The sequence below is a fragment of the Pelmatolapia mariae genome, linkage group LG6 (assembly GCF_036321145.2).
Source record: "Pelmatolapia mariae isolate MD_Pm_ZW linkage group LG6, Pm_UMD_F_2, whole genome shotgun sequence".
Lineage (NCBI taxonomy): Eukaryota > Metazoa > Chordata > Actinopteri > Cichliformes > Cichlidae > Pelmatolapia > Pelmatolapia mariae.
Genome location: NC_086232.1, coordinates 14703029 through 14775117, shown reverse-complemented (window position 1 = coordinate 14775117; position 72089 = coordinate 14703029). Strand labels below are relative to the sequence as shown.

The window sequence follows — 72089 nt, the reverse complement described above, 5'->3', positions numbered from 1 at the left end:
TTCTGAACTCCTCTGCGTGAGGGTTTCAACGACGAAGTGAGGGCCGTGAGGCACAGCTCCCCGTCCCCCGGTGACCCTGCTAGGTCCACCTTCTTAGGGAAACCCTCTGCAGAGGAGCCGAGAGAGCCAGGAACTTATCAGTTGTGTTTGTCCACTCAGGCATTACTCATACTTGCTCTGTAGGCAGTTCCTGTCAGAAGGAAGAGGCACAGCAGGTGCGCCGGGGGGCGGAAGACGGTGCCTCAGTGCCTCTCTCCTTCTGACATTGTTAAAAAAACCCATCAAATTTATAATTATTTATATTTTTCTATGCAGGTAAAGCTCTCAAGTTCTTAATAACCCCTTTTTCCTCTCTCTCTGTTTGTGTGTATTGTCTCTTTCAAACAGGTGCCGGTCCTCACCTCTGCAGTGCTGCCGTCTCCTGTAACGCTGCATCGTTCTAAGCTACGTTTCTTTCTTTTTCTTTTGTTCTTGTAGTTTTTGTCCTCAGGTGAAGTTTGAAGTGTCTGTGTTGTGCAGCTGGTCTGGTCTGTCTCTAGACAGTCCAGACTGCACCCATCAGTAAATGGTGGAGGCTCACAAGGACAACACACAAGTTTCTGAACTCCTCTGCGTGAGGGTTTCAACGACGAAGTGAGGGCCGTGAGGCACAGCTCCCCGTCCCCCGGTGACCCTGCTAGGTCCACCTTCTTAGGGAAACCCTCTGCAGAGGAGCCGAGAGAGCCAGGAACTTATCAGTTGTGTTTGTCCACTCAGGCATTACTCATACTTGCTCTGTAGGCAGCTCCTGTGAGAAGGAAGAGGCACAGCAGGTGCGCCGGGGGGCGGAAGACGGTGCCTCAGTGCCTCTCTCCTTCTGACATTGTTAAAAAAAACCAGCAAATTTATAATTATTTATATTTTTCTATGCAGGTAATGTTCTCAAGTTCTTAATAACCCCTTTTTCCTCTCTCTCTGTTTGTGTGTATTGTCTCTTTCAAACAGGTGCCGGTCCTCACCTGTGCAGTGCTGCCGTCTCCTGTAACGCTGCATCGTTCTAAGCTACTTTTTCTTTCTTTTTCTTTTGTTCTTGTAGGTTTTGTCCTCAGGTGAGGTTTGAAGTGTCTGTGTTGTGCAGCTGGTCTGGTCTGTCTCTAGACAGTCCAGACTGCACCCATCAGTAAATGGTGGAGGCTCACAAGGACAGCACACAAGTTTCTGAACTCCTCTGCGTGAGGGTTTCAACGACGAAGTGAGGGCCGTGAGGCACAGCTCCCCGTCCCCCGGTGACCCTGCTAGGTCCACCTTCTTAGGGAAACCCTCTGCAGAGGAGCCGAGAGAGCCAGGAACTTATCAGTTGTGTTTGTCCACTCAGGCTTCATTCATACTTGCTCTGTAGGCAGTTCCTGTCAGAAGGAAGAGGCACAGCAGGTGCGCCCGGGGGCGGAAGACGGTGCCTCAGTGCCTCTCTCCTTCTGACATTGTTAAAAAAAAACAGCAAATTTATAATTATTTATATTTTTCTATGCAGGTAATGTTCTCAAGTTCTTAATAACCCCTTTTTCCTCTCTCTCTGTTTGTGTGTATTGTCTCTTTCAAACAGGTGCGGGTCCTCACCTGTGCAGTGCTGCCGTCTCCTGTAACGCTGCATCGTTCTAAGCTACTTTTTCTTTCTTTTTCTTTTGTTCTTGTAGGTTTTGTCCTCAGGTGAAGTTTGAAGTGTCTGTGTTGTGCAGCTGGTCTGGTCTGTCTCTAGACAGTCCAGACTGCACCCATCAGTAAATGGTGGAGGCTCACAAGGACAACACACAAGTTTCTGAACTCCTCTGCGTGAGGGTTTCAACGACGAAGTGAGGGCCGTGAGGCACAGCTCCCCGTCCCCCGGTGACCCTGCTAGGTCCACCTTCTTAGGGAAACCCTCTGCAGAGGAGCCGAGAGAGCCAGGAACTTATCAGTTGTGTTTGTCCACTCAGGCATTACTCATACTTGCTCTGTAGGCAGTTCCTGTCAGAAGGAAGAGGCACAGCAGGTGCGCCGGGGGGCGGAAGACGGTGCCTCAGTGCCTCTGTCCTTCTGACATTGTTAAAAAACCCCAGCAAATGTATAATTATTTATATTTTTCTATGCAGGTAATGGTCTCAAGTTCTTAATAACCCCTTTTTCCTCTCTCTCTGTTTGTGTGTATTGTCTCTTTCAAACAGGTGCCGGTCCTCACCTGTGCAGTGCTGCCGTCTCCTGTAACGCTGCATCGTTCTAAGCTACGTTTCTTTCTTGTTTCTGTTGTTCTTGTAGGTTTTGTCCTCAGGTGAAGTTTGAAGTGTCTGTGTTGTGCAGCTGGTCTGGTCTGTCTCTAGACAGTCCAGACTGCACCCATCAGTAAATGGTGGAGGCTCACAAGGACAGCACACAAGTTTCTGAACTCCTCTGCGTGAGGGTTTCAACGACGAAGTGAGGGCCGTGAGGCACAGCTCCCCGTCCCCCGGTGACCCTGCTAGGTCCACCTTCTTAGGGAAACCCTCTGCAGAGGAGCCGAGAGAGCCAGGAACTTATCAGTTGTGTTTGTCCACTCAGGCTTCATTCATACTTGCTCTGTAGGCAGCTCCTGTCAGAAGGAAGAGGCACAGCAGGTGCGCCGGGGGGCGGAAGACGGTGCCTCAGTGCCTCTCTCCTTCTGACATTGTTAAAAAAAAACAAACAGCAAATTTATAACTATTTATATTTTTCTATGCAGGTAATGGTCTCAAGTTCTTAATAACCACTCTTTCTCTCTCTTAGGGAAATCCTTTGCAGATGAGTTGTGAGAGCTATGAACCTTTTAGTATTTTGGCCTCAACATCAAATTTATATAAAACTAAATTTTCAGTGAAGATTTGAACCCCATTCGGTCGCGACGGATGGCCACCCCTTTCTGAGCCTGGTTCTGTCGGAGGTTTCTTCCTGTTAAAAGGGAGTTTTTCCTCCCCACTGTCGCCAAGTGCTTGCTCATAGGGCATTTGGGGGCTTTGTTAAAACAAGCGCTGATAAGTTCAGTGGCAACAGCTTTAGCACCCAGCAAATATGTAAATGGATGATTCGTCATCAAGTGACGAAACAGCCATTTAAAACATATTCACGAGTTGTATTTAGTTGTGTATAAATATGATTTCTGGGACACTAAGGCCAAACACAGATTAATTTGTACAATTAGGGGAAAAAATAAATAAAAAATTTCAAAGAAATAGATTTGTCATTGTTTCATGTAGATTTCAAATAGCACACCATTTGATGTCAACATTTGTTTGTCACATTTGCAGTGCTGGTGTCATATTCTTATGATTCTGTTCATTTGATGAGTATATCTTTCTGCCTTGCTTCACATATTTGCTGCTTCTTGGCTAGCTTTAGTCATCCTATCATCAACACAGGTAGAAACAGATACACATCAGAGAATCACCATGCATCGGCCTATCTAAATGCAAATGCAGCATGTCTTTATCCTGTTTTAAGTCTCTCACCCCAACCGGTCTCAGCAGATGGCCGCCCCTCCCTGAGCCTGGTTCTGCTGGAGGTTTCTTGAGGCGACTGCTGTTGTGATTTGGCGCTATATAAATAAAATTGAATTGAAATGGAAAACGACAAAAATCAAAATATAAATAACTTTCAGATTACTAAAGCTATCAATGAATCCACAGTTCCCATAGTGAAATCACATATTATGTTCGAGTCAGTTGTCATCCAATTTTAAAACTATAAAATAGAATAAAGACTATTTTTAGTTTATTTGTTAATTGTACGGTTTTTACTAAGCTAACTACCTTTAATTTAGTAAACTCCCACCGTAAGGGTGTGTTTTAACTAATGAAGCTGTGTCGTACTCAGGCTCGGACATCTGATTACTGCCTTTTATAAGCTTTATTGCACAACGTAAGCTAACACCAGTGCAGTAACTGTGCCTTTACAGAAGCCAGGTAATCAACTGAAAGAGACAAAATAAACAACCATACAACATTAACAAAGCAACCCTATTAATGACAGTACAGTTTAGTAATAGTCATACTTATGGCTTTAACATATTATTTAATCAACACAGAAACTCACCAGCTCGGCTTCATCAGTCATAACAACAATATCAATGAAAAGAAGATCCGGCAGGTAGGATCTATGAGCGGATGTTAACACATACTATCACAGACTAACGTAAATCACTCCGTCTTAAATAAATTTGTCATTTAAAACAAATTAATAAATCATAATAATAAATCACAACAAATAAATTGACACGTTAGAAATATGGGAAAAAACCACACATTAATAAAGAAATTTTTTAGAATTTTCAGAAAAACTAACGTTACACATAGCAAAATAAGTAAGTACAAAGTAATAAAATTTTTATTATTATTATTTTTTATTTGTATAACACTTTTCAAGATAAAATTCACAGAGTACTTCAGAGAGAAACTAAAACATAAATTAACCACAAGCAAGTTTTAACAGATGAATTTTTAGCTGTTTTTTTAAAAGAGATCATTGAGTCCCTAGATCCCAAGCTCAGAGGGGGAGAGTTCCAGACTCTGGGGGCCACAGTTTCAAAAACTCTGTCACCTTTTGTTTTTCAGCCTCGTATGATGGACAACCAGCAAGCCCTGATCACGTGATCTTAGGGACCTGCTGGGAATGTATGGATATTAAAGATCTCCGATATATGTCAGTGCCTGTTCATGCAGAGCCCCTAATGTCAAAGTCATTCTTAAAGCGACTCTGAATTTAATGGGGAGCCACTGCAGCTGGATCAGCAGGGGTGTGACATGAGAGTACTTGGAAGACAAGGTCAGAAGCCTTGCAGCAGCATTCTGAACACCCTGCAGACGTTCCAAGGAGGCATTACATAAACAAGTGAACAAAGAATTACAATATTCCAAACGAGATGAAAGAAATGCATGTATGACAATTTCGAGTTCTGAGCATGACACAATGGACTTAGCACTGTTTCTTAAATGATAATAACAGGAGCAAACCAGAGATTTAGCATGAGCATCCAAAGTCAGAGCTGACTCAAAGTTTACTCCAAGATCCCTAGTAGAGGATTTGCCAAATGTAGCAAGAGGACCTAAATTTTCCATAATCTTGGGCACAAATTTATCGGGAGCACAAACAAGGACTTTGGTACTTGGACTTTGAGCTGCACTTTGGAAACATCTTGGGGCTTAAAGGAGATGTACAACTGAATATCATCTGTACGACACAGCTAAGCGTTTTGCAATTTGGCACAATTTAAAAAGTTTTAATTTCTTCTGTAGAAATTAAGCTTTCTTGTGGAGGTCATTTTTTGAAAAACAAAACAAAAAAACAACAGCCAACAGCACTGTACACAACAGTAGACTGGTGCATAATAACCAAGCAAATCATGCACAAAACAGAGATTTGAATGGAAAACTGTTCATGAAGTACACAGAGAGAGAGAGAGAGTTGTGCAGGAAGTGCAATTTTTATTGTGGTGGAAGCAAAACAGCAAAAGTAAGAGGGAATTAATAAAGCTATTTATTACATTTGTAGCATAGTTTTGATCTTCTTTTGCTGCTTGTTCATTCAGTTTTGGTTGAAGAGTGACAAAACCTGCAGCTTCAGAATCTGTGAGATGTTGGCTTTCAGCCCCGGCGGCGTGTCGGGTGGGGAGCCGACAACTCACAGATTTTGAAGTGTTGGGCCGCACTTTGTGTGGAATCAGTTTACCTGCTTTCATTTGCTGTTTTAGCTGTTTGGTGGTTGTTGAAATAGCTTTAACTTGAGATTCTGGCGATTCTTACAAAATACACATTTATTCAAAATTGATTCAGCGTTTAATGAATCAATATCGCATCTTTCAAACTATAATCAATTTGAATCAGAAAATCTTTTTTTTTTTTTTTTAAACCCACTCCTATGAAATATTCACACCAGGCCATGTGACAACAACAGCAATGCCACATTCCTTCATCATTCTTCCTTAGGCTTGGTTTGGTTTCAGCAGGCTGTCTTGAGGATGTTTACATGTCTAAGTGCTTTGAGTTGCTGCTAATGTAAAAGGATGATTAGATTTGTGTATTACTGCAATGAATAGTGGAACAGATGTACCTAATAAAGTGGTTGCTAATTACATGTAGCATGACTTCGCTGGACTATACATCATGCTTTGTTCTCAGATTGCCTGATTGTATGAAGTTTTCAAAAAAATCTAATCTACATTAGGCCTATGTAACCAAGGTAACATCTGACCCCACTTCCGGAAATCCCTTAATTGTGGTGGGAATTACCTCTGTATAAGTTCCGGGTCAATCTGCTGCATCTCCCCTGCTGTCATCCCAGAATGCATTGTGTGCACTGTGTCACTTAACCACTGCCTAGGCGTGCTGTAAAATGATTCAAATTAATAAATTATTCTTAGTTTTATGTAAGTGGGTGTTGTAACACTTCTAAAATATGTTACAACCCACCCCACCTCTGTCATCAATTGTTTAGCTAACTGTATTAGCATAGTTAGCCCGAGGTGGTGCATCACAGTTTATCTAAGAAATCAGAATTTAATCTCCTGTAAGCCATATCATTTTATCTTCAAACAAAGTTTTGCGTTGTTACATCAAAATCCCTTTTTCTCAATAAAATCTGCATGCCCTATTTCTAGCCCTTAAGTCAGGGATAGAAGTGGGTAAACACTGAAATGATCACATGACTCCTATCTTATTGTTGATTGATGGTGTTGCAACTGTCCCCATTTTGCAACCATAGTCCCGCTATATACCCTGTCCAGGTCTCTCTTGGAAATTAGATTTTTAATCTCAATCTCAACAGAGACAAAGTCCATCAAGATTTTTCCCCCAAATTAGGATTTTTATATTATATTTTTTTCTTACATGTAATTTGCATTTTTATTTTGAAAGGCGTTTTTTTCTGGAAAATTGGGTCATTTGCGACAAAACGTTATTAGAAAATGCAGGTGATTTCAGGTATTTGTCAAAAAAAATGTTTGGTATTCAAACTGCTATAAACCGGTTTTTAGCCTATAATCTGTCAAACAAATGTCACACAAATCCCTCAGGGATTATATCAAATCATCCTAAACCAGAAGGAACATTGGTAGAAGCTGCGATCAGTTTCCACGTTAAAAAAAGAAAAACACAAAAAAAACGTCATTGAGAAGTGAGGCTAAGGGGCCAAGAGGGGAGCAGAAATTGCCACAAATGTAAAATCACAATTCTATAGACATATTTTAAATATTCATTAGGATACGTACAATAACGCAAAGTCAAAATGGTGCAAATCCAGTTGGATAGTCTATTCATCAATATTGGTAAATGTATTACAAATAGAAAAAAAAAAACATTGAAAAGTTGGATTTAGATCAGGTTTCGGCACAAAAGACCCCAACGGCCGCGTTTATGCCGATACAACGAAATTATGATGAACTGAGTTCTAATAGTAAAGTAGAAAAAGCGGGATTTGTTTCTTGCCAAAGCCATGGTTTATCACAATATAATGCTTGTTTTTCTGCGCTTAAAAACAGCCTTAACTGCAGCCACAGGATAGACCCTGGTCAGCTGTTTATTGAGCGAGTCACAAGCACACCGCAGGAAAAATAAAGATTTACAGTTTTTCGATTGTTTGCATTCACTGCTTCTATCTTTGATCATTAACTCGGGGTAGGCGGGCCTGCCCTCCCACCAGGGGGCATTCCGAATTTCACCATTTAAATGCGGTTCTGGATGACTCTAACTGTAACGGATTCTGTGAGGCTGATATCAGCGTGGTTGATCTGCAGCAGAATGAACAGCTCAGGTAGGAACTGAAGCACAGGACACCCCAGCAGGCTTAGGAACCATCACGACACCGACCACAGAACCCCTGCTGGCTATTCAAAGGCGCAGACGCAGGGTTCGGCTTCTGATAGTCGGCTCTGAAACGCTGTTACTTCTATTAATAAACATTCAGTGCGAAGATTAAGAAGTCAGAATCATGTTAAACTTCAGCATTCACTAAACTGCATTCATTTGCTGCTTCAGTCTGTTTTAGTTTTTAAAAGAGGAGCTCCAAACATGATCCACTTGTTTTCCTTTTTGACAGTCGATGAAACTCATCAAGCCACCTGAAACTTGTTTCCTGAAAAGTTTGATGCAGATGTTTGCCTTTGTAGTGGAAAAAAGAAAGAAAGAAAGAAAAGCAGAAAGAAAGTGGATTTTTAACGGGATCTTTCTGTTTTGTACTTAGTGCAGTTTATTTTCTGTAATTTTAAACATTTATTTCTTACAATTACAATTCCAAAGAGTCATACTGACATATTTCTATAATTAACATCAGCAATGTTTCTTTATCATGTAGAAAAACTAAGAGATACTATAAGAATTGCATGCTTTTTTTTCTAGATTAATGCATCTCAGCTAAATGTGTAGTTAAACTTATTTCTATTGCTGGAAGGACCAGTGGTCCGCCGCTTAAATTTAAAATGGGGTAAGTGTGGCCCATGTTTTAAAATTAGTTTGCCATCCCTGCTTTAGACTTAACAAATAAGGACACATATGGATTGCTAAATTCTGAAAGAGAAAACAAGGTCAGATTTTCAGTAACTGATTTAAAAATAAGTTTAATCAACTCAGGAGAAGAAAGGGAGTGCAGACCTAATATAATGTGCTAATATAAGGCATAATGAAAGTCAGGAAATAATCAGCGATGTAAATAATAATAATACACGATAGCAAAGTCCAAATAGTATTTTGAGATTAAAGCTGAAATGTAGAGATTAAACTTGTTGTTTCGAGTCAAACAACTGGTACGGCTTTGAAATCGTACTGAAGAAAAGGAAAATATTTCTGTTTAAGCACATAAACACTAGTAACAAGTATAAGGCGTTGAAGAGATGGTACATAAAACAGCATCTGGTCAGAAAGAAAAAGAACGCTAACCTAGAATAGTTCACAGTCCATATTTATACCAAATTAAATAGCTGTAAATGGACAGATGCAAGGATATGGATGTTAACACTGTCATGTTGAGAGAGCTAATCAAGTTGTTTTACTAGTTTCAGTTTTTGGAGTCTTTTGTTTTTTAGATACTGACCCTGTGCCTTCATCTGTAATCCCTCATGTGTCAGGTTAACGTAATCATTGATTCTTGAGTTGCTGGAACGGGTGATGGAGTCCTTCAGAGTTAGTGAAAAATACTAAAGTCTGTCTGGGGCTTTAGGGGCTGTCTGCACACAACCATTATTACCCTTTTCAGAAATCAATGCAGTTTCTTGTCATATCAGTGTTTGTTTATCAGAAATATTTGTTAAAATTAAGAGATAAGAGAGAAAATGGTAAAAGAAACCTAAACTAAAAATGTTTACTCTAACACTGAAAATGGGGGTAGTATGACACTATATTAGGGCCCGATTGAGAAAAAAATTGGAGATTAAAGTTGAAATGTTTAGATTAAAGTTGTTTCAAGCCAAACAACTGCCACGGCTCTTATACCCTCTACAAGATGCCTTGTGTAGATGAGTGAAGCAAATTGATTAGTTGTCTTATTGTGTCTTGTCATACAACAAACATCTTTGAAACTCTTTATTGCATGAGGGGGTAGCAATGGATATCCTTGCATCTGTCCATTGACAGCCATTTTAATTTTGTACAAATCTGGACAACTCTTTAAATTTGTGGGGTTTATTTCTTCTGACCAGATGCAGCTTTCTGCACCATCATAGTTATCACATTTTACTTTTACATTTTACATTTCACTTTTACTTATCACATATCACAGAAGATGAATAATTTCCTTCTAACTAAAACTGATTCTGAAGAACGATTTCACTAACTTCTCTACACAAGTCGTTTTGTAGAGGTTATCGCAGCCATGGCAGTTTGTCCTGAAACAAGAACTGTTCAACAGAGTATACCCTTCTGTGTATTTAGAATAGAATAGAATAATCCTTTAATTGTCCCACAAGGGGAAATTTGGTTGTGACAGCAGCCAGAAAGACACATATACAAACAAACAGTACACAGGACACAGAACACACACACACAATTTTTTAACTTTTTAATTTTTTAACACAATTTAAGTCCTCTGCCTCTCTTTCTTCATTGTCGGGTTGTCTGTATATCTCATGTCATGTCACTGCAAGTCTCAGGATTGTTTTCATGCTACAGGTTCGTGTTCATGTTTCTGGTCACAGTTTTCGCATGCGCTGAGTTCCATGTCATAGTTTTCATATTGAGTTTAGGTTATTCCAGTTTAGGTTTTACTTTCATTTTTCCCCCAACTCGCCTTGCCTTGTTTTCTGTTTTGGAAATCAGCCTCAATAAAAGGCCCGGCTTTTGTTATACCTCATTCCCTCTCCCGTGTCTGCTTTTGGGTTCACACCGCAAATACACCAGCCCGCCTGGCCGTGGCAAACCATAGTGTGGGCATAATCATTTTTCATTGCACCAAACATTCTTCTGTGCAGGAACAGTCTTATTCAGCTCCAGCCATTGCGACATATTATTCAATTCAGTTTTATAGCACTAAATCACAACAACAGTTGTCTCAAGGCAATTTTTATTTGAAGTTAAAAATCCTACAATAATGCAGACAAAACAGGAAAAAACAACAACCAGGGAACCTCCTATGAGCATGCACTTTGGCTACAGTGGTAAAGAAAAACTCCTTTTTAAATGGAAGGAACCTCTGGCTTAACCAGGCCCACGGAGGGGCAGCCATCTGCCATGACTGTTTGGGGTGAGAGGAGGAAGAAAAGACAAAGACACACTGTGGAAGAGAGCAACAGATTAATAATAACTGATGATTAAATGCAAAGTAGTGTATAAAGTATATAGTGAGTGGGGAAAAAAACGTGAGTAAATAAGAAACACTCAGTGCATCATGGGAATCCCCCAGCAGCCTAGATCTTTTGCAGCATAACTAAGGGAGGATTCAGGGTCACCTGATCCGTTTGGTTGAATTTTTTGTTTCTTGTTTTTCATTCCAGCTATGTACCCACATGTCATGGCATCCCAAGCCAACACGTTTGTCAATGTCCCCGGCTATGAAGGCACTGTGCCAGGAGGAGGTAAGAAAAGCCCGGTTCACATAATTCCTCACATTAATGCTGTTGATGTTACTTGAAAATTTGTCATTGAAGCAGCAGGTTTCCTGCCTCCTCCCATGCCCATGGAGCCAGTAGCCCCACCCCAACCCGGCCCTGAAAATCCCGAATGGAGGTACGATATATTACCTGTGTTTCTGAGCTGCTCACCAACCAGTAGACTATTCTGGTTTAACACAGAGTTTATGTGTTTTGTAGCATCCCCTCTCTTTCTGAGGATGAGGCTCGGGAGGCATTCAAGAAATTTGTGTCATCTCATATCTGCTACAGTGAAGATCCAGTCACTCAGGGAGTCATCACCTCCATGGAGCCATTCAACACATTTAGGGTGATTAAATGTTCCACCATCACCACCATCAGTGATGCTGCGGACTGAGTTACCTCCATATCTGCCTTTACTATCTTGATCAGTCTGTTACAGAGCTCTGGTTTGAGATGCTTTTATCCATAGTTTTCCAAACATTTGACCAAAGGACATAACTGAACAATAATGAACTGTTGAAACATGCATAATGAATTTTTTGGTAGCACTTTCTATTACAGCTAGGTAATACAGTGGTAGTAGTAGGGTAACAAGGGGGAAAAAAGAGTGTAATAATAAGTTTTTACTATGCAAATACCAAAGTAATAACCACTTAATATCTAAGTAATATCATGGTAGCAACAGTGGTTACAGTTGAGTAATATTGCCCAGAAATGTATGTAATAGGATAATGAGAACCCAAAAACTGCATATAATAATATGGAAATACAGCTCCACAATAAAGTGGCGTCACAAGGAAGAAACAAGAATGCAATAATGCAGTAATTTGCGTTAAGTTATTACCCCATAATTACCTGTGGTAGTTTCTGTGTAAAAAGCAGGAAACAGAGCTGCAAAATGCAAAACCACCTGTTTAAATGTAATAACATATTAAGAACCTATTAAAGCAAAAAAAAAAAAAGTGTGTTATTATTATCTGAAAACAACTGTGGCAGTTTGCCTAATAAAACAGGAAATACAGCTGCAAAATGCAAAACACACATTTAAAACACATACCTTGTAGGTTACCTTGTTAACCTACTATTACCCCTTTATTACTGAGCTGTAATAGAAAGTGCTACCATTTTCTTCTCAAAAACTTCAGAGCTTTTAGTAAGTGTCCAGAGCTGCTGAAGTAATAGTTTGCCAGAACTTTTCATCACATCCTCAAGACTCTTGCAAGTAGCTCAAAGAATATGGAATACCGGTTCCAAGTACTGGTTTTACCACAAAATTTGTTATGCAGTAATATGATGCCCAGTTATATGGCAACAAACCGGAAATACTTTGTATGGTATAATGTGCGATACTGATTGGGTTTAACAAATTTTGTGTAGGATTTAATGGGAGAGACATTTCTTGCACATGATGCATAGAAACTTATGTTTCACTTTCACTCTGATGTGAAATATAGAGAAATTAGCACAGTAATGTTATCAGCAAATCCAGTTTCTATTAGTAAAGTCTGTTTTTTGTTCCTTAGTACCGTCTGGAGACATTCACTGAGTCCAGGTCAACTGACTGGGCCCACAAACCACATGAAGGTAAACGCACATTTTCATTTTGTTAAATCCAAACCTGATTTGGAGCCATTAAAATGGCCATTTTCATTTGTTTCCTTGAGCCACCATGTTCTGTTATTATATAGCAAGGCTGGATGCTTTTTAATCTGATGGTAGAGTTTGTGTTATTTCCTGTTACCAAACCACATTTTTCACTTTGTTCTTGACCACACTTAAAGTTTATGGTCTTGTGAGGGATTGAAAACAATAGTGTGATACTCAGAGCCTATTACGAATCAAACTCCAGAACAACTGATTAATAAATAATGTTTTACCTGAAAGAGTTCAAGCTGGAAACATTTACTTTGGTATTCATAACAAATGTCTCTTTTATTGATCCTTGCATAAATCTACTGACAATGCAGTAACTTACTATACTAGTAGTTTTTTGACCGTCATTTTCTGTGATCTCGTGTATTTAAAAGGTGAGCTTGCTGACTTTTACACCCAGCCCGCTCCACGACCATGGGAGGTCCAGGCCACACACCCCAAACTTTTCAGTGACCATACAGAGAAGTTCCGGGTGCCCTACACATCCTCCGTCAAGGTGGCTGAATAACAAAAGCTGTCTATCAAAGTGCTGGGTTACCTGCAGTGTAGTTCTGAGCTTTAAGCTTAAAGATATATATACTTAAAGAATTTTCATGGAACTTTAGTTGTCCATGAGATGGTTCTACAGCTCATCTTTTCCTGAGTTCATTGAGGCTTTAAAACCATGAACACATGAATTTTTTTTTACCTTTTGCTCATTTTTAACTTTTTTTTGTGTGTTTTTGTTTAGGAATGCCACACATGCCATTCAGCAGGTACTGAGCAATGCAGGGAGTGCAGTGGAAGTGGAAAAGTAAGGAAACTCTCAATCGTAAATAATAAGACATGAAAAGTCTGATCAAGGTACAATTAAAGCATTTGCTTATTTGTGTCGTTGTAGAAAGCTTGCCTGGTGTGTAATGGTGGGGTAAAGTCCGATCCAGCCTGCACTCACTGTAATGGCACAGGCAAAGACAGGTACTGAATGGTCACACAAACTGAAAATAAAACAGAAAAAATACCAGTTTTATGACTGTCCATATGTTGGGGATATACGATTAATTACAGTAACTAATTAGAAAAGGAAGGATGCAAAATGCCCTAAAAATGTCTAAGCAAAGAAATGCTGCAATAAGTAAAAGTTCAGTAATTTTTTAAAATAATAATATAAGTAAAAATAAACAAATACCATATTTAAAAAAAAATAAAGCAAAATCTGTAATGTCTGTAAGTAACCAAAAATAATGAGTCATGTGTCTGTGTGTGTTTAGGTGTACAAAGTGTGATGGTAGGGGGAAAAAGCAATGTGAAACCTGTAAAGGAAAACGTCAACTGCTGACTTACATTGAGCTAAAAGTGGAGTGGTGAGTACAAGTACAACAGCAGTTTCAGTGTTCCTATATTTCAGTGGCTTTATCAGAGTCCTTGAAGATTGGGTTCTTCAAGTGTCTTTTAGGTGTCATTTGGAAAACTCAAATGGTCCTGGAGGAGGTTTCAGAAGTATATAAAGAGTTTTTATACATTTGAATTCATTTAACCTGACTGAAGGGAGGGGGCGGGCGGTTAAATTTGTTGAATGAGCCGTTGAAGCTCATTCAGTGCCACAGGTTTGGGATACTTGCAGAGTTCATTAAGGATACTCAAAGTCTTATTTGAGGTCTGTTTGTTTTTGGCAGATATCCATGAATTTTTTCAGGCGTTAAAATGGTCCATGGAGAAGTTTTAGAAGGCTTTGAAAAGTCAACGGAAATTAGCAAGGTCCTGAGTTCGACTCCACCATCTGGTCAGGGCCTTTCTGTGTGGAGTGTGAGTGTTCTCTGTGGGTACTCGGTAGGGCTGGGCCATATCATACCGTTCACGGTAGTACCGGTATAATGTTGGGCAACGATAAGAAAATGAAATATCGTGATAGAATATGGGTAAAACGTGCATGCGCAGTGCCTTTGTTTTCATACGCACATGGCAGAAAAAGCATGGTGGCGACGGAGAATTAGAAGGGCGAAAGCGGATCGTTGAATGAAACAGATGAACCAGAATTGGTTTGTAAAAATGCTGCAACTTCAGTGGTGTGGAACTGGGTTAGCTTTCGTCCATCAGATACACAACAAAGCACTATTTTTGGTAGAGCATGCTAGCGGGCCGTCGTTATTACCGTGTTGTTTTGAAAATACGGCACACTTAAAATCAATCCTTTGATTTTTCTGAAAATCGACAGTGCCCCTTATAATCCCGTGTGCCTTATGTATGAATTCTGGTTGTGCTTACTGACCTCTAAACGATTTTATGTGGTACACGGCGCTCGAAAATCTGTCAAATGTTTCAGTACAACTTTGCTAAGCTATGAACCCGCACCGCTTGATGGACTGTCGGAGCATTATGGCTATCGTAGGCAGGCGCCTCGCGGAGTGATACATACTGTGCTTCAACATAATATTACCGTGTTGTGTGTGTATAACCTCTTTTTAAATTTTGTGGATATTATACATGGTTATGCTGAGGATATGTCGGCCAATTTCCACTGGAAATGCCTTTTGGTTAAACTGTCAGCAAGGAATTTGCATTTGCACTGTTACATTTTTATATAACTTTAATGCACATAAAAAACAGCTGCTTGTTTAAGTGAAAATACATTGATGTTTTTTTGTTTTTTTTTTTGCACTAATAAAGTTGTGGAGTTGTAAAGTGTTTTTTTCTAGTGTCAATTATATCATCAGTTATATCGTTATCGCAAATTTTCAAATGTATATCATGATAAATATTTTTGGTCATATCGCCCTGCTCTAGTACTCGGGCCTCCTCCCACAGTCCAAGGACTGGGGTTAGGTTAACTGGTGATTATAGATTGCATTTAGGTGTGAACGGTTGTCTCTCTGTGTTAACCCTGTGACAGACTAGCAGTCTGTCCAAGGTGTACCCCGCCTCTTCACCTATGGTAGCTTGAATAGGCTCCAGCCCGATGCAACCCTGATAAGAACAAGCGGAAGAGATATGACTGTGAAGGTTCTTAGTTATGTATGTCATCATAGTCTAAAGAAAAGACGTTTCACCTCTCATCTGAGATACAAGCGGAAGAGAATTAATGGTGGTTTGACAGATGCTTTGGTGCCCTCTAGTCAATAAAGATTAAATTACATGCTGCAAGTTTAAATTGAAAACAGTAGAAACTGTTGATTGTTTAAAGCTTAAAATTTATTAATTCATGTAACGTTGTATTCATCAGAATCTAGAGTGTGTGTTACATCAGTATTATATTTTATATTTGATGGATACAGCATGAATATAGTTCATATCTGTATATTTGTATTTAGGAAAAACCATGTGGAAGATCATCTGGTGGAGCAGAGCTGTGGTCTGAAGAGTGATAAGCTGCGCTCAGTAAAAGGGAAGGAGCTGTTCAAGAGCAGCCAGAACCTGGTAAACACACACACAATGTAGCTTCACTTTGAATCTTAATACCAAAATTTCATACAAAAAAGCTACATCTCAGTAATTTCACACAGTCGTTTGGAATGTTGTATCCTATGTTTGAAATGTTAAAATGTTGAAATAATCTTCATAAATTAAGCATAAAGCCACTGCAGGAACTCACCTCAGACAGGTGTAGTTGGGATAAATGTAAAGGAAAAGTTGGGGAGAAGGAAAACACATTGCTGGGGTTAGCTGTGTGAATATTGTGAATTACACTCTTGCTTCTCTCAGGTCTACCCACTGCTTAGGTTTCCAAACCCAGCAGTCTCTCAGGCCTCTGAGCGTCTGATCAAAGAACATCAAACTAAGTATGGCCAAACTTCCAGGATTCTGCAGCAGGTAGGCCGACAGACAGCTCAACAGAAAAATTATGAACCATCTTCTCCAGAGTCTGGAAGGAAAGAAAACTGTTATCCTTGTTCCTTCAGCAGTTAATTCTAGTTGAAATATAATGGATTAAAGCTGAAATTCCATTATTTGTAGTTGAAGCAGCAAAGAAAATGTGTAAAGTTTACTTTAGACTTCTATTTTGAGTCTATAGGCTATAGTGTAGTCTCCCCCAGTGTTCAGCCTGTGCTGGTGTGCCTGTGTTACTCTGCAATTTATTACTTTGCTCTGCAAAGTATTTAACTTAACTGATTCCTCAGTTAGTCAATGGAAAAATCAATAGACTGTTTAATTATTAAAGTAATCGACTGCTACAGAAGCTCGAGAGATAAGGTGTCCTATAAAGATAACTAAAGCCATCTTGAATGATTTGATGGTGGTTGAAGAGTTAGCTGTTATATAAACACTAAAAAAGGGAATTATCTTTTGGGAGGTTTGTTAAAGAAAAGGACATAAAGGTTTGAAGCTGGTCAATTGAAGATTAACACAAATCTGAAATGTGGCTAAGAAAAGTGTTCATTACTAGCTTTCCTTTACTCCTGTTTTCAGTCAATGCTAAGCTAAAGTATTATGACTTAAGCTGATGCGCTCTGATACTGTTGAAGGTTTTCCTTTAATATAAATCCCTCCATCTCTCTCTCTTTCAGAGGCAGGCGGTCGAGCTGATCCCCATCACTCAGGTGAACTACAAGTGGAAAGACAAGAGCTACGTCTACTACGTGTACGGCAACGAGCGCAAAGTCAGTGCTGACGACTACCCAGAGACCTGTTGCTGCGTCATCCTGTAGACTCACAAAAACACACAGCTCAAAGCAATTAAACATGTACTCATTCTTCTCTTTTTTTTAACATCAGTCTTCCTTTTTCCATATATAATGATGATTTCATTGATTAGGGTAAGAAAAGCAAACCATACCTGTGTTAAAAATAATAGAATGTAATGTTCTGTTCAGCATTTTATTAAAATAAAAAAAAATAAACATAAAAACACTATACTGACAGTTAAAGTTGGTGCTGGTAGTGTCACATCGTGAACAATTTACTGTAATTGATGGAAACATGAATTCTGCTCTCTACCATAAAATTCAGAAGCAGAATGTCCAGCCATCACTTTATGTTGTGAAGCTCAAGCACACTTGGCTTAAGCAGCAGGACAATGTCTGAAATACGACAGAGTCCACCTCTGAATAGTAAAAAAGAAAGAAAAAAAGATAAAGAACAAAAAGTGAAGGTTTTAGAGTGACCTAAGAAAAGTTTGGACTTATATCAGATTGAGATTTTTGCCGTTCATGCTCAAAAACCTTCCAGTGTGGCTGAATTTAAACAATTCTACAAATAAGAGCGGGCTATTATTCCTCCACAGCGATATGAAAGAGTCATGGCCAGTTATCACAAATGTCTGATTGAAGTTTTTGCTGCCAAGGGTGGCACAACCTCTTATTAAGTTCAGGTTTAGCGGCAACTGCTTTTTACCCCTTAAGCGTAGAAGGCTGATGGGATATCGTTGTCACCCCACCAGGCAGGCATGTGGTCGGGTGGTGTGGACACCCAAGTTTGTGAATGCAATAACTCAAGAACAAGGCACTGTAATATCTTGAAAATCGCAATTCTTCATTAATCCCTGAGGAAGTTATATAAACACCTGCACCACCAGGAATTGAACCCAGGACGCAAGAGTGGTAACCTTGTATTATGCCACTACACAAGCAAAATAAGCTCGGCCTGACACCATACCATGCATCTACTAGGAAACTGAGGGTTAGCACTGGAGGCTGCCAGTATTTTTCACGTAGTATCAGGTAGGTTTGGTTAATGTTTTTCCTTTGATAAATAAAATCATCAATTAAAAAGTGTATTTTGCGTTTTTGTCTTTGTGTAGAATTAAAATTTGTTTGATTTGAAACATTAAAGTATGACACATATGTTAAGAAGTAAGATATCAGGAAGGGGGCTAATACTTTTTCACAACAATGTAAGTGGTCAAGCTAAAGGAATAATTGTGATATTTAACATCTTACAATCCTTCATTTAGAGCTACTGTATCCATACAACCCAGTCTCATAGGAAAACATATAACAGACACGCCCGTCCACTACATCCATTTCACACTTTGCTTCTCCAAAAAGTGAAACAGACAGGCATGTAGAAGTTGCATCACCAGCTGGGGTAGACAATATACTAAAGCCACCAAGTCAGTAGTGAACAAAAAACATATGATGTACATTCCAGTGTCCTTAATCACCAGAAATGATTAAGCAGGGCAGATAATTATATATATTTATATATGTAAATAGGTTCATAATGTCTGTTTAAACACTTTCCTGTGATTATTTTCATGTTGGCTTGAAATAAAATATCTCCCTCCGCTGTTACTGCAACTTGATATTTGCAAGTTCTGCATGTGTGTCCTTGTCATACTTTAGAGATATCAGATGAAGATGATTCAATTTTTTTGCAGGGACTTGAGGACATTTTTTTTTTATAAAATAGAGAATTAAGAATATAATATGTTCCTTCACGCGATATTTATAGCAAATGGCTGTAAAAACACTGCACTTTGTGAAGGTTGGCTACGTTTGGGCTGGGTTTATTTGTTTTCACATTTACAATAACATGAAATGTTTACTGTTGGTGATTTTTGTAATATAATGATGTTGCCAATTAAACTACTAGCCTATAGTTACCAATTGCTGTACATTATCTTACTGCCCACTTAATTTAACTTCCTGTGGAAGGTTTTTGCTATGCTCTGAAGGCAACAACCAGCCTCATGTGCCTCTAACTGAAGGTGTTTCTGTGTTACCAAAGAGTTTACTCCAAACATGTGCCAGTATGTGCCACTATAGCTTCTTCAGTATTACAAGAAAACATCATATTTCATATCATAACTTTCAAAAACAATGGCGTGCTGCTTTCTGTATGTGTGCCTTCAACTTTAAACAATGTGTGATTAAATGTTTCCTTTAGAAAAAAATCTGACTAATCACAGTTGAAAGGTGAAATAAAAACATGAGATGATGGCATTAGCCTGTGGGTTAACCTCTTAATATGTTGCCTTATGTGTTCCATTTAATATACTATCTACAGTTCTGTTCTCTTTTGCTGCTTATGTGATTCTGACATGAAAAAATGTGGAACATATATAAAGTGCTTGGTTTAGGATCATAGAACAGTAAAATGTTTTGCCAGCAGAAAAACAGAATCGAATAATAAAGCTTTGTCTTTGAAACTATATTTATTACTGATGCTCATCAGGGAAAGACAAAAACACTATGTTGCCAAAAGTATATGCTCGTCTGCTTCGCACGCCTATGAACTTGAGTGATATCCCATTATTAGTCTCAGTCTCCACTCTAATTCATCACAAATCATCTATAGGATTGAGTTCACTGGATACATGTGGAATATTGTTGTCTTTCATGTTCCCTTACCACTGATCTGACTGACTTGCCCTTTCTTTGAAAGGAACCCCGGCTATTAAGACAAGTTTGCCCTAAAATATGTACTGTGCTTTCAATAATATATATGTGGTATAAAAATACACCAAATGTTTTCCTTTTAAGCACATTTTATATAAAAGGCCGCCATTGTTATTTACTTTTCAATGCACTCTGGGTAGTGACGTCATACGGTTGCACCACATCGAGTTCACAGTTAGCACACCGAGTCTTCACTTCGTTTTTTAAAGTGCGCCACTCTGCAGGGAGAATGTGTTGTGCAGCTTGTTAAGCCGTATCATACTTAAACCACCAAATGAGCCGCAAACTGCATGTTGAATTATCACGGGAATGTGCATGCATTAAGAAAATACATAAAATGCGGATATACTTGATTTTTATCTGCTGTTTTTCTTTCTTTCTTTCTTTCTACTGGGATTGCAGAACAGCACTAAGAACACCTGTCCAATCAATAAAATATATTTCAATTTGATCTGCGACATTTTAAAGCGTTTTGCGTTATTAGACTTTGACACAGTCCATTTAAACATTTAAGTAGAGTAGGCTTAAATGTTTAAATGCCAGTTTAAAGTTTCAGAGCTCGAATGTGCAGACATCGCCTTAGGGGAAAAAGCAGCACTGAGCACGCACTCAGTGAAAATAATAATAATTAACTGCATTAAAATGTTTATTTTTGTGCCCTAAATCACCAGATTAACAGTTTGACGCAGAATTCATCTTTTGTCCTTTTTACAGCCTGATATTTTACTAAATATTTATTATTTATTTATTATTTTCTTAAATTTTAATCACCATTTAATAAAGTCTCAAGAGTTGGTGGCACTCACAGAAATTGTTTACTGTGGGGCGAAAAATACATATGATCTGTGAAAAGGCCATTTCAGATTGGTCAGATACTGCCAACAACACCATTTCATGTGAACGCGCAGGAGACACCCTGGGTTAATTTGGCGAACTGATAACCAGCTTCGTGTAACTGCTCATCCCAATTTCCAATGTCAGGGAAAGCGAATCCACATACTGGAAAACTATCCTGTATGTTGAACTGGCATTATTGTATCGGGTTCAGTGAAACCTTAGAGCGTGAAACAAAATTATGTACCGTCTCTGCTCCTGGGACACAAGAGATTTCAAACAGCTGCAACAAACTCACCACAACTACACAACCCGTCTTTAGATCTGTGTACAGGTGTGCAGAGCTATATGCTGAGAGCATGCACAAGAACCTTGCAAGTCTATTGTGTTGTGGAAGAACGTGGCCCCAGGGGCGGATCTAGAGAAATTTTCTTAGGGTGGCATGAGGGTGACAAAGAAATCAAATGGGGTGGCAAAATCAAAGCCTTTTTTTCCCCCCCAAACACATATGCAGGTGGTTACATATGGTTAAAATGATTCAAATGCAGTAAGTATACACGTTTTTCATATAACTATAGTCTATAACTTAATTATTGTCTGTAGCCCACATAATTACACACTTTAGTTACATAAAACAAGTGAGTTTTGATGTTATGTACTGTATAGCCTGTATAATAAATAAATATGTAGCCCAATAAGTATAAAATCCAGAAAGCTACACAACATGGAGCGGTTCATTTACAAACACAAGTCTAACTTAAGTTTCACACTGTTTTTTGTTAGAAAACAATCACATTGTTACAGCTTAAATTACACAAAATGTCAGAAATCTGCACTGTCATGAACAAAAGTTTAAACCTAATTTTTCATGATTTGTTGGATTAACCCACTGAGGTCTGAAATACAACTGGCCATTTTTGACTCCTTTTGAGTTTACATTGGTATTTCACCCTCAGATTGTTTCATTTTATTTTTTTCCCCTTGCCTTGTTTGGTATCATTCTTTTCAGCTCAACTGAATTTAGTTGTTTTTTTCACTGACATACTGCATTAGTATTACTGATCTGAAATCACACAAAGAACTTAAACTCCTAGTAGTATTTTTTACTGTAAAGAAAACCACAGACATGTTGAGTAAATTTTTATAACTTGAAATGCAAATATAAATTGTACATTTTGTAAACATATACAACTATTTATCTAAAAATGCAGCCAATACACCTGCCAGGCTTTTTTTTCATTTTTTACAACCATTTAAAAATATTACTAAAACTAAAGTGAGAGAACAATCAGGTTTCGCAATAAGATGTCCCACAAATGATGTGTGCCAGTAAAAAAAAAAGTTTGTCCACCAAAAGACAGATGAGAACAGCACAGGGAGAAACCTGCAGGCCTGACAACAGGTGGTGTATCACTCCGCTGGTTTTCTACTTAGTGACAGTGTTTACATTGCAAATGTGCCTCTGTGACATTCATTAGTGCCCTCACTAACACACAAAACAAAAAGACTACACAACAGAACAGCTACACAAGACAACACAATACACTAAGTATACACTCCACACTAAACGTCACAAATCTCCCACATCTAAAATCTCTCTCTCTCTCACTCGCTCGCTCTGTCTCGCTGCCGTTACCGTCACTCCCAAAACTCTCCCCTCTTCCTAAAGAACCAAATCCCACATGTTGACTTTTTTTTTAATTGGTCGACATGGTGCATTTTTCCACCGATAGGAAAGAGGTGGCTTTTTTTCCTTTCTTTTCCTGTTTTCGCGCTGTCCTTAGAAAACGCTTAAAACACACACACACAAAAACGTGACGACAGTAATTAGTAAAAAGCGTGGCTTATATATATTATCATAACTCTGGAGTTACTGGCCTATAATTAAAATTTAAAAACTTTGAAGTCCGAACTTTCAGTGTGGGCTGAAATAGAAACTCAGCGTGGCTGCAGCTTGTTGCTATGTCAGCTTACATCAGTCATGTGATTTGGAGGTGCAGCGTGTTCGTGGACCACGGAGGGTTAATAACACTCACCTTCCTTCCATTTACAGAGTGTAACATCCAACCACCTGTGCAAAATCCGAAATTCCCATGGTGTTGTTCAAAATGTGCTCTGGCACAATCATAAGCATGCTTGCTACTGAAACCAAGAAAAAAGCCGGTCCTGCTATGGGATGAACCATTTGTTAATGGTGGAGGGGGGGACACTATCCAATATATTCAGTTTTAGCATTTATATTCACTGTTGACTGTAACGACGCTCAAACTGTTAATGCTATCTTATTTTAATAAACAACACTGTCATATGCAAAACTGGGGTGGCACTTGGGGTGGCAAGGGATCATTTTAGGGTGGCACTTGCCACCCCACGCCACCCTTCTAGATCCGCCCCTGCGTGGCCCCAAAACAGACTAAAAAAAACAAACAGTAAAATAGCGAAACAGAGAAAAATAAGCAAAAAACGAACCTTTATTTAGGAGAGCAGATAATCCAAAGGACAGCCGGTAACAAAAGTAAATTTAAACCGCAAAAAAACAAACAAACAAAAAATTCGCAAGGTGCAACAAGTGCGGACAAACGCCACAAAGAACTGAGCAGAGACAGAGGCTACAGCCAAAATACACACATGGCAATCAGGAAAACACCAATGCCAGGAGACACAGATGAAACCAATAAGGTAAGACAAGACAGTGGAAGGAAAACGAAATATAGCGCACATGAGACAAGATACTATCAAAATAAAACGGGGAGTTACAAAACACCAAAACATAGACTTCATGACACAGAATAGCAGGCCCTATTCCAGCATGCATGTTATCATTAGATTTGCACCTGAGTGTCAGATGAGCTGTTCAGCTTGAGTTAGGCACGTTCGTTATCAAACGAGCTCTAGCACCAACATCGCAAGGGAAAATAAAGAACATAGACTTAATTTTAATGCAGCAGATCAGGAACTAGGATCAGCTGTCAGTGCTGACCATGATATTTAACTCAAAAAACAAGAGGGGAGAAATGACTCATTTTAATCTGCTTAGTCCACTGGAAACTGGAATTTTATTTTTGTATTTGTAATTATTCAGCTTTAACACACAAACACACACACACACACACACATGTCTGGTTTGCTATCCTCGTGGGGACATCCCATTGACATAATGCTTTCCCTAGCCCCTTACCCTAACCCTAACCATTAAAAATGAATGCCTAACCCTAACCCTTACCCTAAACCTAACCATAACCTAATTGTAACCCTGACAGTAAAACCGCATTTTGAGTGTGAAAATTGCTTTCAACCCCGAGGGGACCTGGATTTTGGTCCCCACGGTGCAGAAAGTCCCCACCAGGATAGTAAAAGTCAGATTTTGGTCCCCACCAGGATAGTACGAACCCGTACACACATACACACACACACACACACACACACACACACACACACACACACACACACACACTGTATCATCTATTTTGAATCCGGTGTCTTATTTTGAACACGATCTGTATTCTGTATTTAGAAAACGAAACATACTTACAAAATACTACTGAACCACCTAAACACTTCTATTCGTTCTATCACCGTGACAGAGTAACCCATGTGACTAATTTCTTCCTTGTCTAAGGAGCTTGGAAAGAAAAGCGTCTGGACTTCTTTGAGTTGCTTGAAGACCTTAGCTTGAAGACTCCTTAGACTACGATGACCTATGACTGAGAGCCTTCACAGACATAATTTCTTCCTTCTTAAAAAAATGTTTTCTTTTCTTTTTCTTTCTTTCTTTCTTTCTTTCTTTCTTTCTTTCTTTCTTTCTTTCTTTCTTTCTTTCTTTCTTTCTTTTTACATAAACAGCATGATCAGTGACACATGTGAGACATGTTCATATTTCTCGGTCCACGTGGTTAAAATGCAGGCTCTGCTCTGTAATGAAAACAATTCTGGCAAACTGAAATGCCTGAATGGAATGCTCCACAGTTTAATGTTTTGTCTCCATATAACCTTTTAATATAAAATATATTCAGCTGTATAAGTTATCTTTTGCAGGAAATGTTCTGACTGTATTCTGTAAATATAGCGGCAGAGGTGTGGCTCTGTTAGGTGTAGTTCTAATAGATATTATTCCAAAGCAGTACCTCTGACGATAATTGTATCCCAGTCCCGTAAAGCGCGCTCACGAGGAACCGCAACTTTGTTGTGTTCTGCAAAGGAATGCGCGACTCCTCCGCCAAAGCGTCGGTGTGCTGCTCATTACTGATCTATATTCGTTGCATAAACTAGAAAACCCCCCACTATTGTATCGTTTTGAAAGTAAAGTGAATACATTTTAATATCCATTTCAAGCAAAATCAGTAAAATATCTTTTATGTATGTAGTTCAATGCAAATGATTGTCTGCTAGATAAATAATTCCGATCTTCCCTTAATAAAATAGAAATTGGTAAACAATTTTAGTTTTAGTTATATAACTGTTTTGTTACGTAACTGTTTTGCGCACCTTCGTTATCTTCTGGAGGTTTGTGGTTGGAATTATAGTGTACCAAAAGCCATCTCCTCTGTGTAACCACTCTCTGTCGCACTTCAGTCTTACTCATTTTATCAGACTGTGACAGCCAAAAAGTATGTCCCCCTCTTCTATGATCCCAGTCCTACCATAGCCAAGTGTTTTATTTTGCAAAGATTTCAAGGGACTTCTTGGTAGCTTTATAAGCTTTAACAACACCATATTGTTGTGTGCCCACCTTATTACTTAAATTAGGCAGAGCACTCTGAATTAAATCAGGACATGAAGCACGGTCTTTTCCTTGCTTTATTAAACACTGTCCATCTGACAACTAGCCACCTAACGGGGCCGCACTCGGACAACCACCTCCGGTTCAAAGGTCATCCCCTTAAGACATAGTCAAATATCAATACATGACATCCCCCTTTTCCTTAGATTCAAACTTCAGTGTTAATAACTTTGATGTCTTTTTTTTTTCTTTCCAACATTGAACATTCTTTCTTGTCTTACTTTCTAACACTTATATTTTCTAACTGTCTCACCACACGTACCCTTTTTTTCCCAATATATACATGTCAACATACACATATGAACTTGAAACTTGAAACTTAACCAATTTTAGTTACCTCTGCAACTTAACATATTATAGTTTATTTCACCACAAAATCACGAAACCTCTCAGGTATCTTTTTAGCCCTCTGTGATCTACTTGATCTCTCTGGCCCCTGGGAGCCCTCTTGTGGTGTTGGAGTGAAGGTGTCAGTCTTTGTGGGTGTTTCACCTTCCTCCCTTTCAGGTATAGTGTTTTGTTCGTAGTGTCTTTCTCTGGTCTCATTTGTCTCGTATTTCTTCACATGTGTCGTGTTCCGATGATAGCGAGCTCCTGTTGGTGATTCAATAATGACTTGGTTTCCAGTTCTGCTTACAACTTTGTGTGGTGTTGCATTAAATGGTGTTGTAAACTTGTCCGCTTTGTCTTGTTGAACCAGCACTGTGTCTCCCGTGTCAACTTTTGAATACTCAGCTCCCCGTCGTTCATCAGCAGAAATCTTTGATGTTCCTTTCTGTTCAGCGTCTCTGTCACGCACATCCAACTCCGTTGTTTTTGCCTCACTGATGTTTGGTAACTTTCCTCTCATTTTGCGGTTGAACAGGAGTTCTGCTGGACTTTTGCCCGTGGTTGGATGTTCAATGCTGCGATACACTGTTACATATTTTCTCAGCTCTCGCTTCCAGTCAAGTCCTTCGGCTTGTGCGATCCTGATTCTTTTCATTAATGATGCATTTTGACGTTCCACTTCTCCATTTGCTTGAGCCCATTTTGGTGTAGTTCTTATATGTTTGATTCCATTAGTTTCACAATATTCTCTGGACAACTCAGATTTGAACTGTGGGCCGTTATCAGATTTGATGGTAACTGGTAGCCCATGTCTGCTAAATATACAGTCCATAGAGTCAATGACTTTTTCAGCAGTTGTAGATGACATTACATCATACTCATAGTACCGGCTGTAGTAATCTACCAGTACAAGTATTGAGTGGTTCGAAGGTAACGGTCCCAGTAAGTCTACCGCCACATCTCGCCATGGTCCATCCGGTAAAAGTGTGTTTCTCAGTGGTTCAGGTGGATCTGGTCTGGCTACTATTTGACACCCGTGACAAGCTTTACAAAATTTTTCTGCAGCTTTGTCCATCCCTGGCCACCAAACTTTTGTTCTGAGACGTTGTTTGGTTCCAACAATTCCTAAATGACCTTCATGAGCTAGTGACAGTGCTTGAGCTCTGAGGTTTTCTGGCAATACAATGCGAGTTCCCCGCAAAACTATGTAGCCGATGGCACACAGTTCATTTGCAATGGGTGCATATGCTTTGCATTTTTCAAAGTGTCCATTTTCAATAGCTTTTCGCACTTCTGTTAATTCTGAGTCTGTAGCAGAGGCTTCTTCAACCTCTCTTGTTGTGAGTGCTTTTGGAGTAGCATTAACTGCGACAAATCTCACATATTCTTCCGATTCATGCTTGTGTATCTCTTTTGACGTGGTGTCAGAGAGCAGTCTTGACAGTGAATCCGCAATGTTTTGTTTTCCCGCAATGTGCACTACTTTAAAGTCATATGGTTGCAGTCTGAGAACCCATCTTTCTATGCGTGCACAAGGTTTAGATCTCTGGCTGTATATGACCTCTAATGGCTTGTGGTCTGTGATGAGGTCAAACTTCCTGCCATACACATATGGATGTAGTCTCTCACATGCCCATAGCAGTGCTAGGGCTTCTCTTTCTGTTTGAGAATATCTTCGCTCACAGTCTGTTAAACTCCGACTCACGTAGCACACTGGTACCTCTTCTCCGTTCTGTATTTGTATTAGCACTGCGCCTAAGCCTACAGGGCTTGCATCTGCTATGACTCTGGTTGGGGCTTCTTTGTCAAAATATGCTAGGGTACCTGCTCTGGCTAACTCAGTCTTTAGTCTTTCAAATGCATGCTTTTGTTCTGGCCCGAATGTAAACATAGTTTCTTTTCGAGTTAAACGTCTAAGCGGTTCAGAGAGTGTAGCAAACTGTGGTATGAACCTGCTACTGAAACCTACCAGGCCAAGAAAGCTTCTCACCTCAGTAGCATTCTTCGGTTCCCGGGCTTCCACCACAGCTCTCACTCTTTCTTCAGTTGGGCCAATGCCTTTCTGCGTCAGCAGTATTCCCATGAACACAAGTCTGTCCATGTTGAACTGACACTTCTCTGCGTTTAGTGTCAGGCCACAGTCAGAGAGTCTCTTCATCACAGCATGCAGGCGCTTATCATGGGTTTCCTGGTCTGGTGCATGTATGATTACATCATCTGAAATGTTCTCAACTCCTTCAATGCCAGCTAGTGCATTGGCGATCTCATGCTGATATTGCTCACTAGCTGATGAGACTCCAAATATTAGCCTTTTGTATCGGTACACTCCGTTGTGCACTGCAAATGTAGTTATCTCTCTTGACTCCGGGGTAAGCTCTAGCTGATGGTATCCCCACTTGAGATCGAGTTTGGTGAAGATCGCAGAGCCGTTTAGTCCTTGCAAGATTTCATCCACAGTGGGTATGGGGTATCTTTCCCTGATTATTGCCTCATTTGCTTTTCTCATGTCTAAGCACATTCTGATATCTTTGTCACATTTCTTTGGGAGCACCACTACAGGATTTACCCAAGGTGTAGGTCCTTCTACACGTTCTATAATGTCCATGTCGATTAGTTCATTGATCTTTTTCTCCACTGCATCCCTCAAATGATAAGGTATGCGCCTCAGTGGCTGTGCTACTGGTTTCACATTTGGATCAATGTACAGGCTGATCTGTTTGGTGTTTAGCTTTCCTACTCCTTTGAACACTTTTGGATACTTTTCTTTAAGAGTGTGCTTTAAATCTGTGACAGCCGCCACGTTTTCACCTATTTTCAACACTCCTAACTTTATAGCAGTCTTTTTCCCCAGGAGTGGTTCACCATTACCTCTAATCACAATAAATTCAGCGTCTCCAGCCCTGTCACCAATCTTGATTTCACATCTGAATGCACCTTTAACCGTGAGTGCCTGTGCTGAGGAATATGCATATAAATTCCTCTGCTCTTTGGGTACATATGAGTGACATTTTATCTTTTTAGCTTTTAGCTTTTCCCATATGTTTTCTCCCATCACATTACTTGTAGCTCCAGAGTCAACTAACATTTTCAACTCTATTCCCCCAACAGAAAAGGTAAGTTTCTCAGGTATATTATCATCATTTACAGTAAATGCATAATCATCTTGTTCAACAGCATTCACATTTTGTTTCTTTTGTCTTTTTGTACGACACATTTTTGAAAAGTGGTCCTTACCATTACACTTGTGACATGTTTGTCCTCGTGCTGGGCATTTGGGATCTTTGCCCATGTGGTCAGTATAACCACACCTGTAACACTGTCTGTCTGTTTTATTATCATCTTTCATTTTTCCTTTTGGTCTGTTGTTCTTCTCTTTCTTTGCTGTAAAAATCCGGCTGACCGTGTCCTCTCCTTCACTACCTTTCCCCGGCAACGCTCATCGCCGCCATCTGCTCCTCCACGCGTTCACAGTGTGAAGCCACCTCCAACGTGCGAGTTAGGGTTAAGCCTGGACCCTCCTCAAGCAGCTTTCTCCGTACATATTCAGAAGTGCATTTACTCAGGATAGCGTCCCTTATCTGGTTATCATTGTCACCTTGAAAGTCACAGTCTTTTGCAGCTCGCCTCAAACGTGTACAAAATTGTTGCACAGTTTCACCTGGTGTTTGGGACAATTTGTGGAAAGTTTGGCGTGCGTATGCTGCATTCACTTGAGGAACAAAATAAGTGTTGAGCTCAGTCACCGCAGCGGTGTAATCCGTCGCTTCTCCCGTCTGTGGTAGAGTGGAGAAGACGTCCTGCACGTCCTGTCCGGCCAAGTGCAGGAGAAGAGCGCGTCTCCGCTGTCTGATCGCGTCTGTAGCATTATCCGTTAAAATAAGACCTTTCCCATCAGCAAACAACTCGAAGGATGTTAACCACCGCGTCCATCTCGGTCCGAGCGTAGCTGGATCAGTGTAGCAGGCGAACGGTTGAATACCTGACTTTTCCATGTTAGCCCACAAGTTTTCACTAACACCGCGCCGCCGCTGGGTCTACTTCTCACAAAAACAAATCCTTGTTTATGTCATCCTCGTCGCCATTGTTGTGTGCCCACCTTATTACTTAAATTAGGCAGAGCACTCTGAATTAAATCAGGACATGAAGCACGGTCTTTTCCTTGCTTTATTAAACACTGTCCATCTGACAACTAGCCACCTAACGGGGCCGCACTCGGACAACCACCTCCGGTTCAAAGGTCATCCCCTTAAGACATAGTCAAATATCAATACATGACACATATGTTTAACTGATTCGAGCTGAAGTCTTTAACATGCTCTTCTTTCCTAGTAAAAAGTGACAACAACAAGTGAGGTTTATCAGATCATCTGTTTAAAAGAGAAAAAAACCACACACATACAGCACACTGCCTACTGCACTTGTTACTTCACTCAGACAACTGCATAGTTCATTTCAACAATAATTATAAGGGTAACATTTCTGTTGTTAAAACATCAAATGGTGGCAAATGGGTTACCTGTCTCCATGATCCAGGTGTCAAACAAAGACTTCAATCTGGCCCAAACGGCTTCCTTCAATTCCCATAGTGGCCACCTGAGGCCAGACAATCCCAACGGACAAACAGGTGAAACTGTCCAACTCAACAGTATTTTAAAGCATATTTATATGCTTTCACATACATTTACATGGCACAAAAGGTTTTGGGCCTGTATGGATAGTTTCTGCCTTTAAAACATCTATACCATGGCTTATTTATTTTTTCTTCTTTACAACTAATCAATCTGAAGACTGGAGACTGTCTGACACAAGAAGCTTGAGCCAATAAGAGCCTGCCACGTCTAATTTCTGCTAATAATCCCAATGCTGACGATGCCTTTTGGAACATTTAATACAAAAAACATCACCTGAAAAAAAAAAACCTGGTGTGAGGCTGGGACGTGGCCCCAGGGTAGACCCGGGACTCACTGGAGAGGTTACAGATCTGCTTGGGAATGTCTCAGTGATAAGCTGGAGGAAGTGGCTGAGAAGTAGGAGGCATGAATTTCTCTTCTTAGGCTGCTGAAGCCCAGCTCCAGATGAGCAGTATAAAAAGGATGGATAAATGGTTTATCTGTATTCTGCATAGCTTAATTAGTATAAATGCTTAAGGCAGATATTACATTTTTTTAAAGACATATAGAATCACCAATCTTCTGGTTAGTAGGTGACCTGCTCTACCACCTGAGCTACAGCCACCCACAATAGCAATTATAGATTTATCTATAGTGTAATGCGTGGGTGCGCCGATTGTGTTGATTTCACAACCCAGATGCGGAGAGTAGAGTTGTGTTTGAACGAAAAGCGAGCTTTATTTAGCTGGTCACCTATATTTCTACATGCTGAGCACTTATTTCCTACCACTGATGCTTGCACATGATTACCAAAATGTCAATCATGAATATTTTGTCCAATACTGAGATCACGATTATTTACCACAGTTATTCACTGATTTTTTTGACAAAGATGTTTTTATTACAGAAATGTAAACAGACACCGACAAAAGACAAAATGATCATCATTTACAAATATTTGCATTAAATATTTGCATTAAAATAAAAGAAACCCTCATTAATCACCTAAATACAGTGCATCTCTAAGAGAAAGAAAAGTCTGCTGATAAAAAAAGTACTAAAAAATAAAACAAAATTAAGTCATTAGGGCACGGCTTTTACCTTTACATTGTGCTATTAATTCATCTTTATAAATCAATATTTGCAGAAAAATAAGATAAAGCCTTCCCCTCCATTCATTGTAGCAGATGGCTATGAATAAAACTAGTAAAGTACTCAGAGGAGATCCCTCTCTACTCCGCCCTGGTGTTTTCCACACAGGGCAGGCTGTGCCGCTCAAGAAAAATAGTGCGAGGGAATAACAAATTTTTCATTCAATAAGCAGAGAATTTATCTGAAGTCTACATCACTCATTGTGCTTTGTGAACACACATCTGGAATGTGATTGGTTGCTGATTTCAGAGTTTGTGTGTCTTTGTTAGCTGGATGGATATGGATGTGCTGCATAAACTTTCTTCAATTTATGTCTAAGTTGATGCTGGACAATTCAAATGAGCAACCATGGCATTTTGTCTCAAGATTGATTACCTCTTCCAGTGCATACTTTGCTTTCTTGTTAACTTTCAATCAGTGTTCAGTGTTGTGTTTCACACCCCAAAATTTGTCAAATACATCTTCACGAAGCTTAACCCAATCTCTGCATTTCACTATATGATAAAATTGTTCAATCTGTAAGATGTAGATTTTACAGATTTCACTGGGAAAAACACTCATAGTTAATAAGAGCATTAGTGTGAAACCATATGTGTAATAATGAAGTAATAGTGAAGCAAAAAACAGAAGTTATGCAAATTAGGCAGAACAAAAGAAGTAATAGAATTTTGCTTGATTTATAGATTTACTAATGTACTGAGTGTTATCACACAAACATTTCCAATATCAGTGGGCTTAATTTTGGAAATAAATTCAGGTGGAAGAATTTCTCCCCATCAGGGGGCATGGTGCCATACCCAGAGTGATGAATTAAAAATGGAAGAGGTGTAGGCTCGGCATACATCATTCTGGTGGTGTAGACATGCATGCAGAGCCAGTCACTACGGGGTTTGTAGCAGTGTGTGCTTTGGTAGGTTGAGGGCAGTCTATCTAGAAGCACTTTCTGTGGACAATGCTGGCGCCGGACTCATCGTACTCCTGCTTGCTGATCCACATGTCCTGGAAGGTGGACAGAGAAGCCAGGATGGAGCCTCCAATCCATACAGAGTACTTTCTCTCTGGGGGAGCAATAATCTGCAAGGGCAGAGATGAAGAGGGTTCAGCAATGAAGACTTTTAGGAAGTGCACTTACATTCTGCCAGACATACAAATTCAGCACAGTGTTAATTACCTTGTTTGTGTGAAAGTGAAGCACCTTTAAAAAAAAGAGTGAGTATGAAAGAGTACATAAGAAGCAGTAACTTTACCTTGATCTTTAGGTTTTTGGGTGCCAGGAACGTGATCTCCTTCTGCATGCGGTCAGCAATGCTTGGGTACATGGTGGTACCTCCAGACAGCACAGTGTTGGCGTACAGGTCCTTACGGATGTCCACGTCACACTTCATGATGCTGTTAAACGTAGTTTCATGGATACCACAAGCCTCCATACCTGTGGAGAGTTGCAAAGTTTGGGGTTAAGGTTAGCCTTGCTAAGGACAACTTTTTACAAATCACAGAAATCTGTCTTAAAGCTGATGCTGCTTACCAAGGAATGAGGGCTGGAAGAGAGCCTCTGGGCAACGGAACCTCTCATTCCCAATAGTGATGACCTGCCCATCAGGCAGCTCATACTTCTTATCCAATGACGAAGAGCAGGCAGCTCTTTCAATCTCTCTCTCAAAGTCCAGGGCAACATAGCACAGATTCTCCTTAATGTCACGCACAATCTCACGCTCAGCTGTGAGACAAGAAAACCCCCAACTTTTTATTGTGATTTTTAAATTTTTTCCTAGTTTTACACATCTTCTCTTGACTGTGTCCATGTGCTCACCTGTGGTAGTGAAGCTGTGGCCCCTCTCAGTGAGGATTTTACCAAGGTAGTCTGTGAGGTCCCTGCCAGCCAGGTCCAATCTGAGGATGGCATGGGGCAGAGCGTAGCCTTCATAGATGGGCACAGTGTGGGTCACACCGTCACCAGAGTCCGTGACAATACCAGTGGTACGACCAGAGGCGTACAGGGACAGCACTGCCTGGATGGCCACATACATGGCAGGAGTGTTGAAGGTCTCAAACATGGCCTGCAGGAGAGCAGGAGAAAAGAGATGATAAGTGAAACTAAGAGTCAGAGTAATCTGAAATAAGCTCATATTGGTCATTCTGTCTCAAATCAAACAAGTATTGTCCTCAACTATCTCCAATTTGCATATATTGTATGGCGGAAAATGTTAACGTTTATATGTAAGGGTAAGAAAGGCATTACTGACAAAAACAAGACCCCCCCCCCCGAATCTTTTATTTACAATGTTTGGTTAAAATGTTCTGATTGTTCAAACATGTTATTTTCTTTATTTGTGCCCCAGTCTCCAATGAGACATAGGGCTGGAAGGATAGTTATTCCTCCGTTACACCACAAGAGGCAGTATCTCGTGAAATGAGTAGCTCTAGCAGGCGTAAATATGCTAGGCCACTCACCATAATGCAGTGTGCCTAACAAGAGCTGTGTGAGACTATATGCAAACGTGTAACCATGAACCATGTCTATATATGTGCAGAAGATAAAGGCGGACTCACAAAGCTACACTGGTTTCAATTCCTTTTAATCCAAGTGTGCAACATATAATAATTCATAATAATTGTTCTGAAATTTTAGCTTCACATATCTAATAATTTTAAGATATATATATATATATATATATATATATATATATATATATATATATATATATATATATATATATATATATATATATATATATATATATATATATATATATAAATATATACTTTAAAATGATCCGTCAACCTTACCATACTTTTTTATAATGTTTTTAGTTACAACTGAAAAAATAACCTTGTTAGACTGCTGCCCCTGGATAAGTGTAAGAAAATGGAAGGATGGATCACTGAAAAATCATCACTCGCTGTCTTTTGGAATTTGAAGTTTTTTATTTATGTGTGCTTAAATGTGAGTCTTTGTGCTGGCCAATATAGAGACATATAGCTGGATACAGCTGGATGCTCATGGCAAAAGCTGACTTGTTATCTAAATTCTCCCTTAGATAACAAGACTGTTGTTGTGACTCTCTTCCCCCTCCTTCAAGGCCACCTGCTTTGACCGAAGATTGTTGACTTTGCCTATCCAGGTAAAGGGACACTTTCTCTCGGCTGAACACGGAACACACACACACACACACACACACACACACACACACACACACACACACACACACACACACACGCACACGCACACGCACACGCACACACTCCAAATGCCTTCGAAGCTTATGTCTTTTGTGTTGTGAGATGTGATGATTCATGTGCTATGTGTTGAGGTGTTTTTTTCTGTTCCCAAACTGATCTCCCTGTTGGAGCTCAATCTGGGGGGAGTTCTTTTTTCTCCTCGTCTTTCCTCATGTTGTGCATTTTCCATTGTTATACCTCTCTGACCTGTCTTCCCCATGTGATGTTTGTGTAATGTATGCATGGTTGGAAGTGTAAGATGGCGCTGGCATAAGGCTGACAGCCTTAACCCAATTTCCTTCGGGGCCAACCTTTGGGATCAATAGGTTTATTGAATTGAACTGAATTGATTTGAATTGAATTGAATAGCTTGAAATGGTACAAATTTAAGTATTGAACTGCCAGAGGTAAAAAAAAGAAAAAAGAAGCTAAGGTTATCCAAAACTGAATAATAATGTACATTTCAGAATGACCCAAAAAGGCCTTTTTGAGGGAACACAAAATGGGTTAACAATTTAAAGCTTTTTGTTTCACTGTACTGGGTCAGAGACCTAGTGTTTTGTGTTTGTGTTTAATTTATATTCCTTGATTATTGTTATTCATGGTTTTGAGTTCTCTTGATGGTTTTCTGTTCATCTTAAATTTGCTGCTTTTTTTCTAGCTTCTAGTTTCAGTTTTCTGTACCTCCTCTGTGTTCCACGTCTGGTTACTTTTTGTCTCTGTGCTTCATGTTTCCTCAGTTTCCAGGGCTGTCATGTTTTCACATCTTACTGTCTAGTCTGTGTCTTTGTGAATTGTCTCATGTTTCCTCTTTTACTTTGACAGTCTGTGTCCTCTGTTAATGTATTCAGTTTTGCGTCCCCTTGGTCTTGTTATGTCTGATTAGGCTGAGCTGTGTTCCCTCCTGTTACCTATTCCCCCGTTTCTGCCTCTTGTATTTAAGCTCTTTGTTTTCCTTGTTCTTGTTGTACATTCTCACTGCTGTGTTTCTCTCATGCTTCTGATTTACTTTAAGTTCCTGGGACGTTTCCCTAGTTCATGTTTCTTAGTTTCTTGAGTCCAGTTTGGTCCTAGTTTTCATATTCAAGGTTTTGGTTTTGGTTTCTAGTTGAAGTTTCTTTTTTCCAGTTTCTAGTTTAGTTTTGTATTTGATGTTTAATGTGTGTGTTTAATGTTTCCCAGCAATAAAGGCTGTCGCTTTGAGTTTATTCCTCCATCTGAGTGTCCTGCGTTTGGGTCCTACATCCTGCCTGCCACACAGCACCAACCATGACAGTTTGCAGCAATGGAGGTTGATCAAGCCTTGAAAGCTGGTGCTACTAATTCTTACAGGTGTTCCAACTTTTCCGGATTACTTACAAACAAAACAAAACAAAACAAAACAAAACAAAAAATGGTGTTGGAACACACTATGGTACCATACCCTCGATAGCGTCAGCTGAACAGTACTGTACTGCAGAAAGTAGTGTGTTACTACAAAAATGATGAGAAAAAGACAATTAACAATGGAATAAAGACAGACCATCAACACACTTAAAAATGCAGGTCTTTCCTACAGAGAAATTGAAAAGAAAGTCAAAAGCTGTGTCTCAATTCAAGGGCTGCATCATTCAGAGGCCCCATTTAAAGGCCGATTACGTCACAGCGATGAAGGCTGTCCCAATTCGAAGACTGCTCTAAATGCGGCTGAGAAATGTGTCCTTCATCTCCCCGAATTCAAAGGATGGGTCAGGTGTATCCTTCATGGCCCAGAATTCAAAGTGCAGCCCAGTCAATTCCAGTTTCCAACAATGGCGACAGCTACTTAGTTGTAATATTACTCTTATTACTCTTTTCAATACATTATTAATTAAATTACTATTTGTAATATTTTTATAATACTAAAAAATACTTTTTAAACATGGCAATGGTGGAGGAGCGCGGCTAAAGCGGGGCGAAGAGTTGGGAGTTCGCCTTGTAATCGGAAGGTTGCAGGTTCGAGCCCCGGCTTGGACAGTTTCGGTCATTGTGTCCTTGGGCAAGACACTTCACCCGTTGCCTACTGGTGGTGGTCAGAGGGCCCGGTGGTGCCAGTGTCCGGCAGCCTTGCCTCTGTCAGTGCGCCCCAGGGTGGCTGTGGCTACAATGTAGCTTGCCATCACCAGTGTGTGAATGTGTGTGTGAATGGGTGAATGACTGGATATGTAAAGCGCTTTGGGGTCCTTAGGGACTAGAAAAGTGCTATATAAATACAGGCCATTTAAAGAGTTTGAAATATCACTCTTTCTGGGTCACAAAATTTTTACATATTTCCAGGTGAGAATGTATGTGTGGCAACTTCAAATATCGGCTCGGTTTATCAAGACATCACATATTTATAAAAGTACTATGATGATTTAGCTCGATAGCTGACCAGGTGATCAAGGCTCACTAGAGCCAGCAAGAACACTGGACTCCTGGCACATCGTTTTCAGATCCTGCGCTGTCTATCGCTACTCAGATTATACATGATATATAAGTCACTTAGATAATTTGTTATTGTTTGGGGTTTTTTTCAGTGTTTTATTTGTTCCTGGGTAAATTGGTTTTGCTGAGATTAAAGTTATAGTTTTCACACAGCTGAATAAATGTCAAACAGAAAACTGATTACACAGAAGTGTGAGATGGTAGAGAATTTACTCCAATGACCTGTTATATTTTAGATAACAAGGAAACTCCACCGGGACAGCCGTGACACAGATCTAAAGGCTAGACAGTCCCATTTCACAGCCTCGCACTTCCGGCCTTCTAGGTTTTCGGAGAACCCGGCCATGTAGACCGCAAAGTCTTCACCATCAAAAGGCACTCAGAAACTTTGGCAATTTCTGACAGGAAGAGGTCTGGCAGACTCAAAGCCGAAACTGAGTGAGAGGATACATTTCTGAGAGTTCACAGCTTGCATGATAGGCAGCTCACAGGACAACAGCTTCAATCACAGCTCAGTAGTGGTCATATTAAGCAAGTCTCAGTTTCAACTTTGACTGAGCTGCAGGTTTGATAGGATGAGTTGCAGCAAGAAAGCCATTGCTAAGACATCAGAATAAGACAAAGAGGCTTGCCTGGGCCATGAAACACCACCATTGGACTACTGAAGACTGGAAGAAGGTATTATTGACTGATGAGTCAAAATTTGAAATCTTTGGTTCATCACGCAGGATCTTTGTACACCGTTGAGTAGGTGAAAGGATGGTTCCACAGTGTGTGGCATCAACTGTCAAACATGGAGGAGGAAGTGTGATGTTCTGGGGCTGTTTAGCTGGATCCAGGGTCAATGACTTGTACAGAGTAAGAGGCATCGTGAACCAAAATGGCTACCACAGCATTCTGTAGCACCATGCAATACCCTCTGGTATGCGCCTAGTTGGTCATGGGTTCATCCTACAGTAAGCATAAGTAAGCTACAGTAAGCTTAAGTCCAAGCTATGCCAGAACTCCCTCAGGAAAAAAGAACAAGATGGTAAGCTTGAAAACATGGTCTCCAGCACAGTCTCCAGACTTAAACCCTATTCAGCTGGTTTGGGATAAACTGGACCGAAGAGTGAAAGCAAAGCAACCTACAAGTGCCACACATTTATGGGCACTTTTGCAACAGATATGGGAAGAACTTTCTGAACAGTATTTGATTTCTATTGTAGAAAGGATGCCACATGTTCAGCTGTTATATCTGCTAAAGGTGGCTACTTTGATGAGTCAAAAGTTAAGAATACATTTTGGTATATAAATTGATTCCATGATTTATTTTTTAACTGCAATTGCTTATTTGTAGCTTTCATTTGACATTAAACTACATAATTTTCAATAAAAAACTGGAAAATTTGGCGTGTTCTTTTGACGGGTAGTGCATCTTGAAAAGTAGTTGATATATGAAGATAAATTTTCACAACAATCATATAAATAAATCTGATTTTTGCACCATAAAATCTGAAATCATAAAATTCATCATAGCAGATGGTTGAGTAGAAAATGTCTGAGATGAAATGTACCATATGTGTTTAGTCATACAGAAACAACAGCATAAATACTGTAATAAAATGACTCTTTTGCTATACTGACTGTATAAGTCTGAGTGCAGTAATTTGCACTTTTATTAAGTTGCTTCACGCAGACACCAGTGTAGTTAAACATTTGTTTTCTACTTCAGCTAAAGTCTGATGAGTCTAATTTAAAAACAGCAGCGCCCATGCTGCAGCTCATCATTCCTGATGCAAAGATAGAAACCCAAAGCATCTGCAAAGGCAAAAAAAATTAGTTTAAGGTAGGTTGAAGGAGTAGGAGAAAACTGGTGTCAGCCCTCATTACCTGTGCCATCCTTTCCCTGTTTATCTTGGGGTTCAGGGGGGCCTCTGTGAGGAGGACTGGGTGCTCCTCAGGGGAAACTCTCAGCTCATTGTAAAAGATGTGATGCCAGAGCATCTCCATGTCATCCCAGTTGGTAACAATACCGTGCTCAATGGGGTACTTGAGAGTCAGGATTCCTCTTTTGCTCTGTGCCTCGTCACCCACAAAGCTGTCTTTGTGGCTCATACCAACCATTACACCCTGGGCAACAAAGAAAAAAACAATTGTTACAAAATTTACAGGGTATTTGAGGTTTAAAAAGTACTCTTGAGGAATATGTGATGGAATACCTGATGCCTGGGGCGTCCAACAATGGAGGGGAACACAGCAAGTGGAGCATCATCTCCTGCAAAGCCAGCTTTGCACATACCGGACCCATTATCTATGACAACGGCAACAATTTCGTCTTCCATTTTCTGAACGAAAAAAAAGGTAATAGAAGATTTTTAGACTTGATGTTAAGCAGTAACCTGGGTTACATCTAGCAGATAGCCTGGATAAAAAGTCTTGTTGTTATAGAGAACGAATGCTGGATGTCGCAGTAGCGCAGTGTTCAGTCCAAATCTAGAACTGAGAAACCAAGGCCATGGCTATATAAGGCAAAAGTGAATTCAGCTGAGAGACTGCTCTAGACTGGCCTTGAAGCCATCCAGTGTGTCCTTAAACCTCAAATGACACCGACAGCTGACCACTCCCTTCACCGAGCTCACCATAACTGCTAGTGAATGAGCTTTCATCCGTGTTAAATCAGCTACAAATTTATATGAACAACAATCTAATTTTGTTCATTTTTAGCAGATGGACCTTAAATGACAATTTTCTTGTTCCTTCTACAAAATTAGTTGGACCTGCAGTCATCAGCCAGCACTGCAGGCCTTGCCAAAGCAGATGCTAACTGTAAGGAAGAAAACTTTTCCACACATACTGCTTTGTTAGACTACAAAACTGAAAACATCGATGACCATAGTTATTACATACCATCATAAATCCACTCACCAGCTACTTTGTTAGGTATAAGTGTTTAAGTGCTTGTTAACACTAGAACCCCTCGCACAAAGGTAACATGATCCTCTGATTAACAGTGGCCACGCCAGATAGGAATTTGGATTGAAGGTGATAATTTAAATAAAAAATAAAAACACTAAAGATTTTATTTTACAGAAATTGTCCTGATCTCCACCAAAATGACCTAAACCTTGGTTCAAGATAAGTTACATTTTCAGTTCTACAGTATGTTCTGTTAAAATTATTGTATTATTGTTTATTATTGTTCTAAATTATTGTTCTTGTCAAAATCTGGAAATACTGATATGACGCATCCGATTTTAATTCATACTATAATCAAAGTTATTTACAGTTAAACTTACCTATAAGTGTAATAGAGGGTAGGGGGGAATAGGTGCTGAGTGCCAGGTAGTTGATTAGTTGATTGTGTTCATCTGGATGTTCATCTGACAGCAGAGTTCCCCAACACACACACACACACACACACACACACACACACACACACACACACACACACACACACACACACACACACATACTGGTAAAGGTGAATTGGAAGGACAATTTTTTCAAACAAGATTTTTGCAACACTAAACGGACCCCCCTTTCCGCTTGTGCTAGATAGATGAAGTGCATCTTTAAAAATCCCATTTGAGTTGTACAACACAAATCTCACTTCAAAATTGTGAAAAACACACCAGAACTCAAAATATAAGAACCTGACAACATGGTGTAATAAGAGGACAACACTAATTAGGTAACTTGGCTCCTCCCCCTGACATGAACAGTAATTGTCAGGGCTAACTTTATTAACAGGACAAAGGCCATACACATACACAAACATGTATTTTGTGTGTATTAAAAGGGCAACAGGTGAATAAAAGGAACAAATTGAGTGCATTTTACAAAAACAGGATTGTTTTGTTAACAGAAATGAAAATAACTGGCAATATAAAATTATATGTCCTCTTAGATCAGATGCACTAAAACAGTGTCAACAAAATGAATTTACCAATCTTCTAATAGTAAAATTCTAAAATAAATAAATGAGAAACCAAAACATACAAAATATCTTTTGTAACTCCTCCAAGAAGTACTTTGGAGTTATGTAGACTCCTCTACATAGGATTTTCTTTTTTCTTCAACGACACGCCCCGATTCCTCACAAAATCTCTGATGTTTTGAATAGAACGACCAGCCAGAGCAGGATCTTCTGCAGTTTTGCATTGCTGGCATTCGATAATAGTGGCCAGTTTTCCTTTTTTGATATGTTCGCCAAAATACTTCATTATCGCAGCAACCTCCGTGGGAGACCAAGGATGCTTTTTGACCCTCCTTGCATTTTCCAGAGAAGCTAGAAGCAGAAAAAAATAAATGTAAACAAACTACTTTTTAAACAATTTTTAAATTAAAGGGGACGTATTATGCTCAATTGTGTGAGTTGACATGGTTGTAGGATGCAAAAATATAATGGCGATAATCGGCTTCCTTCAAATAAGCCGAAGAATTGAGTTCTGCACACACTAGTTTTACAGCCCTGCTAAGAACAGTTAGTGTCTACACAGCCCAAAGACGGCCTTTGCATTGTCCACGAGGACAGGTGCTGAGGCTGTGATTATGCTGGATTGTGCAAAATACACTACCTGGGACCTAAAAGAGCTCCTTTTTTAGTTGTTGAAAACCTACACTTAAGGAGTCGGGAGGCAATTCATAACCAAATATACATACAAAAGCAACAAAAAAAAGTGGGTTTTGCATAATATGTCCCCTTTAAGGTGAATTTGTTGTAACAGTGTTTCTTTGGTATAAATCCTGTAATGCTGACTGTTTAAATACTTATTACAATGGATGAATACATTTATTTAAATGTAAAATTCTGAAAGGTAGCCCACATTAAGTCAGAATTCCAATAAATAGCTATGGCAAATCACTATGGATGGAGAGCATTTTATTCCACACACCGTTATACAACAAAAAACATGTATAGCATGATATTGTAATAATTTGAAATGTATAACATATACTCAAACATTTCATATATAACTGTCTGACTCAAATGTTTATTTAAAAACAAGGGTGGACCCTGCCTGACCATGAGGTGGGCCTTCAGGTTTTTTCAGTGAACATAATTTTCTTCAAGACATTCAGGTTACAGCCCACAATTAGCCAAACCAGCCCAAATTTTCCAATATTATCCAGATTCTGCCTATGGGAATAAGATGATGTTCAGAGTAGGGAGATAATGTAGAAGCCCAATGGTTGAGGAATCCTCAAAATTAAAAACCCAAATCATAATATGTTCTCATTGCTTTGTTTATTAATTGTTTTGGTGCATTGCTGTTTTGAAAATGATAAGTATTTAAATGTATTACAGATTAAAACAGGCATAGGGAAAGTAATTTAAACATTTATCCCATTACTTAATACAAGGTATTGTTCCACATTGAATGTGATTTATGTTTTACCTTACCAAGTAGGTTAATATAATTGTCTAACCAAGTTGTAGAATTATGGTACGGTCCCTGGCAGAAAGATGAGCATAGTCACCATACTGGCTTGGGTGGTGTGGATAACTGGGTTCAAAAATGCATGAAGTTTACATTTGTGCTTAAGTGACTTTTGCATGCATGTCACCATTTACCAGATTGTTTATTTGTTTTCTTCTTACTGCTTGGCTTCATCTCCTTGTTTAGTATTCTGTTGGGTTCAATGACCTTACCCGCTCCATTTTTACTTTGTGCTGAAAAACAAAACAAAACAAAACAGTAAGCATATATTTGTTGTATTAAATCTCTTATAATGTAATGTCAAATGCTCCTGAATGTGGTCAAGCAACTAATGGACTTGAAATCTTGAATATGGTTTCTAAGATAAATCCAGAGTCGCAACTATGACTTTTAGTTTAAGGTGACACATGTGAATGTGGAATATGGCTAGAGCTATTACAGCTGATATTAAAAGATACAAGGCTGAATTTTTCTCCAAACAAGACTCCGGTGTAGTGATGGGATTTCCGGCTCTTTTTAGAGATCCGGCTCTCTCGGCTCGGCTCACTAAAAAGAGCCGGCTCTTTCGGCTCCCGAACCGGCTCTTCAGGTTATTTTGTTGCTTTCATTCATTTATTATTAACAACAATATAAAATTATGCACAAAATGAATTACTAATGTTTAAAAACGTGTTTTCTATGTATATATGTTCATTATATAAATATGCTTTTATTTATTCACTCCACATAAAATTTAAAAAATAAATTATAAAATACAAAAACCTACCATTTACAATTTAACTTTTAAAATTTAAACTTTAAATTTAAAAATACCAAGTGCCCAGTGCTCAGCTCAGTGGGTAGACACACTGGCAGCTTCACTTATATCACACTTAACTCACTGTGTTTTATCTTCCCATCGCACTGATGAGTGGACAGTTTTCAGGTGCCCGTGCACCGGCTCTATATGATATCCTTTTCTTGCAGACTCTACACTCTGCCTATGTATTGTCAGTAAAATTTAAATGGTTCTAGATTTTGCTTCTTTTCTTGGTGTCACTCATTTTCTTTACTCCACCTTTCTAATGTGACGACATTGTCTCTTGTTGTTGCTCCCGGCTCTCTTTCTCTCTCTCTCCCTGCTGCTCTTTTCGTGTGCTACTGCTGTTGCGAGTGTAACTACCGCCCCTAGCTCCTCCCTCTGCTCAGAGGCGGGAGGGGTGCAAACGCAAGGCTCTGTTTGCGCCCCTCCCGTCTCTACTCAGCGCAAACACAAGGCTGACGTGCAGCGAAAAAAGTGAGAGAGAGGGCAAGAGAAAGTAAAAAAAAAAAAATCCACGGCTCCCAATAAGGAGCCGGCTCGCATCGTTCACTTCAAAGAACCAGCTCTAAGAGCCATTTCGTTCGCGAACGACCCATCACTACTCCGGTGACTGGTCAACTTTCCACTCACCACTGATTTACTGTAGAAAGAGGATGAGAGCGTAGAGGGAATACTTCAGAAGCGCAAACCAGGTAAATAAAGAGTAGTAGATCAGCCCTCCACACACCAACTATTTTCATCTCTCTTGATTAATCTCATCTCCTTCTGTCTCCTGCAGGGCAGCTTCCTTTCTAACATCCTTCAACAAACCTTCCTCACTGTCCCTTGTTTGCACATGCCCAACACAACCTCAACCTGGCCAATGTAGAACAATGTAGACATTTTTTCCAACATGTGCAGTCCCAATGATATTGTTCTTCCTAATCCTATCCATTCTCTCCACCCTCAAAAAGAATCCCAGCATCTTTGCTTTCCCCAAACTCACCTCCAAGAACTGCAATCTATTAAGAACTCTGCTGCCCCCTTACTCTACTGCACTCACTCTAGAGACTATATCACCACATCCTAAAAAGAACATTACTGGCTGCACACTGACTATAGTATTGAGTGCAAACTCCTAATCAACTTTTAAGCCTTCAACAACCTCGCCCCCGCCACCCTGAGGGATTGTCTTTACTGTCACTCTCCCACAACACTGCTAACACTAACCTCCTTACCCCCATCATCAAAATCATAAATCTGAGGGTACAATCCTTTGCCACTGCTAATTGCACCCTCTGGAACTTCCTCTGCTCATTAGATTCTCTCTAGAACTTTAAATCACAGCTCAAAATCACCTGTTCAAACTAGCATTTCCTACCTGACCATCCTCCAAAACTGACCTTTCTATTCTGTTGAGCTGGTCTTTAGAAAGATCCTTGACTTTCTTTAAATTACCATTTGGACAAAGGTAACAATCACTGGAAAAATGATAGTAATGAATTATCTTTTTTTTTTTTTACATAAAGATAGCAAAGATAGCAAAAGTGTCTAGGAAGTAGTTACAAAGGTAAAAGCTTCAATAAATGATGACAAACACATACCTGGAGGTTCCTTGACAACTTTCTTCATCATTCTAGTATCTATAGAATCTGTAATAAAGTCTATTAGTCATGTGATTTCATAAATTGAACAAAGTTGAGACTAATCACATTGTACTTACCAATCTGTGGATATACAAGATTTCCTTCATTGACCTCACGCTCCGCTCCGACCTCCTCACGCTCCGCTCCGACCTCCTCACGCTCCGCTCCGACCTCCTCACGCTCCGCTCCGACCTCCTCACGCTCCGCTCCGACCTCCTCACGCTCCGCTCCGACCTCCTCACGCTCCGCTCCAACCTCCTCATGCTCCGCTCCAACCTCACTTTCTTCACTTGAATCTGTCAACTGTAGGTTATCTAACAAAATAAAAGATTGTCTTAATGAATTATAAGGTTATAGTGCAGGAAACGTGTATAATTCTTAACCTTAACACCACTTTACCTTCGATTTCAATCTCTTCAAGTGTTTTGCCTTGAAGGCTTTTGAGAGACCCTTTCTCCATGGCAATCAGTAGTTTGGATATTTTGGCAAGCTGGGTAGTAGCCTCTGGAAGTCTATAATATTCGCGATGAACACGAATATCATGACCTAGGAAGTTGGCAACTTGGTCTAACTCGTGATTCTTGAGGTTTAAGATCTGAGACAAAGTTGCGACATGTTTGCGCAACTGCGTTGAACGTAGGTGTTCAGGGTTTTCAGCCCCACATTCAGTCGCATAAATCCTCAAACAGTCCTGTCCTCTGTAGGGAGTCAGACAATGAGGTCTGGCAAACAGGAATATGTTTTCTGCCAGAACACCACAGTCTTGTCTTTTCTCTGTCAGCCGTGTTATGGCATTCACCATGTCTGGTGAAAGTAGCACTGCAACCTTGCGTCCTCGTTTACCCCTCAATTCTACACGACTGAAGTGTTGACAAAGGTAAAGTTCAAATTTTGTCAGTCCAATTGCAACATCCTTGTGCAGGGTACTAGTGTCTCTCTCCTGGAAGCCATTCAGTGTCATCTTTGAAATTTCTCCCCCTCTTCTCCTGTTAAATAGTATTACATTTGCCATGGTAGCTTTACAAAGTTCACTGTATGATTTTGGTGAACTATGCTCTTCCAAGTCCTTCAGTGCTTGTTCTGTAGTCTTCTCCAGATGTCTATGAAGACGCTGAACATCTTCTGTGAAAGGAAGTGTGGAAGGCTTGTTGAAGTGCCGCTCGTTTAGTGTGGTTAATGCAGTATGGGAGATGAGTTCTGACCACTTTGTAGCATAAAGGGTTTTGAAACTCTGGGTTGACTTTATCAGTGCACTGTCTTCTGCCATCAGTGCTCTGCAATGTATAATATCACAGACTTTCTGCAGTGAGTGTCCCAACTTTAAAGCAAGGCTTGGAGTCGAGTAGCAGTTCTTTTCTTCATCATACCCACACACCTTCTTAACAGCTTTGATAACCACATTGAAATTTGCAGGTCTTACAGCATCCTCAAAAGTGTGTATTGAGCATTCTTTCCGAAGTGTGAGCAGAAGTCTTCCACATTCTCGGAGTGTCTGGCGAATGTAGTCAAATTTGGTGGGATCTTTCCCATGTTTGTTAAAGAATGATTGAGCAAGCTGAAGAATAGAGAAGTCACTTCGCACAGTAGAAGTTATTTCATCATCTTTCATGACAGCTAATATCTTCCAAACACCGGGGGAAACTTGCTGACACAGAGCTGACTCACTCATACAGGCCAGGGACAAGACCTTTTTTCGTCCCCCCTCTGAATTGGCCTCCACTGGTTTTGAAGAACATTTACGAACATGTCTCCAAAGATCTCTTTTAAGATATAATGCCTCGCAATAAATGCAGTGAATATAGTCTTTTCCTTTGTAGGGTTTTTTTGATGTGCGTCTGGTTTTTAATGATCCAATCCCACTTGCGATGACCTCCGAGTTATGTCTGTGGTTTCCTTTGTTTCGCAGCTTAGAAAGCATTTTCAAACGGTCTTTGGACTTCTTGGGAAGACTTAAAACTCGAGCAACATCTGCATGTGATTTCTCATGAGTTTTTAAATGACGTGTAAACTTTGTCTGTAGTTTTCCACAAATGTAGCAGTATGTTTTGTTTCTTAGTGAGGAGGATGTTTTTAAGGAATCTTCAGCCGTAGTATTAGAGTCATCAACAATGCCTTCAGCATCAGACTTTTCTGCTGTGGCAATAACCCCTGATACGTCGAGCTGTCTTGTGCCAATTCCATCTTCAGATATTGATTCGGCATCTTCTGAAATTCTTTGTCCTACTCTCTCTAAAAAACTTTCTAGGCGAGGTCTTTTCGTTTTGCAAGCAGATTGACTGCTGGAGATCTCAGAGTTCTGTACTTGTTTGCAACTTATATTTAAAGGCTCTGATTTGTTGTCCCATGAGCTGTCTGAGTCAGCTATAGAATCTGGCACATATTCCTCTTCTGATGAAGCCCCCTCACTTGAACTATCTTCACTAAAGACCTAATAACAATCAAAAACACAAAGTAAGACTTTGTTTACCTTACATATTTTACTGAGAAGAATTCTGCAAAAACACTTACCTCTGGAAGAGGTTCAGTGAGGTTCACCTTGTGGCTAACATAACATCTTTTGTGCCAGGACTGGTAGCAAACTAGACAGAGAAAAATTAAGTTAATAAAAGAAAGGTAGTTAAAGCCGCTTTCCCCAATTTAAAAAACAGGCTAGATGGAAGCATAAACACAGTCAAGAAGGCTCCCCCCTCCCATTGGATATTATCCATAGGCCACACCCCCTGGTGTGCTTTGCTGCTAAACAGGCCAGTGCATAGTGTGGTGGAGCCATGTTAATGTAGAATTTAAGGAGTCAGGTAAGACTGTTCTATCGTTTTTCTGGACTGAGCCATGTTATTGGCTGATGGTTTTAGACAAATGCAACAGAACCACTTCATTTTTTTTTCTTTAATCTCCAAACAACATTTATAGCTATGCTTTGTTAAAATGTTGTTATGAACATGAAATAAAAATATGTTAAGCTAACTTGTTTTTGCAAATTGGGTATAGCAGCTTTAATAATGACATGGTAAGTAAATATGTAAAAAGTGCAGATGTAAAAGGTTCATTATGAACATATATCATATTTACTTATGGATTAGTTTTTATAGTGTTCCTTATGGATCATATTTAAGATATTCTAATGTACCCAACCTTCCATAATTAAATAATTACCTTCACATCTCACACCACTCCATTTCAGAGGCGAAAAAGGTCCTCCACATGCAAAACATTTTTCTAAACTTGACATTTCGTCAGGGACTAGATCATGATCGCAGTCCTGTTTGGTAAAAAAAAAACAAAAAAAAAAACAGTGTAATCAAAAACAAAATTCATACTTTTGTGATGTAAAATATCACAACCAAATAGTTGTTTTGGTTCCTCTTTAAAAAGGAGTTAAGGACGGAAGAAAAAAAAAAAAAAAACAGGTTCAAGTGTTACTAAAACTATTAAATCAATTTTTGTAACTTTTGCAATGCAAAATTTAAAGGGAAAAATACCTGCTGTATATAGATCAATTTTCAAAACAATTTGTTCTTCTAGGTTTTATATTATGGTATATATTACAAAACCACAATGAAAAGAAAATTCATTGTGGACCCACAACCCCCCAAAAAGATTAGACTTACAATTTGTTCTTTCTGAAATGAGAAGATGTGTCCAAAGTTTTGACTGGGAGTGTAAAAAAGTATAATTAAATCATGAAGTCATGAATCCATCAAGACATAACGGATGGCCTTTACACAACAATGTTACATAAATGTGCTTAGCATTAACAGGAAAGAGTTTAGCGATTGTTTCGGTTGTATTTACATGCTCCTTCCTATAGTAAGCTTCATTCTTGCTCCTTGATCAGCTGAAATTCAAATATGCGATCTAGCTACATCAGAGTTCATTTCAACCAAGCCGAGAACTACGTCTTTATGCAAACCAGATTTAGGGTTGGGGTTTCATACTTCTTGTTTCAAATCTCAGTCCTCCTAATGCGTGCATCTTACTTGGTCAAGATAACCAAGGACCCACATACCTCAATACTGCCTAATAACTAGCACCTCAGTCTACAACTAAAACAATCTGACACTGAAACTCCAATTTACCTTTGTTGCGTCGTTAGGAGAGGAACTGGCTGCATTCTCATCCACAGCCTGAGATGGCACCATGTTGGATTTCTAAGGAAGAAGCATGAATAATGAATGGCAGTCTTTGGGTCTAGCCAAGATGAATACAGTCCTCCTAATGTCTGGACCTGTCCAGTTGAGTAATACACAGGACCCGTGTGTGTATGCACAATTGCCAGAGTAACTCTCATTGATCTGAATTCATTTCTAAACTCAGTCCTCCTAATGTCTGGACCTGTCCAGTTGAGTAATACACAGGACCCGTGTGTGTGGGCGCACTTGTAGGTAGAACTCAGTTGTTTATACTTCCTGTTTCAAATCTCAGTCCTCCTAATGCGTGCATCTTACTTGGTCAAGATAACCAAGGACCCACATACCTCAATACTGCCTAATAACTAGCACCTCAGTCTACAACTAAAACAATCTGACACTGAAACTCCAATTTACCTTTGTTGCGTCGTTAGGAGAGGAACTGGCTGCATTCTCATCCACAGCCTGAGATGGCACCATGTTGGATTTCTAAGGAAGAAGCATGAATAATGAATGGCAGTCTTTGGGTCTAGCCAAGATGAATACAGTCCTCCTAATGTCTGGACCTGTCCAGTTGAGTAATACACAGGACCCGTGTGTGTATGCACAATTGCCAGAGTAACTCTCATTGATCTGAATTCATTTCTAAACTCAGTCCTCCTAATGTCTGGACCTGTCCAGTTGAGTAATACACAGGACCCGTGTGTGTGGGCGCACTTGTAGGTAGAACTCAGTTGTTTATACTTCCTGTTTCAAATCTCAGTCCTCCTAATGCGTGCATCTTACTTGGTCAAGATAACCAAGGACCCACATACCTCAATACTGCCTAATAACTAGCACCTCAGTCTACAACTAAAACAATCTGACACTGAAACTCCAATTTACCTTTGTTGCGTCGTTAGGAGAGGAACTGGCTGCATTCTCATCCACAGCCTGAGATGGCACCATGTTGGATTTCTAAGGAAGAAGCATGAATAATGAATGGCAGTCTTTGGGTCTAGCCAAGATGAATACAGTCCTCCTAATGTCTGGACCTGTCCAGTTGAGTAATACACAGGACCCGTGTGTGTATGCACAATTGCCAGAGTAACTCTCATTGATCTGAATTCATTTCTAAACTCGGTCCTCCTAATGTCTGGACCTGTCCAGTTGAGTAATACACAGGACCCGTGTGTGTGGGCGCACTTGTAGGTAGAACTCAGTTGTTTATACTTCCTGTTTCAAATCTCAGTCCTCCTAATGCGTGCATCTTACTTGGTCAAGATAACCAAGGACCCACACACCTCAATACTGCCTAACAACTAGCACCTCAGTCTACAACTAAAACAATCTGACACTGAAACTCCAATTTACCTTTGTTGCGTCGTTAGGAGAGGAACTGGCTGCAATCTCATCCACAGCCTGAGATGCCACCATGTTGGATTTCTAAGGAAGAAGCATGAATAATGAATGGCAGTCTTTGGGTCTAGCCAAGATGAATACAGTCCTCCTAATGTCTGGACCTGTCCAGTTGAGTATTACACAGGACCCGTGTGTGTATGCATACTTTTCAGTATAGCCTTTTTTCATTTAATACTATTTATACTTATACTGTACTATTTACATTATACCTTGCTTCTCCATGGCCAGTTGGAATCACCATAGTTATAGGTGATTTCTTCTCCTGGACCAATATCTTTGATTGCAAACAAACAGAGATGGGGCCTTCCATCCACTCTGGTAACTGTCATTTTACTGTTTGGATTCACATTATCGTCATTTACAAGTCTGCCAAGTGAGCCGTCCTCTCTGGCAGCATCAACACTAAAACAAAAAGTATACAATAACAATTACACTCTGTAAAGAAAGTCATTAAGTATATTAGGTTGTAGAACGTCTGAATAACATTTTAATATTCAATTCAAAATATTATTTGAATATTATAATTTGTAAACCTCATGTATTTTATCCTTTATCAAAGCAGTTACATACCATAACTGTTTTCCATTGAACTTGAAATCAAATATGAAAACCTTGAGTGCATCATGGTAAAGTTTCATTCGGTTTTCTTGTTCCTCTTTAGTTATGATTTGTCCTCTGTACTCAAAAAGAAAATCTCCCTTTTGAAATGACCGACAGCTGAACACACCGCGACCTAAAGACACACATCAAAAACAAATTGGGCAATAAACTATAAACCATTTAATTAAAATCCTTTTTAAATATGTTTTTTATTTGATTATATTGTATTATTTATTTTGGAACATGTAACATGTTCATAATTCCTTGGGGAAAGACAAGGAAAAAATAGAAATACAATAATAATAATAATAATAAAACAAGTATAATTATATTCGTGATTATTAATTTTCTCATGCATGGTATGCTACAAAAAAACTACAAAAAACATTAAAATTTCTATTTTGAGAAGCTGACTGCATTCTTTGGAATCAACTCACCTTTAAATGAATCAATATACCTCACATCAAATCCTGCCTTGTCTTCACCTAAGGAGCAGTAATACCTAGCATCTTGTATGGGATTTATTTTAGCTCTCCGTGGCCTTGTTGCCGCCATCCCCTGCAAAGATCAGGTATTAATGACTTTAGAAATAACACATTATACTACAAAATGTATGTAGACATAGAAATAAACAGATCGAAAAATCTATTTATGTTGGGGAGAGCTCCCCTAAAGGTTCCAAATATCTGTGTTTCCCAACAGTTCCTCCTATCTTGTATCACTGTGTGTCAGAGGCTGCATGCCCTACCTGTGGAAGTTCTGTTTCGTATATTTTATTTGGTCTAAGGTTACTGCAAATCTTAATGAGTTAATTTTCATATCCACATTTCCTTAACCTTTTATATTTCTTAAAGTTATAAATTAAAATAATGATTTAGTATGGTTGAACAATAAGCATATTTGTCCTACAGTTTTTGTTTCATTTGTAAAATATTTTCTGAAAACAGATCTCACTAGTTTTAAAACCACAAGTTTTGTGATGCTAAAACCAAAATTAATCAAACCAACAGCAACAGAATGTCAAACTTTTGCTACTAGCATGCTGGCTAGCTAAACTGTCAAAAATTAGATGCTTTGGTGTATCCGAACGTAATATAATAACCTATATTACTTTGCTTTATTGGATGAATATATTTATATAAACATCATGTGTAAGGGAATTTGTATGGTTCTCACCTGATCTTCCACGAAAGCAGTAAGATAAAAGCTGTCTCATTAAATCCTCATGTCGTGCACCTGAACTCTTTAGTGTCCTCTTCTTCTTCTGCTCTTTAAATGTTCATGGTGGTTGGCAACCAGCGTAGATGTACATTAGCGCCCCCATAGTGCTGAGGAGTGGATATCATTGGCCAAGAACAGTGGATTAACACTGGGATTCTTGCAAATAGAATGCTATGATGTAATAGAGTTAAATTGCTCTAGTGCATTCTGACATAACTCACTTGGAATATGTAGACTTAATAATACTGTATAAAATGTAATTTTTCCAAAAGACTGATATTTATGCTTCTAAATTTTTAAAGAATGAAACAAAAGTAGTAAATGGGGATGATGAGTTTTAGTAACAACTTCAAAGTTATTTGGCTAAAAGAGTTTTAAAATTCAAATAATTAACTTGGACCAAAAAGGCATATTATTGCTACAATGAGATTGGTGAATAAAAATAGATTAGACCACAGATATTTAAGTATTGCAGCAATACAATTAATTTTCATGACCTTAAGTGTTTTTGTGATGCTTTCTTTTTCTTTTTAAATAGTAAAAACGCATGACATAATTAGGACAAAGTTTATAATGAAATAGAAAAATCTTTATTATTGTGGCTGGTCTGGGATGCTGCTGCAGGTGAGATGGACTCACCTGCATTGTATCTACAATCTGTTACAGCAACCGTATAATTATTGTAATTGTTGGACAGCGCGAGGGAACGACCGGCTCAGGTGAGCCACAGGCTGGTGCGCTAGCGGGATGGGGGTGCCGCTGGAAGCGTGGGCGGTCCCTGGAACCACCTCGTCACCAGCGCCGCTAGATCTACAGGCGAACGCCCAGGTAGTCACTTCCCCGTGGCTGGGCTGGGGCGCTGATGCTCCAGGCCTATTCCCTCGCTTGCTCATGGAGGGGGGGGAGGTGGCTCCTCGGTCTTAGTCGGGGGAAGAGGGTATGTGGCGGGGCGTGTTCTGCGATGCCGCTGCATGTGAGATGGACCCACCTGCACGGCATCTATAATCACACCACGCTGGCTTAAAACTTGTGCTCTGCTTGTGGTGTTGTTTGTGGTGATGTGTACGGCAGACACAAACATACCTTCCCACCCTCATACACACAACCACAAACACTCGGCCCTCACCCAACGTGGACACAGACATAAATGGACACTGTACACACAATCACACTCCCCAAACATTCTCTACATCCCAGGTCCAGGTATTCTTGCCCCGGAGGGGGAACTCATACCCAGACCCAGATGTTGCCCTCCTCCCTGAGGTGGAAATCAAGCAGACCGTCCCCGGCTCCGCAGTGGCAGGGGGCCGCTGCAACCCAGGCCTCGATCAGATGGCCAATTCCACCTTCAGGCCCCCCCGCCCTGACGGCTGGCAGAGAGTGGGGCTCTGTGAAGACCCCATGCCTCCCTCCGCTCGCTCATATGTAGTGTTGCTGCGTGCTGTTCTAAAGTGCATTTAAAACACGGGAGGAGATGTCATCTGTTCTTTTGATATTCATCAGAACCCTGGCTGCAGCATTTTGGATCAGCTGAAGACTTTTAGTTGCATTATGTGGACTTCCTGATAGTTAAGAGTTATAGTAATGCAGCCTTGAAGTAACAAAGGCATCAACTAGTTTTTCAGCATCACTCCTGGATGGGATGTTTCTAATTTTAGCAATATTACGGAGGTGGAAGGAGGAGACCCTAGAAACCTCTTTCATGTCAGATCTAAATGACATGTCTTTGTCAAAAAATAACACAGAGGTTCTTTGCTTTATTACTGGAGGCTAATTTAATGCCATCCAGATGAAGGGACTGACCAAGTAATTTGTTTTTCTGAGCTTCTGGTCCAAAGACAACTTCTGTCTTGTCGGAATTCAAAAGGAGGAAGTTTGAAGACATCCAGGTTTTTATGTCTTCCAAGCATGCCCGTAATCTTTATAACTGATTAGGTTCATCAGGATTTAGGTGTGCATAGCTATGGAAATTTATCCCATGCTGTCTAATGATTTTACCAATAGGGAACATATATATAGTAAAAAGGATCAGTCCAAGTACAGAACCCTGTGGTGTACGCCACAAGTAACCATAGAGGTTGAAGAGGATTTATCATTTACGTAAACAAACCTTGAGTCTGTTGGACAAGTAAGATTTAAACCAGCCTAGTGCTGTTCCTTTGATCCCTGCAACATTTTCAAACCTTTCTATGAGAATATTGTGATTGAATGTGTCAAAAACAGCACTGAGGTCCAGTAGAACCAGAATGGTCACCAGTCCATTATCTGAGGCCATGAGAATATCATTAGTAACTTTCACCAGAGCTGTTTCAGTGCTATGATGAGCTCTAAAGCCAGATTGAAACTCTTCAAACAGGTCGTTATTGTTTAAGTGCTAACACACCTGATTGGCAACTATTACCTCAAGAATTTTAGATATGAAGGGAAGATTAGATATAGGTCTATAGTTCATTAAGTTGTCTTGATTAAAAGAGGGTTTCTTAAATAGAGGTTTAATTACAGCAACCTTAAAATCCTATGGTACGTATCCATTTTCTAAAAATAAATTCATTATATCCAAAACTGGAGCAACAATTAAAGGAAATACCGCTTTAAATAGTTTGGTTCGGGATTAGGTCTAACATGCAGGTATGTATGTAGACCATGTCTACATACCTAAATGTCATAGTTCAGCTGTGTGCAGGCAGGAACGAGGAAAAGGACCCAAAATGCAGACTCTCGGAAGACTGGAGTGAAAATCAAAAACGGCAGCTTTATTGCTGGTTGGAAAATAAAAGACAATACAAAACTAATCCACGGGGAGACACACAGCACAGAATTAGTGCCGTTTACGACGCGACAGGGAGCACAGAAAATACAGGGCTAAAATACACAGGACATAACGAGGGGAATGAGAGGCAGGAGGTGAACACTGGTGGGAGACATCAGGGCTAACGAGACCAAGGAAGCAAAACTGAAAACACTGACATGAGACAAAGGCTGTATCCCAATTCAGGGTCTGCAGCCTTAAAGTACGCAGCCTCAACGATCCTCAAAGGCTGCGTACTCAAAGACCGCTAAGGCCGGAAGTAAGAGGCTTGTGAAATGGGACGGTCTAGCCTCCATCGCGCTGCCCAGGTTGCCTAGCAACCATAACACCAATCGCTGGAAACGTTTCATACAGTTTTGTTTGACAGAAATGAAAGAGAACATATTTTGTTTGTGTGTTTGTTTCTACACGAGCTTTGTGTGATTTAATAAGTATCTGAGGCTGAGACCACAGAACTGTAAAACATGATTGTTGGCCTTCATATTTGTACTGCAGTCATTTAAGATTAGCTAGTAAATAACAATTAGCTAATGTTGTTCATGAGACTAAAGTCAGTGTAAATATGATATGGCCAATATTATAGTTATTATATTAATCATCATAAGCCATTACAGCAGTGAGTTTGAACTCTCAAATCAAATCACTTCTACAGCACATGTGAGTGAAATTCATGTGAGTGAACTCTGTGTCAAATACTGATTTTCAGTAAAGATTCAAGTTGCAGTTATTTATATGTCCTATGACCTTAAACCTTCACTCAAAGACAAGTATCTTTGACAGTGTATATACAGATGTATCATATATAAGAGACAAATATTGTCCGTTTGATATGTTGGCATTACTAAATTTGGCTCAGTGCTTACATATATGTGTAAAAAGAAAATGTACGAGCTGTGATAACTGTTTCTGATAAACAAAGAGTAGACTGATATATTAAATATTCCTTTATTGGGTGAGAAAATCAGACCATGTCATAACTGCTTTAGGTCATACAGAATAGATATCAGAGCCTTAAACAGGCTGACTTCTGCTAAATGGGTCAAACTGGACAGAAAGTAAACAAACACATAACATCCTTATAGAATATGATGTAACACTATAGATCAACTTACCTCAGAATATATAAAGCATATAAACAATTACAGCAATATGATGCAACAAACACAGCAGTGCTACTAATCCAAAATACTCAAAGCTTCATAGAAGTGAAACAAACATTTATTTTTAGCTCCATTTTGCTGCTGATACATACTTTAGGTTTCTGAATATTAAACTTGTTGCTGCCTTTCGTAGTGTGTAACTTGAAGGCCCTGAGTACTTTCTCCCACACTGAAAACACTGGAATGATAACATTATTTGAACATTACCTAATAAGACTGATTCAGGACAGACAATTAGTTATTTTAAACTTTTCTAGCAGTCCTTCATAAACAGGGAACAGTCTGTCTATTCTCTCCATCTGTCAGCTGCTGCTGGCTCTTCCTCCTCCTCTTCCTCACACACTGCTGAGTTTGTCCTGGTGGATCATCAGGGCTGCAAAGCCTCACAGATGGTATGCAGCAGTGGATCCCTCAGTCTGTCCTCACTCTGGACACTTGCAGTTGTCACACATGGAAATCAAATGTGTGATAAGCTGCAGGATTCAAACACAAGTGTAACTTATAAACACATGTTCATACTTTTATTCCACAATCAGAGAGAAAGAAACAGAGATAGAGTGCAGGACAGACAGACAGGTGACAGTCTCAGGTGTACACACTGCTACAAAACAGCACAAGAGAAGGAGGATTTAGTGTTTGTGTTATTACGAGTGCTAAACAAGAAGAGTTCCCAGATGGTGCAGTGGACACATGTGTGACTCCGGTGATTAAAGCATCTTTCTTTCAGCTTAACGAGTGAACCGTCAGCTCGTTCAAACACACGTTAAAGTCCGTTTGGCTCGACACCACCGAGCAGAGGCAGCAATATAACATAGCTAACATTTACAGTACAGTGAATCCTGCTTGTGCCGTGATATTCAGGACTGCAAACCGAGCAGCATCACTGACTTTCAGCTTGTTGTGTTTGTGGATATATGACTGACTTTAATTTTCCATACAATCATCACATTCTCTGTAAGATTAAGGTCAACTATTGTATTATTATATTTTAAAGGCTTTAAAACCAAGTAAACGCTAAAAGTACAAACATCGCTAATGTCACATAACTTTGCCGACATGTGGCCAACAGTAATGTTTTAATGTTCCTCATTATTAAACATTTGCACATAAATAAGTGACATAATATTCAGTACTTACGTTTAACAGTTTACTCTTCGGCCGCTCCGCTTCTGCCGTCTGCAGCAAAATTGTCCACAGTGACTGCCGCGCTATGAATTGTGGGATATGTTGGGCCACGAAGTCTACATCACCACAGCCTTAAAATTCAGGGAAATGAAGGACGCATTTCAGGGCCGCATTTCGAGCGGCCTTTGAATTGGGACAGCCTTCGGCGCGCCGCTGTGACGTAATCGGCCTTAAAATGCAGCCTTTAAGGCTGCAGACCCTGAATTGGGATACAGCCAAAGACCTTGAAAGTAAAGCAGGAAACACAAAATCACAGAGACAGACTCAGAGACATGGCTTCACACAGGGATTTGACAGAGAAAACAGACAGGGGAGAGCAACAGGGGCTGTATCCCAATTCAGGGTCTGCAGCCTTAAAGGCCGCATTTTAAGTTTCAATTCAAAGGCTGCTCGAAATGTGGCCCACAAATGCGTCCTTCATTTCCCTGAATTTGAAGGATGTGGCTGTGTAGACTTCATGGCCCAACATATCCCAGAATGCATAGCGCGGCGTTGGGTGTGGATAACTTTGCCGAAAAAAAACAGCGGAAGCGGGGCGGCCAAAGAGTAAACTTGGAAAAGTAAGTACTGAATATTAATTCACTTATTTATGTACAAATGTTTAATAACGAAGAACATTAAAACATTACTGTTGGCCACATGTTGGCAAAGTTATGTGACATTAGTGATGTTTGTACTTTCAGCGTTTACTTTGTTTTAAAGCCTTTACTTTAAAATATACGCCGTTCAATAGTCGACCTTAATCTTACAGAGAATGTGATGTTTTTATGGATAATTAAAGTCAGTCATATATTCACAAACACAACAAGCTGAAAGTCAGTGATGCTGCTCGGTTTGCAGTCCTGAATATCACGGCACAAGGAGGATTCACTGCACTGTTAATGTTAGCTATGTTATATTGCTGCCTCTGTTCGGTGGTGTCGAGCCAAACGGACTTTAACGTGTGTTTGAACGTTTGTTTCACTCGTTAAGCTGAAAGAAAGAAGCATTAATCACAGGAGTCACACATGTGTCCACTGTACCATCTGGGAACTCTTCTTGTTTAGCACTCGGAATAACACAAACACTAAATCCTCCTTCTCTTTTGCTGTTTTGTAGCAGTGTGTACACCTGAGACTGTCACCTGTCTGTCTGTCCTGCACTCTCTCTCTTTTTCTTTCTCTCTGATTGTGGAATAAAAGTATGAACATGTATTTATAAGTTACACTTGTGTTTGAATCCTGCAGCTTATCACACATTTGATTTCCATGTGTGACAACTGCAAGTGTCCAGAGTGAGGACAAACTGAGGGACCCACTGCTGCACATCATCTGTGAGGCTTTGCACCCCTGATGATCCACCAGGACAAACTCAGCAGTGTGTGAGGAAGAGGAGGAGGAAGAGCCAGCAGCAGCTGACAGATGGAGAGAATAGACAGACTGTTCCCTCTGTGTGAAGGACGCTAGAAAAGGTTAAAAGAACTCATTGTCTGTCCTGAATCAGTCTGATTAGGTCATGTTTAAATAATTGTATCATTCCAGTGTTTTTAGTGTGGGAGAAAGTACTCAGGGCCTTCAAGGGAAACACTATGAAAGGCAGGAACAAGTTTAATATTCACAAACCTAAAGTATGTATCAGCAGCAGAATGGACCTCAAAATAAATGTCCATGTTTGTTTCAGTTCTAGGAAGCTTTGAGTATTTTGCATTAGTAGTACTGCTGTGTTTGTTGGATCATATTGCTGTAATTATTTCTATGCTTTATATATTCTGAGGTAAGTTGATCTATAGTGTTCCATCATATTCTATAAATATGTTATGTGTTTGTATACTTTGTGCCCAGTTTGACCCATTTAGCAGATTCCATTTCATACATCTGATCACTCTGTGTTTGTTGATCCATTGTCGCGGGATTTAGTATTTTTATCAATCTGTGCTTTTCAACCTTCCCGGTTTTTGGGAAATAGATCAAATATGCTGGACTATTTTTGTCATATCCCAAGAAAACACCTTTGTCGCATCTTGGATCCAGCTTTCCCCTATTTTGTTTATAAGCATAGCACAATGATCCGAATTTTTTCATTCTAGAAAGATCAGGTCTTTTTCCAGTTAACATCTTATACGCTGTCTGACCTGTGCGTTTGTTAAAACATCGGTTCCTAATCACTCCCGCGGTTTGTACTGCATATGGCCATAAAGACTTTGGCAATTCGCTCTCAACTAACATGCATCTCGCCATGTCAAAAAGTGTACGCCAGTTCCTCTCTGCTGTTCGGTTTTGATGAGGCGAATATGGCGCCGAAGTTTCCTGCCTAATGCCGTGTCTACTTAATAAATCTCTGAACTGACTGCTTGTAAATTCAGTTCCATTATCAGAACGAATGCACTTGATTTTCCCATATGACGCCACATCTGCAATAAATCTTTCAGTTGCTTGAGTTGTATCACTTTTGTGTTTCAGATTATATACAAATGTTGCACCTGAATAATCATCAACAAACGACAAAACAAACTTAAACCCTTCTTTAGAGTTTGGCGTAATCGGACCAGCCAAATCCGTATATACCAACTCTAATGCTGCCCTGGCCTTTTCATCCGGTTCTCGGTTCCTAGTTTGAATAAACTTCCCTTGTATACAGGCTTCACATTGCATATTTTTGTTGATTTTACCCTTAATTTCCATTCCATCAATGACATTTTGCAGATTTTGAACATCCTCATAATTACAGTGTCCTAGGATTTCATGCCACGTTTGCATATCAAAACATCCATTACATTTATCTTCAAACTCTTGCACAGTGTTTATAAAGAACAGTCTCTCGTGTTCATATATAGGGAATTTTGTTCCATCAACATGTTTAAGAAAACTGTCCCCGTGTTTGAAAACCACAGTGGCTCCGTTACTAGTAGCTGCTTTTACTGACAAAATGTCCTGTGGGAACGATGGAATGTAGAGTGCTTGTTTCAATGTTACCTTGTGGCTGCGTCCTTTACTGTCGATCATACTTATCTCAGCATCTCCTCGCCGCTTTGCAGCTCCTCTGCTCCGCCTTCCGTCAGCCAACTCTACACAATGAGCCTCGGGTTGAAATGTGTCATCAAAAGTCTTAAAACTCTCGATCTTCGTGAAGATATGTGACGTCGCTCCCGTATCCACCAATAGCTGGTTATTCAGCATCTCTTGGCTGCCGTCCGGGACCCTCTGGGGTTTGGAGCCCGTCTTGAACGCGTAGTCCTTCTCCACGACCCCTCTCGCTTCATCCCGTCTTAGCTTCCTTCTACAGGTCGCATCTTTGTGTGTACTACTCCGGCAAAAACTGCACCATACTCTAGATCGGCACGTTCTTGCAGTGTGTCCCTTTAGTCGAAAATTTAAAACACACAATCTCATTATTCTTTGATCTTCGGTCATCTGCTCGCCATGAAGTAGAATCCTGGTCTGATTGCACTTTTGTCCTCATTACGTTGTCATTAGTTATAGCCACACGCATTCGCTCGGTTTCTTCATAACTTCTGAGTTTTACTTTAAAATCTGAAAATGTGCTTTTTGCTTCACTCTGTGTAACGTGCACAATCAGGGGTTTAAACGTCTCTGGTAGACCTTTCATTATCATTGCGATCAGAAGTCCATCAGTTAGTGACTCACCCGCATTTTTTAACGCTGTGATAATTGCTCGGATAATATAGTCCGTCACACTTTCATTCTTTTCATTTGTGAGAGAAGTGAGTTCGGTGTACAGACTTATGATCCTTGGCTTGCCCACTCCTGCATAATGACCTCTCAAAATTTTTAGGGCCTTCCGTCCGTCATCAACTGCATCTCTCATAACTAACGATAAACTTTTGTCATCCAGAAATTGTATCAACTCTGCATATGCTTCTGCATTTTTGTCATCATCTTCACCATCGGCTTCTTCATCACCCTCAGCCTTTAAGATGACATCTTTCAAACCTTGTAGTCTGAGATGACCAAGGAACTTCGTTTCCCATATCTCATATTTCCTTTCATCTCCATCAAATTGCAAACGGGAATATCGACTGCCCGACTCTGCCGTGCGTCTGCTCATGATGCACAAAAACGCTTACTCACTCAATCGTGCCAAACTTTTAACACCTGCCGGTAACTTGCGCAGCGGAAGCGTGCTGGGCCCATAACCTGTTAGCAGAGCTGCTCTGGGCCACGTCATGGCATAATATTTTTGAGGGAGAATAAAAAGTCAACACACATATCTTATTTCTGACGGAGGACTCTGCCACTACACTTCTCCAGTCCATTCACAAAGTCGTTGCATGGTGAGACATGGATAGGAAGTGGGCGGAGCCTTTTACCGTCATTTTATTGTGACGCAAAGTACAAACACCTGTGGACACACAATCCAACAGAAACGTTTCCAGCGGTGAGTATCATGGTTGCTAGGCAACCTGAGCAGTGCGACGGAGCCTAGACCGTCCCATTTCACAAGCCTCTCACTTCCGACCTTAGCGGTCTTTGAGTACGCGGCCCTTGTGGACTGCTAAGGCTGCGTATTTTAAGGCTGCAGACCCTGAATTGGGATACAGCCACAGAGACAGAACACCAAACCATGATAACCGAAACATGGGAAAATAATAATCAAAACTGTACACTAAGAAAGCAGAACAACAAAGCATGGAGCAGCAAAAAACCAAAACACAGACAGCAATAAATACAAAACACACAGTGAAGGGAAAGGGTGAACACAAGACCCAGGGAACACAGATAAACGTGAAGGCAAGAGGACCTAAAACAGTGAATAAAAAATAACCACAAACTCAAAATGCTGGGTCGAGAGACCCAGGACCATGACACCTAAATGCATTGAGTTGCCACTATGTGATTGCCCAATTAGTGAGTAGTTAACGAGCAGTTCGAGGTGTACCCAATAAAGGTCACTCTTTTTTACATTTGTTTTAGAATTGCAATATCCTCTTTACACAGGGCCAGGAAAGCATTTCCCCTTGAAAAATAAGATAATAGAAAACAACCTATATTTGTATTCACTCAGGTTCTCTTCATCTAATCTGATAACAGATAAATGAGAGAACAAACCAAAAAATAAATAACTTATCAGTCAAATACTTTTTCATACCACTTTGTAAGTACGTAACTGTATTTACTTAGTATAACTGTGAATAATTACACAAAACCTTAGTGTTTCATATAAAAGCAAAGCTTCATATGTCTTCTTTCCAACAAGGTAAAGCAGGCTTTTATTACAATTAAGTTCAACATACAGTGGTTCATTTGGTGTGGTCATTTTGGAACATTTACCAGTTATCTAACCCACATGTGAATTGGAAGGACTGTGTAAGAATTGGCGGGACAACTACACACAAGCCTCATTATTATTCACACATGTGTGAATATTCATGAGGTCCTGCTATTACACACGCTACCACCAGGGACACTCTTGGTGATACACAGATTTAACACAAAATCAAGTTTATATGTATTAAACCGACATCTTGATTTTTTTGTTTTTTTAGGGTTAGTGGACCAATAGAAACCACTCTACGTTGTTAGATTTCAGTCAAAATTAGCAGGACACCGCCTCTGTCCTGTTAATTCAAAATGTCCTTCTAGTGTGGTGTGTATTCAGACGAAATGTCCAGCTAATACATGTTTACCAACGCACACACACACACACACATGTATATATATATACTCACATTTTCAATTGAATCTGCAACTGAAGCAGTTGGTTGTGGTAGTTTCTAGTTTTTTTTATTTTTTTATTTTTATTTTTTATTTTGTGTTGTATGATTTTGACTCTTTGAATTCCAGATGTTTGACTCTTGCCTAATTTAAAATAATGACAAAAGTAAGGAATAAATATTGAGTTTGGCTAAACTGGAAAAATGACTCCACTGTGCTTGTTCCTTAGTTCTGTTATGTCTATATGATTGAAAGCTTTAAGTATCCATTACTGAATATTTTTAAATTTAATTTTTAAACATGTTAGTTTTATTGTTGTTAAAATGTACAAGTACATAAATGTCATTCACTTAAAAAAAAAGAAAAAGAAATTTGCCTTAATTTTTTTTAAGTTCTGCTAACATCCTCGGGTTTACTGTGTGTGTATGGAAGTGTTTTCATTATATTTTTTTTGCTTCTTTTCTAAAAGAATATAACAAAATATTTCATCACTTGTCTTTGTCAGCTGTTAGGAAATCGTTTTTGGTAATGTAGTAGATATTTATTTAACTATTAAAACAATAATTTTTTTTACAATTCTTAAGTCAAAGTCATGTCCATGTAGAGTTCAGACAGGCATCACAAATGGTATGTTTTGCTTAGTCAAATGCTGGACTAAGATGTTTTTGTTTAGTTGTATGGGGTATGTGAATTGTTTCTGTTTCTGTCTTTCTAAAAAAGTCATCACATGCCACTGCGTTGATGTCAAAGGAGAATAGCTGGACTGCTTTGATGTGACAGGAAGGCAACATTAACTAAAATAATCACTTTTTAGAACCAAAGAATGCAGAAGAGCATTTCTGAACATGCAAGACTTAAAACCTTGACACAGTTAGGCTACAGCTGCAGAAGAACATGCCAGGTGCCACTTCTGTCAGCTAAGAACAAAAAAGTCTCCAAAACTGCAAAATAAGGTTGGAAAAAGATTGCCTGATCTGATGAGTCTCAATTTCTGGTGTGACATTTCACTGGTAGTGGTGTGTTTGCATGAAAGTACAGATCCACCCTTTCTTGTTTCAGTGGTTCAGGCTGGTAGTGGTGTAATAGTCCAGAGGATATTTTCTTGCCCGGTTGACACACTGGGTATCAACCGGGCATCATTTAAACACCAAAGTCTGCTTGAGAGTTGTTGTTAAACCGTGTCCCTTTATAGCCACTGTATACTCATCTTCTTATGGCTGCTTCCAGCAGGATCCCGCACCATGTCACAAAGCTCAAAACATCTCAAACTGTTACTGGTACTCAAATGACCTTCACAGCTCCAGATCTGAATCCAAGACGGCATCTTTGAGATGTTTTGGAACAGGAGCCTTGCATCATGATGACCTGTTGCTTCACAGTAAGAAGGTCCTGGGCCTTTCTTTGTGGAGACTGAAAGTTCTCCTTGTTCAAGCATGGGTTCTGTGCGGGTACTCTGGCCTCCTCCCACAGTCCAATAACAGACGAGGCTTCATCATTAGGTTATTCTTAATTGGCTGTAGATGTGAATGTGAAATGGATGTCTGTCTGTCTTTCTTTGCCAACCCTGTGAGAGACAGCTCACCTCTCTAGGGTGTATCCTGCCTCCGGTAAAGTCTGGAGCTTGAATCGTGTAGGAAGAATTAAGGCAGCTCTGAAAGCAAGAGGTGGTCTACTCATTGCTACCAACATATTTCTATGCAAAAGCTGTCAATACATAACAAGTATTATTTAAGTGGTTATTTCAACTAAAATGAGGACTTATAGAAAACCTGATCTTTTAACTTAAATAGTGAAAAAAACACTTCCTGGTGTTTAAAATACAAAGCTTAAAATGTCAAATGAACACATTTTATACATGAGAAAAACTTCCACTGGCATTCAGCAGTTGTCTTACCTGTGTGACGGAGCGTATTCAGTGTAGGAGGACTGGCAGTAAGCACTATACACTCCAGTGGGATTTAGTATCTGAATTTGACTGCAAATGAAGGCCAGTAAATTGGAGGATTTTATCAGAGGTCGTGCTGCAGCCCCTCTCCATAAAAGCAGAACTTTTCACATGAGTTCCTCTGATTGGCTGAGACACATCCACTGGGTATGGCATATACAGTCACTGGTTCTGCACTTTGACATGACGGGGGGACAAGTTCCAGTAAACTAACCTATGTACTGTCAGTGTTAACTATCTGGAGTTGGGGAATGTTCAATAAATCCTATTTTTATCATCTGTCCAAATTATCGCAGTGTGCACAACTTCGATAGGCAAGTGGGGAACAAGTCCCATAACTCCTGTTGTAATGCACAGTATGTTTCTTCAGCATGAAAGCAGTTTAAATATTTTATGTATTTGCTATTTATCAACTAGGCAGAAGCACATTTAAATGTATTCATTTTACAGTAGAATAGCTATGGCATTATAAGTATTGTGAATGGGGCCGATAAATCCTGATTATGTCCATTATTCATATAACATACCCTTGCATATTTGTGCACTGGAAACCTAACAGAATAATTAATTTATATAATTTAATTAATGGGATAAATGTGATTTCACCAGTGCATTTACCTGTTGCTTATTTGCAGATCACCTCTCTTCACCTAACCTATGGTGCATGTGATTTTCAAGGACTCATTAATCTTGTAGGCCTGAATGAGATATGATTAACAGTTGTGCAATTTCCCGTACATACCTATGTTTAGTATCAAAATAAAGCTATTACCCCTGTTATCAATTTATTATACATGAACACATGAACAGAGGAAAACTTGTTTTTCAACACACGCAACCTTTTGTATACTAATGGTATATGATTGTAGCCTTCTTGTAAACTGATTGTGTGTGCAATGACAAATTACTGTAAGCTGCAAGGTCATGAGGCATTTTATGTCTTTGTTATCAAGCAGGTGCCTATAAGACTGTGATAATAAAGTTCCCTAGAGCTGATGAGACAAAGTTTATATCCACACAATAAATATAAAAAAACGATTTTCTTTCTGTATTAATACTGGTGTTACGACTGTCCGTGCTATATTAGTCCATTCATAAAAGAAAGTGGGAACATGCAGGACCAAAAAATTGTTACTAATCAAGTGTCTCAGTGTCTAAGTGTCAAAAGCAAGATAGAAACCAGATTAACATCCTGTCACAGCAGTCACAGCACAGCAGCTTACAACATCTCAGACTGCAGGATGGATAGATGCCACTTAAATCACAAACTGGTTAGTTCTGCAAGATCATTTTATGAAAATATTAAGATGTCATGGTCCTGGGTCTGTGACCCAGTTTTTATGTGTTTGGACTTTTGATTCTGTTTATTTAATATTGTGAAGTTAAGATTCTGTTCCAAGTTCTGGTTTTTATGATTGAGATCCCTCTGTTTAATATTTGTATTCTCAGGTCTTCATAGTTTTGTTATCTAGTCTTTAGGTTTTGTTATCAAGCCTCTATGCCCCATGTATAGTCATTCTTGTCCCCATGTTTGTTTACTCTTTTCTCTGCAGTCTCAGTGTCAAGCTTGAATGTCTTTTTCTGAGTTTCTAAGGCAGAGAACGTAGAGGGAGAAATAATGAAAGTTGTTTTCGGTGTGGGGCCACAGTACATTGGTTTAATGATTGATCTGAAAATCCAGGAACTGAAACTGTTTGACTCGGGGCGGAGGGTGAGAAGGGGAAGGTGTCATAGCCCAAAGTATTCTATTTTCATATTAACCATTCACCCAGACAGTAGACGAAAAGGGGGATACATGACATCTGTTTTGTCCCTGGAAGATGGGAAATGACCACGACCAGTGGCATATTTCTCTGTCTAACTGGACTCAGTAGCTGGAGGCCTTAGTTTGTTTGTGTGCAGTAGGTGTAGCGAAAAGAACAGATTTAAACCTTTTGGTCCATGTTTCTGCCACAATGGCTTCTCCAACACACATACAAAGTCACCAGAGGTTGGAAATTATCAAGTAAAAATACTTTTTAACTTTACTGGCAAAAATATTTATTTCATATAATAATTTACAGCACTACACTAAGGTGCTAAAATGGCCCCTAATAGCATTTTGTTCAAAAGCTGTGTTCCCAGTACTTTAGCATCAAGGCAGGGACTGGTGCACAGTGGCTCTGTTAATAGTCAGAGTTAGGTTACATCAAGTGCAGAGCAGCAGAGATTAATTGTTAATTTACACTAATGAGACACTTAGATTCATTCACTGAATTGAACCTTTATACTATAATAATATGAAGACAGTTCCCTACTGTCAGTGTAGGGAACGAAAATCAGGGAAAACATTTTGTGAAATATTGTGTTGCATCTCGCTGAATTCATTTGTGCAAATCCATAAAGAGTAAACCTTTGAACAGCAGCAGCTGATCACAGCTCGAACACTAAGAAAATCTGCTGGAGCACTCAATGAAAAGTATTGTGAGTTGTGATTCTTTTCCCCACAATGAGCCATTAAAACCGATTTTAGGGTTCCCACACCTGTTGAATACCCCTTTAACCCCTGACTCATGCAATTTTTCTGTTTAGCTGTGGAGGCAAAGTAAAAAGAAAAGTTTTCATTCCAATGTACTAATATTATTGCTATTTTTATATTAATAGCTATACTAACGGCTATCTCTTCACAAAAAGAGCTTCTTCTAACAGCTGCTTTTTACTTTCTTACTCTGAGTTCATTTTAGAGCCTGGACTTTATCACTTTTACTTGAGTAAAGAAGTTCAAGAAGTTCGTTAGCTATTAGTAGCTTTAGTATTTTTTTTCATCTAGCAGCTTATATATATAGCTGCCTGTACTTTTGCCTCCTTTGGCAGTTGGACACATTTCTCTTGTTATGCTTTCTTTCTTTATTTTTCTGTTTCAGTTAGAGTTGACTGTGCATTCATCTTTTCGGACAAATGCTCAGTCAACTCACTTCATCAAGTGCTGCAGCCTCCCTGGCTACCAGTCCAAGTATACCACCGACGGCCGTGCTGTGAGAAAACAGTGCAGTTGGCAATGACCAAGAAGTAAAATATCTATAGATATCAAAATAAATAATAAACACATTCAATATGTAAAGCAAGTGAGACCAAAAACAAAAAAACAAGCTAACAAAAAACTAAACTAAACAACAATATCACAAAACTGATAATCTTTTCTGTCAATTTTTCTAAAGCATTTTAACACAAAAATCTTGGCAGATACATCTTCATAAAGCTGAAATTGCTGCATTTCAATTTTTTAGAAGAAGAAGAAGCCATAATATTTCATGTTGGATTTATAGATTTACTAATTTACTGATAATTATCAACACATTTCCAGTATTTTTGGAAACATTTCTTATTTAGGAAATACATTGAAATGAAAAAGAGTTTGTTACAGAAAAACTAAGTACAAATTCACACTGCCTGGGATGCTCTATGCTTCCTGCAGAGTTTTCCCCCATCAGAAAGCATGGTGCCATAGCCAAAGTGATGGAAAAACGGAAAAGGTGTAGGTTAGGCATGCACCAATTTGGTGCTATAGGCATGTATGTAGAGCCAGCCATTTGTTTTTCTTGCAGTGTGTGTTTTGGTGGTGGAGGTGGTGGTGGTGGTGGGGGGGCAGTGGCAGTCTGTCTAGAAGCACTTTCTGTGGACAATGCCGGGGCCGGACTCATCATACTCCTGCTTGCTGATCCACATCTGCTGGAAGGTGGACAGAGAAGCCAGGATGGAGCCTCCAATCCATACAGAGTACTTCCTCTCTGGGGGAGCAATAATCTGCAAGGGCAGAGAAGTAGAGTTGTCAGCAATGAAAACACTCCACATTTAAAAATCACAGACTGAGGATTGAGCAACAAGAATTTTACCTTGATCTTCATGGTGCTGGGTGCCAGTGAAGTGATCTCCTTCTGCATGCGGTCAGCAATGCCAGGGTACATGGTGGTACCTCCAGACAGCACAGTGTTGGCGTACAGGTCCTTACGGATGTCAACGTCACACTTCATGATGCTGTTATAAGTAGTTTCATGGATACCACAGGCCTCCATACCTGTGGAGAGTTGGAACGTTAGTGATCACTCAGCTACAACTTTTTACAAATCACAGAAATCTGTCTTAAAGCTGATGCTGCTTACCAAGGAATGTGGGCTGGAAGAGAGCCTCTGGGCAACGGAACCTCTCGTTCCCAATGGTGATGACCTGCCCATCAGGCAGCTCATAGCTCTTCTCCAGGGATGAAGAGGAGGCAGCAGTTCCCATCTCGTGCTCAAAGTCGAGTGCAACATAGCACAGCTTCTCCTTAATATCACGCACAATCTCACGCTCAGCTGTGAGACAAGAAAACGCATTACATTTAGGCTTTTTGGGTTTTTTTTCCTAGTGTAAAACATCTTTCCTTGACTGTGTCCATTTTCTCACCTGTGGTGGTGAAGCTGTGGCCCCTCTCAGTGAGGATTTTAACAAGGTAGTCTGTGAGGTCCCTGCCAGCCAGGTCCAGCCTGACAATGGCATGGGGCAAAGCGTAACCTTCATAGATGGGCACAGTGTGGGAGACACCATCACCGGAGTCCATGACAATACCAGTGGTACGACCAGAGGCGTACAGGGACAGCACTGCCTGGATGGCCACATACATGGCAGGAGCATTGAAGGTCTCAAACATGATCTGCAAGGAGAGCAGGAGAAAAGAGATGATAAGTGAAACTAAGAGTCAGAGTAATCTGAAATAAGCTTGCATGTGTTAGTTCAATTTTACAGAAAGAACAGCACACTGGGTTGAGTTTTAATACTAAAACTACTTCAAAGAAAAGCAGTTTATTACAAAACTGCTTTGTTACACTGACTCTACAAGTTAAAGTGCTGCAACCTGCTCTATTATTCATTTGCTTCATGCAGACACCTGGAGAAAAAACCTGGAGGGTTGAAAGAGGATGAGGAAAGACAGATTGAGCAGGGGAAGAAACACCTGGCAACACAGTTTCCTGTTGTTGGGCACTGCAGCTCAACAGTTTCCTGACTTAGGGGGAAGTTTGTCAAGGTGTCAGCTCTTGTTACCTGCGTCATCTTTTCCCTGTTGGCCTTGGGGTTCAGGGGGGCCTCTGTGAGCAGGACTGGATGCTCCTCAGGGGCAACTCTCAGCTCATTGTAGAAGGTGTGATGCCAGATCTTCTCCATGTCATCCCAGTTGTTGACAATTCCGTGCTCAATGGGGTACTTGAGGGTCAGGATTCCTCTTTTGCTCTGTGCCTCGTCACCAACATAGCTGTCCTTCTGGCCCATACCAACCATTACACCCTAGGAATGCAAAGAGGAGTGCGATTATGAAAAGGTCAGCAGTTACAAAAAGGTTACAAGGTATGTGAGGTTTATTAAGGAATATGTACCTGATGCCTGGGGCGTCCAACAATGGAGGGGAACACAGCACGTGGAGCGTCATCTCCTGCAAAGCCAGCTTTGCACATACCAGAGCCGTTGTCAACAACGAGGGCGGCAATTTCGTCTTCCATTTTCTGTATGAAGGGAATAAAAAGGGAGGAAAGGATTTTTAGATCAGCTGTTAAGCTGTAGTGTTTTCCATGTGGTATGTTTTATCATCTGACATCGCTGTGGCACAGGGTTCAGTCGAAACCCAGTGCTGAGAAACAAAGGGAGTTTCTCACTCAGTCTGCCCATTGCTACACAAGGCAACAGTGAATGCAGCTGACAGATAGACAGACTGTTAAAAATATTTTAGAAATTGCTGATCTAATGATATTTTCCACACAATCATCTCTAGGATTTACAGTAAGTGATCTGAAAAAGAGAAAATATCATGTGAGCTGCAGTTTTTTGGGTGAAAATGCCTTGTTGATGCCTAATGTCTGAGGCACATAGCCAAAATCCTTCAAGCTGACATGATGGCAACAAAGACAAAGACCACACTAGCTGCAACTAATATTAGTTGGACAACAGAAGATCGGAAAGCCATTGGCCACTGTGATGAGTCTCAATTTTGTGCTGTGGCATTTAATGTAGCATAAACAACACAAAGCACTGGCATTTCACAGTGAAGATCTTTGTTCCAAACCAGCCTTTCCGTGGGGAGTTTACATATTCTTCCTGTGCCTGTGTGGCTTCGCTTCAGGTTCTTCTTTGGCTTCCTCCAATCCAAAGACAGATGTGGACATGTTCAGTGTGTTTTTCCAAGATATTTTAAATAGGGTCTAGGTGTGAACTGTATAATCCTGTTAAGTCAGTATTCCCCAGAAGAGTACATTGTTGAATGTATTTCACAAAAAAAACCTAAGGCAATTCTTAAGGGAAAAGTTGGACTGGCAAGGGGATAGGTAAGTTTTAGAACCGAAGAAGCCTCTTGGATCAAAGGTAGAATGTCTTCACGAAACTTGAAGAAGTCTGGACGCTTTCTTTCCAACTCCTTAGTCAATACATTTATACAAACTACAGATGGAATCCTCTTGGAACAGTCATAACAAGAACTCTCCAAAAGTTGATTCTGTTCATCTGGACGTAGCGTTTTGTGGGAGAAACGTTTCGTCACTCATCCAAGTGACTTCTTCACACTCAGCTGACTGCAGGTTTCCCCAATCTTATAAACAGTACATTTGCATAATGACTGAAACCAGCCCATTAAAGTCAATATGCAAATATATGCTGTTTATAAGATTGGGGAAACCTGCAGTCAGCTGAGACTGAAGAAGTCACTTGGATGAGTGACGAAACGTTTCTCCCACAAAACGCTACGTCCAGATGAACAGAATCAACTTTT

At 39.8% G+C, this 72089-nt stretch overlaps 3 protein-coding genes across 7 annotated transcripts in view; 1 reads left to right on the top strand and 2 right to left on the bottom strand.

Annotated features, from left to right (window-relative positions):
• The first annotated feature begins 10581 nt into the window (after positions 1-10581).
• Positions 10582-17310, top strand: LOC134629697 (protein SSUH2 homolog). Its single transcript, XM_063477218.1, has 12 exons — positions 10582-10600; positions 10937-11017; positions 11090-11168; positions 11252-11381; positions 12559-12619; positions 13063-13184; positions 13419-13481; positions 13569-13645; positions 13939-14031; positions 15976-16081; positions 16367-16474; positions 17170-17310. Exons 1-12 carry the CDS (start codon positions 10582-10584, stop codon positions 17308-17310), a joined length of 1080 nt encoding a protein of 359 aa, XP_063333288.1.
• A 15327-nt stretch (positions 17311-32637) lies between these two features.
• Positions 32638-39698, bottom strand: LOC134629013 (actin, cytoplasmic 2-like). Of its 2 annotated transcripts, XM_063475894.1 has the most exons (6): positions 39573-39698; positions 39244-39483; positions 33518-33764; positions 33233-33424; positions 32955-33136; positions 32638-32781 (listed from the first exon to the last, which is right to left on the bottom strand). In XM_063475894.1, exons 1-6 carry the CDS (start codon positions 39693-39695, stop codon positions 32638-32640), a joined length of 1128 nt encoding a protein of 375 aa, XP_063331964.1. In that variant the 5' UTR covers positions 39696-39698. The 2 variants fall into 2 exon arrangements, with proteins under 2 accessions (XP_063331964.1, XP_063331963.1); XM_063475893.1 differs by lacking the exon at positions 33233-33424 and having other exon boundaries at positions 39573-39695.
• A 29261-nt stretch (positions 39699-68959) lies between these two features.
• Positions 68960-72089, bottom strand: part of LOC134629012 (actin, cytoplasmic 1-like) — a 5498-nt gene continuing 2368 nt past the window's right edge. Inside the window, exons 2-7 of one of the 4 annotated variants that reach the window (XM_063475889.1) lie at positions 70708-70823; positions 70379-70618; positions 69743-69989; positions 69460-69651; positions 69193-69374; positions 68960-69103 (exon numbers count right to left, since the gene is read on the bottom strand). In XM_063475889.1, the coding sequence (XP_063331959.1) occupies positions 68960-69103; positions 69193-69374; positions 69460-69651; positions 69743-69989; positions 70379-70618; positions 70708-70823 (1121 nt within the window). Of the gene's footprint in view, positions 69104-69192; positions 69375-69459; positions 69652-69742; positions 69992-70378; positions 70619-70707; positions 70839-72089 lie in introns of those variants that run through there. The other 3 variants (XM_063475888.1, XM_063475891.1, XM_063475892.1) reach the window with 3 other exon arrangements.

What these genes read in the sequence shown, in the direction of transcription:
- LOC134629697 (XM_063477218.1), top strand. An exon ending in AGCCATTCAACACATTTAGG is followed by an intron (nt 11,382 to 12,558) that starts GTGATTAAATGT and finishes TTTGTTCCTTAG; the next exon opens with TACCGTCTGGAGACATTCAC. An exon ending in TCAAGAGCAGCCAGAACCTG is followed by an intron (nt 16,082 to 16,366) that starts GTAAACACACAC and finishes TGCTTCTCTCAG; the next exon opens with GTCTACCCACTGCTTAGGTT.
- LOC134629013 (XM_063475894.1), bottom strand. Translation starts at nt 39,695, where the DNA reads ATGGAAGACGAAATTGTTGCCGTTGTCATAGATAATGGGTCCGGTATG. An exon ending in ACAGGGAAAGGATGGCACAG is followed by an intron (nt 33,765 to 39,243) that starts GTAATGAGGGCT and finishes GCTCTCCTGCAG; the next exon opens with GCCATGTTTGAGACCTTCAA. An exon ending in CCACAGCTTCACTACCACAG is followed by an intron (nt 33,425 to 33,517) that starts GTGAGCACATGG and finishes CTTGTCTCACAG; the next exon opens with CTGAGCGTGAGATTGTGCGT.